Source organism: Equus asinus, chromosome 22, assembly GCF_041296235.1.
Source record: "Equus asinus isolate D_3611 breed Donkey chromosome 22, EquAss-T2T_v2, whole genome shotgun sequence".
Taxonomy (NCBI): Eukaryota; Metazoa; Chordata; class Mammalia; order Perissodactyla; family Equidae; genus Equus; species Equus asinus.
The window spans coordinates 10,889,373-10,950,433 of record NC_091811.1 but is presented as its reverse complement, the minus strand read 5'-3'; the positions used below and the strand labels follow the sequence as shown (position 1 = coordinate 10,950,433).

At 45.0% G+C, this 61,061-nt stretch overlaps 1 protein-coding gene across 1 annotated transcript; it reads right to left on the bottom strand.

The window, feature by feature from the left end:
• Positions 1 to 4,765: 4,765 nt before the first annotated feature.
• On the bottom strand, positions 4,766 to 60,409 carry LOC123284686 (serine/threonine-protein phosphatase 2A regulatory subunit B'' subunit beta-like). Its single transcript, XM_070494044.1, has 4 exons — positions 59,873 to 60,409; positions 46,695 to 46,880; positions 9,291 to 9,330; positions 4,766 to 5,394 (listed from the first exon to the last, which is right to left on the bottom strand). The coding sequence occupies exons 1-4, from the start codon at positions 60,215 to 60,217 to the stop codon at positions 5,288 to 5,290; spliced, it is 678 nt and encodes a 225-aa protein (XP_070350145.1). The 5' UTR covers positions 60,218 to 60,409; the 3' UTR covers positions 4,766 to 5,287.
• Between the last annotated feature and the right edge of the window lie 652 nt (positions 60,410 to 61,061).

Below are 61,061 nucleotides of genomic sequence, written 5' to 3'. Positions count from 1 at the left end.
TAATACACATTTACTTAATTCTCTAGGCTAAGCTATAATAATAAAAATGGAATGAATATTTAATTGTAAAAGTGCTGTGGTGAATATTTTGTATATACTTTGTAATATTGATTTAGGGACAGATTTTCCAAGCATGCCCAAAGAGAGGAATGTTAGTAAAATTTTAAGAGTCCACTGGATAATTATTGTAATCATCCTAATCACTTGAATGCAAATCAATTAATAAAAGTAAATCCTAGACAAGGATTTGATAGACTTATTTTAACAAATATAATGAGACCGCATTACAGCCTGCTTAATTAGAATCTCTAGAAAGCTTTTGTTTATGTCTGTGGAGGACTTTCACACAGCCAATGCATGGACTAAGATTTGAGAGTCAGTGCCTAATAACCACTATAATAATGCAAATAATAACTAATGTATACTTAATCCATGCCATGAGCCATGCACCAGGCCAAGCACTTCAGATTAATTATCTCCTTTCACATTCATAACAACCCAATGGTGTAGGTACTGCTACTATTCCTGTTTTATATGTGAGGGAACTGACGTTTAGAGAGGTCAAGTTACGTGCTGAAGGTCACATGGTAGGACTTGAGCTCACGAAACAGACAGCTTTTCAGCCTCTAGCTATAACCATCAATTATATACAGAGGGCCAAGGAACATGTTAAATGGCACCATGGGGATTCAATCAGAAAACTCCAGAATGTGGGAAATCCATGACATAAATGACTTGGGGTTTTTTTGACAATCAAAATGGATGAAACAGAGAGGGAAGAGAGACTTGTAGATCAGCACTGTGCTATAACACTTTGTGCAGTCGTGGAAATGTTCCATATCTGCACTATCCATGTGACTATTTGGCACTTGAAATGTGGCTGTTGCAACGGACGAACTGAATTTTTAATTTTATTTAATTTGAATTAATTTGTTTAAATTTAAATGGATACATGTGGCTAGCGGCTGCCATGCTGAACAGTGCAGTTACAGATCAGACTAAAGAGACAGGCCAGTCAAATGCTATGTGTAGACCTTATTTAAATCCTGAGTCAAACAAAATAATTCTAAAAAGATTTTATGAGACAACTGGGAAAGGGCCACTGACTAGGTATGTGTTAAAATTTTTAAGTAGGATAATGGCTTTATAGTTATGCTTTTAAAAAAGAGACTTTACCTTTTAGAGATACACACTAAAATATGTAAGCATTGGGATGATATGATATCTGGAATTTGCTGTATAAGATTCCTTTGGGGGCAAGAGAGAGTACTGGTTGGAGTATAGATGAACATCACTGACCGTGAATGGATGATTGTTGAAGCTGGGTGATGGGCACATGAGGGTACAACTGTCTTCTCTCAATCTTAGAATAGGTTTGAAATTTTCAACAATTAAAAATTGTAAAAAGATATTTGCGTAGTGCTTTTCCATGTATTATCTCATTTAATCAATCAGAACTTCTGAAGCAACTGGAACGACTGTTTACAGATGGAGAATCCAAAGCTCAGAGAGATTGGGTAACGTGCCCGAGGTCACACAGCTAGTTGAAGGCCTAGACTCAAATCCAAGCAATCTACCTCCAAATGTCGTGATTCCATCTCCTCATACTCTGTGTGACAAGCTGTGTCATTGTCACAGGTTGCTTAACGGTGAATAAAGCAGGAAGGGTGAGGGAAACAGTAAACACCATTGCTCTCATTCAGAATGATGGCTCTGCAGCACATGCTCCTCTAATTAGGAAGAGATGCACGTCAGCCACCAGCTGCATGAGCTGATTAGTGAGCACAGAGAGAGAATGCTGCTGAACAGGATTGATTTGTAAGTTCCAGCCGTGAAAGAGGCTTTATAACCTTTTTCTATATACCACCAATGATGATAATAAAAGCCATTTAAGACATTAAGTCCATTGACTGCAATTGCTCTTCTCAGGACTCAAAGCTTATATTATGCTCCTTTTCCTTCAAAATATAGTCAGTACGTGCTGAGGAAAATTTTCTCAGGGTAGTATCTGAAACAAAAGACAAGTAACTCCTATTTGATCTTGTTAATGTATCTATTCTCAAATTAAATGATTTTGGTCTTTAATTTCTTATGCCTTCCTCAAAGGCCTTGGTGCCTATCGGCATATGATGATATGTTAACGTTTCCTACATAAAAGATTTCACAGCAGAGGCACAGCTTAGCCAATGCTTTTAGGCAATATTTTCACTCCTTGACAATTATGATACAGTGAAGTATCTTTCTTAAGCTAATAAATTAACCACTTAGTATCTGTGGGAACTACAAACAAGAGAGATGAATATACTAATTATTACCCTTCGTATCCAGATCTTTGTCTAGGCTTCACTGCTTACTGGTTGTAGCCTATGATAGTAGTCACTCAGCACTCGAGTGAAGAGTCACATGGAGCTTCATCTCTAAAATTATTTGCAAATATTTGCCTAGATCTGTTGGAATGTAATAAAAGGGACAAAAAAAAATGGCCTAATAATGACGGGATGCAGGAAAAAGGGTTATGAATTGAATCTTGAAGCAATTAAACTGTGTCCCGTAGAATGTTATTCCTGGGCTGAGAGTAACGGCCTTGAAGCACTGAGCCTTCTTGCTCACAACAACTGCCTGCTTCCCAAGCAGCTGCTCTGAATCCAACATCTCCATCATCTCAAGCAGCCGTCATTCCCTCCTCAGGTCTGAGCTGACCCATCTCACCTGAGAGCTGGAGTTGCAGGAAGGCATGAGGCAGGAATTGGAGTCAGAAGGCAAATGGCAAGTGCAGATTTATGGAATGGTGAGTTCAAATAATTAAGTAACCAAAATGTCATACAGAAATGACAGATGGTGCCACACAAATTGTAACCATGAGTGCCTTAGAGTTTGCTGAGGAGAGAATAGGATTACGAAGAATTTACCCTAATGGTCTAAGAAGGCTTTGCAAACTACGGATGTCTTTCCACGTGCTTTGAGTCAAGACTTGTTTTCTTCACGTTCTTATTAAAAAATCCACCTCTAGCCAAAAGAGTTTAAAGACGTTACCACCTTCTAAAGATGGTGAAAATTGAAAATCAAAATGACTTTCCTTATGTAGGATCCAAACTTTTCTACAGTATTTGAGTTCTCTTCAAAGGAAATTTCACACATAATTTGGAGGAACGCACGTGTTGAGGTAAAGATTCTTCTTTTAGGGACATTTAGATGGTGAAAGAAAGTAAGCCCTACCCTCACCCCCACAGATAGTGCAATAAACCATTATTAGATCTTATACTGTTATTAAATAATATGTTTTACAAAAAAGATTGAACACATAAAATAAGAACATACCTCTGATTGTTCCAGAAGTAAAAATATCATCAATTTGTGTCAAAAAGCTCTTCCTGATTGACCACACCTGCTATGTTCCTTGTTCACTGTGTAGTTTATTGCTTATTTCTACAGGCCGGCTCTGCAGATGTCACGTCTGGTTATGTGACAGGTTTGGAGTTTTAGTTTTATTTTTGGCTGGGACGGCATGACAAAGTTTAATGTCTTGCATAAGCTTAACATTTCAAAAATTTTTAGCCTGAACTTTGTTACATCTAGGACTTTCCTGAAACTTTGACCTGATAATGAGGAGAAAGTGAACATTATTCAAAAGATGTAGGACAAGGAAGATAGGGAGAAAGGAGCATCAGTACTTAAGCCTCCAGATCAATGCTTCGCCCTCGACCTGATACAGTCATTAATGCTGCATTAGACAACCCGGTTCTGGGCAGTGAGCAGAAGCCTTTCAACGAAGACGTCTGGCTGCTACATACAATGTTTAGCATGGTTTCCCAATCGCAGGTTTCTGAATTTAATTTAACCTCACCGTTAGCCTCCCTTAATATCTGGCAGGCAAAGATAGAATCCTGCTGCAGGCTTACCAGATTTCTGGACTATTAGTACTATTCTCTTTTACTGTCATCGTTGTGAAACAAAATGAACAACCTCAAAACTATATTTGCAAGTTAAGCTGCAGTAACCATTTACTGCCAAAACTAAACGTGACCAAAAACCTCTAAACATGACAAAACACATGCACACCACTCTACACCACACACACGGGCCAGGAGCCATAAGGCAATAGTTTGATAAATTATACTACTATCAAAATCATACAACTCCCAAACACAAAGGATACACACAATAGACAGAAAGGATGTGGGTAAGAGGAATCCTCACTTACTACTAGGGAAAAGTATGAACTCTATGAGACAACCAGGCTGAATAAAACTTTACAATAGCCAGTAAGGAGGGTGCAGGACTCACAAACCAACAGCCTCCCTTGCAGACAGACACACTAGGGAAATCCTTGGACACGTGCACAAGGAGATATGTCAATGCAGCATTGTTTTTACTAAAGGAAAAAGGAATAATCTAAATGTTTATTAATTTTAAAATAGAAAAATATATTCACAAAAGGGACTACGATTCGGTAGTTAAAAGGAATAACCTCAATCTATATGCATCCACATGGATAAATTTTGAAGTCATAGTGAATAACCATGCTGAATTGCAGAATGATATGCACAGTCTGGTGCAATTTATAGAAACTTTATAATTTTAAAAAATTATATATATACATTTTTTAAAGAAACAGATCTGTGAAAAAGTATAAAACCATGGGAGTGTACTGTTTAAGGTGTTGTCAAAATCACAGGTGACTCCCTTGTTTAGGCCAAGCCCAATTTGGGTTCTTTTAAAAATAAGCAATGAGGTAGAAGTTTCAGAATATCAAAAGACCAGAGAGTATTCAGAAGTTTTTTTTACTGTTAATTCTTTCTGCAAAAACGTTCAGACATGAGCACATTGGTTCCATCACCCTCCTTAGGAAATGTCTTCATTTGTCATGTGCCCGAGCAGATAGGAACGCCCCAGCCCCCCTGCCTGCAACCTTTCATAGAGGCAGACGTTAGGGCTTTGACCCCAGCTAAAATCTGCTCCAAAGCGGGCAGAAAGGTATTATGGCCTTTTTCAAATGAACCTCTCCTAGGGTCAAAATAAATTATTGTATAATATATAATATATCCAATCACAACTCAATGACCTCCTTTGAGGCAAGTTTGACAGGCAGATTCTCCTCTGTTCTTTATTAGCAACATCAGTCAGAAGGTGGCACAGTTCATGAACAGCTTCTCACGGGAGCTTTGCGAGCCTCACTGTTGCAACGATGTGAACCTGGTCTCTCTTGGAAAGATGCTTGCAGATCCCGGGAAGGCTTACTTGAGAACAACTGTCCACAGACAATTCATTATTGCTGTCTTTTTTTCTTCTAAAAGACACAGGAAAATATTGAAACCTTTGGTGCCTGAGAGGGGGTTTTCAGGTGTACAAAGGGTCTCCACAAACGATGCACGTCACCTTCGAGGGGGTGGTCACCTGTGGGGAGACGTGGAGAAGAACGGCATCAGTGAGAGTGGAAGAGAAGCTTCAGCTGTACCTGTAACATTTTATTCTTTAAAAAAAAAAGGTGAAGCAAATATTGCAAAATTACGGTAACATTTTAAAACTGGATGGTGGACATATAGGTGCTATTATATAATTCTCTCCTGCTTTCTGTACACTTGAAATGTTATACTTAAAAAAATGATAAAGAAACAAAGCAATGCTGAAGGGTGAACAACAAACTTGGAAAAATATATTCAGAACATGTATGGGTGCTGGTCCTGTGGCCGAGAGGTGAAGTTCACGTGCTCATCTTTGGCAGCCTGGGGTTTGCTGGTTCGGATTCTGGGTGTGGACCTACACACTGCCCATCAGGCCATGCTGCGGTAGCATCCCACATAGAAGAACTAGAATGACTTGGAACTAGGATATACAATTATGTACTGGGGATTTGGGGAGAAAAAAAAATACAGGAAGATTGGCAATAGGTGTTAGCTTAGGGCCACTCTTGCTCACCAAAAACAAAAAGAAAAGCATATTTTAAAAAAAAGAACATGTATGAAAAAAGGGTCTATTTTCCTGATATGTAAAGACAAATCAATAAGGACAAGATAAATGACCCAAGAGAAAAATCTGTGAAGGATATGAATGGGGAATTTATAGGAAAATAGATAATGAATTTATAAAATATATAGCCTAAATATATATGAATCTCTCTCCATGTGTGTCTATGTGTGTGTGTATACACTCATCAAACAAATGCAAATTGAGAAAACAATACTGCTTTTCACTATCATATTGGCAAAATTTCTTATATTTGGCAAAACACAGTGTTAGTAATGGTGGAGAAGAAACATTCTCACGTGTTTTTGAGAAGACTGTATTGGTATAATCATTCTGGAAGGCAACATTTTTTACATTCCCTTTGAAAGACCAATTCCATTTCTAGGGTTTTTTTCCTTTGGATATAATTGCATGAATGCACACAGATATATGAATAAAGGTATTGTTTATCATAGTAAAAAATTGAAGAGAAAATAAATTTTCACCAGTGGAAGACAGATCAAATTGATGATGATACATCCAATTTGCAGAATAGTCTGTATCAACAAATGAAGATCTCCACAATACAACATAAGTTTAGAATGAGCAAGTGGTGGAACCATGTATACAATACAATTCAATTTGCATGAAAGGCATGCGTTATATATACATGCGCACCCAAATGTCTGAACGCAGCATCACAGTGATTACCTCCGGGGCATGAAACTGGAGGTTGGGAACAGGCAGGAAACCTTTTCTTTCCTCTTAGACTTTTATTGCATCAGTTAGGACTCTATGCTGCAAATGACGGAAAACGGAAACTCAACCTGCTCTAAGAAGTGGGTAAATTTGTTGGCTTGATGTAACTGAAAAATCTATGGGGAGTTTCAGTTCATCTTCAATCACGGCTCTGCAATGTCACCAGGATGCTTTTCCTGGGTCATGACTTCATCTTTTGCATATGTGAATGGTGCCCTCTAGGAATGTGTACCTGATGGCCCTGATCATCTGGATAGCTCCCCTATCCATTACCAAAGGCAAGGGGGAATGCTTCTCTTTTCCAGAAGCCTCTACTTACTGGCTCTCAAGGGTTCATCAGTTCTAACTGGATTGTATACCAATCTTTGAATCAAACATCATCAATAGTGGCAATGGGCTTGTGGATCAATTCCAGGCAAACAAATTAACATAAAATGGAGTCTGGATGGTTTCCCAAAAGAAAGAGGGATGCTGGGCAGCAAAGAGCAGATATCCACTATTGCTAGATAATGTTTTCCCAAGGGCATATAATTATCTGTCTATCTATCTATCTATTTTACCGTCCACTAGGGCCTAGACTCTGAGCTCCACAGGAAGGGACTATGTTTGTGTCACTCATTATCTGTCCTTTGGGTCTAAGACGGGTTCCTGGAACATGATAGGTGGTCAGATAATATTTGTAGAATAAAAGCAAAATGAAACAACCTACATTGCAACCTGACTCCTAATCACTGTCTAGAGATTAAGAAACCTTAGTCACAGAATGAGCATCCTCAAGGCTATTTTTCACAATATTTTCATCCCAAGTGATCAGAAGAGAGGCTGATGTAGTGAGAGAGACACAATTTTTAGGAGAAATACTGATGGCTCTTTTAAACATTTGCTGATACTGCTTTTTGTTGATAGAAATTATTTGATACATTGTGTGAATTCATTACTCCTGAAGTATTGCAATAATGGTTGAACTCAGCTAATTCACTTACTCTATTGTTCAAATAGCTTAGGGTCAGGCTAATTTAAGACTTTTCTTCTTCTTTCTCTTCCCTTTCCTTGGCCCTCCTTTGGGTACTCCCCTCACTGGGCCACCAAGAACTGCTTCTGCCTGTGCAGCTTGCCACATATTTACGGTTGCCAGATAAAATACAGGATGCTCAGTAATGTGTGAATTTCAGATAAACAGCGAATTATTTTTCAGTATGTGTATGTCCCAGATATTGCATGGCACCAGATATTACATGGGGCATGCTTATCTAAAAGATTATTCATTGTTTATCAGAGTTCACATGTAACTGAGCATCCAGTGTTTTTATTTGCTGTAATTTCTTATTTTTATTTGCTAAATCTGGCAACTCTGCACATAATGCCGGCTACCTGCAACTACTTTCAGTTTCCCAAAGGGTAAACCCCTGGACTTTCTGGACCATAAAATAGCTGATTTTTGGATTTTTACTTGTTAGTATGGCTCTTTTATACTTAAAGAGCAATGCTAAAGTAAACCCGTGTGTAACCACCCCCCAGGTGAAGAAACATAGCAGAACGATGCCAGTACCTTAGCGCCGTCTGTGGTTCTTTCCTATATCAGCATCCTCCTCCCTCCCTGGAGGGGTAACCACTGGCTTTTTTCATCATTCTCTGGCATCTCTTTAGGTTTGCCACCTGTGTAAGCATGCATAACGAAATAGCTCCTTTTGACTACCTTTGATAGTTTCTTTGTGACTTGTTTCTTTCACCCAACCTTGCGCTTGTGAGGTTTATCCATGTTTATGAGTGCCGCTGTGCTTCCTTACTTCTCATTGCTGCACAGTGTTCCAAAATGTGATCATACCCATGATTATCCATCCATTGTACTGTTGTGCGGTTGATGGTACAGTTTTAACTTAAGTTGAAAATTTTAGAATGTTTTAAATTTATTGCAGGAAACTAAAATAACTACCATAAAATAGTTTCATACCGTTTAGGGAAATTTCTAACACTTAGTACTCCTCTGAAAATTTTTGTTGCTATATTCAATAATCGGGCAAAGTTTAGAGGCTTATATAAAATGGTTCTCATTTATATTCACAAATTGTTTTTTATTGTGGTATAATAGACATATAGTAAAATGCACAAATCTTAAATATATAGCTTGATGAATTTTTACGTATGTATATACCTGTGTAACCATCACCCAGATCAAGATCTAGAACGTTTCCTGCATCCTTTTACTATGACTGTCTTGCAGCTCTTTTATTTCCTGTTGCTACCTACAAGATAGCTGTCTGTCTAAATTTTTGGACACGCCCAATACAAGTCTGTATGATGATGGGTTTTGGGCTTTCAGGTGCACCACATGGTGAGTCTGCACACTGCTAAGTGGTTCCTTTAGAGAAGGGCTCAAGCCATTCGATTTCCAAAAGGAAAAGTGATAATACAGATTCTGATGGGGCTAACAAAGTAGATGAACTAATGTTTCTATTAAATAAAAAAATATTTATCTTCCAAAAGGAGGATCTAAGATCAGGCAGATAATAACATCACGTCTTTATAGTTAAATTGAACATATAACTCTCTGCTTGTGTATTTATCATAGAAAGAAAAAATTGACTTACTGCAAATATTATCACCCACTAGCTGTAAAATGCCTTGAACCTGGTAATGTGTAGAAAGTATAAGAATAAAGTTACATGCAAGCAATTTATTCAAAACTTTGAACTTATTGATATATTTTTTATTACTATACTGTATTCTGTATACTGCTCTGTATTCTGACCACAAATTGCTGTGATTCCCCTCAGAATTATGCCACTCTCTAATGGCTACATAACAGCAATGTCTCTTAAAATATACCCAGTGGCACAGTGGTTAAGTTTGCACCCTCCACTTCAGCGGCCCAGGGTTCACCTGTTGGGATCCCAGGTGCAGACAAGGCACCACTTGGCAAGCCATGCTGTGGCAGGCATCCCACATATAAAGTAGAGGAAGATGGGCATGAATGTTAGCTTAGGGCCAGTCTTCCTCAGCAAAAAGAGGGGGATTGGCTCAGGGCTAATCTGCCTAAAAAAAAAAAATATATATATATATATATATATACTCTGAAATTTATTTATATTTTAATTGCAGTAACATTGGATTATAACATTATATAGCTTTTGGATGTACATCATAATATATTTTGAATTCTGTGTAGATTACATCCTGTTCACCACCCCAAAATTAATTATAGTCCATCCCCTCACATGTCAGCCTAATCACCCCTTTTGCCCTCCCCTCCTTTCCCTATGGCAACCACCAATCCAATCTCCATTGCTATGTGTTTGTTTGTCATTGCTTTTATCTTCTACTTATGAGTGAGGTCATACGGTATTTGACTTTCTCCCTCTGACTAATTTCACTCAGCAGAATACCCTCAAGGACCATCCATGTTGTCAGAAATGGCCATGTTTCATCATTTCTTATGGCTGAGTAGTATTCCATTGTGTATAAATACCACATCTTGTTTATCCATTCATCCCTTGATGGGCACCTAGGTTGCTCCCAAGTCTTGGCTATTGTGTATAATGCTGCAATGAACATAGGGGTGCATGCGTCTTTATGCTTTTGTATTTTCAAGTTCTTTGGATAAATACCCTGCAGCAGAATAGCTGGATCATATGGTAGATCTATTCTTAATTTTCTGAGGATACTCCATACTGCTTTCCATAGTGGCTGCACCAGTTTGCACTCCCACCAGCAGTGTACAAGGGTTCCCTTCTCTCCACATCCTCTCCAACATTTGTTGTTTCCTGTCTTGTTAATTATAGCCATTCTGACCAGAGGGAGGTGATACCTCATTGTAATTTTGATTTGCATGTCCCTGATAACTAATGATGTTGAGAACATTTTCATATGCCTGTTTGCCATCTGTGTATCTTCTTTAGAGAAATCTCTGTTCAGATCTTTTGCCCATTTTTTAATTGGATTGTTGGTTTTCTTGTTGAGCTGTATGAGTTCTTTGTATATTCTGGACACTAACCCCTTATCTGATATATGGTTTGCAAATATCTTCTCAATAAAGGAATACAGTCAAGTCGTAGGAAACAAAATCAATGTACAAAAATTAGTTGCGTTTGTACATACTAACAATGAAGCAGAAGAAAGAGAAATTAAGAATGCAATCCCACTTACAATTGCAACCAAAAGAATAAAATACCTAGGAATAAACTTAACCAAAGAGGTGAAAGATCTGTACACCGAAAACTATAAAACATTGATGAAAGAACTCAAAGAAGACACATAGAAATGGAAAGATATTCCATGCTCTTGGATTTGAAGAATCAACATCATTAAAATGTCCATACTCCTTAAAGCAATCTGTAGATTCAATGCAATCCCTATCAAAGTTCCAACAAAATTTTTCACAGAAATAGAACAAAGAATCCTAAAATTTATATGGAACAACAAAAGACCCTGAATAGCCAAAGAACACCTGAGAAAAAAGAACAAAGCTGGAGGTATCACACTTCCTGATTTCAAAATATACTACAAAGCTAAAGTAACCAAAACAGCATGGTACTGGCACAAAAACAGACACACACAGCAAGGGAACAGAATCAAGAGCCCAGAAATAAGCCCACACATTTATGGACAGCTAATATTCGACAAGGGAGCCAAGAGCATACCATGGAGAAAAGAGAGTCTCTTCAATAAATGGTGCTGGGAAAACTGGACAGCCAGATGCAAAAGAATGAAAGTAGATCATTCCCTTACACCATGCACAAAACTCAACTCAAAATGGATTAAAGGCTTGAATGTAAGACCTGAAACCATGAAACTCCTGGAAGAAAACATAGGCAGTACGATCTGTGACGTCGGTCTTAGCAGCATATTTTCAAGTCACACGTCTGTCCGGGCAAGGGAAACTAAAGAAAAAATGAACAAGTGGGACTACGTCAAACTAAAAAGCTTCTGCACAGCAAAGGAAACCATGTGAAATTTCTGAATGCTCACTAGAGATACGTTGTTCAGATAGATCTCTCCAGTATTTTACATTTTCAGCATGGGAAGAAAAGAGAACTCAAGCACTGAGAGTTTTAGTGAGTATTGAGGAAAAGTATTCACGTGTTAAATGAAATGATTTTGTGTGCACATGCAATACATGTTGAAGAGGAAGAGAGGGAAGAAGAAAATGGATGGGCACTGAACAATGTTTTATTTCTATAAATGTGGAGCTTACAATTGAGAATCTCTTGCAGGAAAGATTCCAGGTCAAGATGTACGCTGTGACACATGATTAATCCCCACTCTCTCATCTCCCACTGAAATTCCAACACAGACACTTTTCAAAATCACAGAACTATATCTGTAGAAAACGATTACAGTCTCGTCAGTGTGCCAGAAATTTTGAGGACTACCTGGAAAATAGAAAGCAAATGGGTTGAAATTTCCTGTAAAAATCAAAAGAGAAGAAATTGCATCTCAGGACACCAAAGCCAAGCCAGGTTCTTTCTAGGAAGCCTCAGATAAGCTCTAGGCTCAGCAGCAGAGGATTCGAAGGGAGGAGCTGGCTGTGGAGCAACCATCAGTGGAGTTCCCTCAAGATGCTTCCTCGTGAGAGTATTTGGGCCTGAGAGAAAAACCAAAGCCAGACTTGTAGTAATGTCAGAATTTAGACCAAAAAAAGCATTAAAACAAGATACTTTATAATATTAAAGGGGGAATTTGCAATGAAGGTATAAAATCTCTGCACCAAATAACATAGCATCAATATCGATAAAGCAACAACTGTAGGAGATGCAAGGAGAAATAGAAACCCACTAGAGATGGAGCCTTCAGTTCACCTCTCTCAATCTATTTTAGAGCAAGTAGACAAAAGTAAGAAAATAGAAGAAAGTGCAGTAATGTCTTCAAAGGTCTAGGGAAAGACTTTTTGAATTTAGCGTTATTGTTAATTAAGCATCAGGATAAAATGAAGACATCTGGAAATTAAAAAGTTACCATTCAGTCTCCCCACGAGAAAACAATTACTTGAAGTTCTTCAGGCCAAAAATGGGAAACCAAGACATCAGATTGCACATAATGGTGGCAACTAAGTACAACCAGAAAAAATAAAAGAAAAATTTAAGCAGCAAACTTTTAATGTCATAGCCTTCAGTTTCCTTCTAAATTAGTTCACTCGCAATGTTTGGTTTGCGGTGAATAATACTTATGTAATCTTAATATTGTACATGCCGTCTATTGGTTTTCACTTTTGGGTGTCAAACAATGTCAAAAGCACAGAAGATTTAATAATTATATTACAGAACAGCAAGTAAATCTCATAAAGCTTGGCAATTTAAAGATTACGTGGCAGGGTATCTCAGCCAACAAATTCAAGTATATAAGAAATGTCACTTTATTTTCTACATTTCAGTTTAATTTCCGCCTCTGGGAAATATTCCCTTTCTCCCTCTACCTCTCTCATAAGACCTGCTTGATGGGAAATGTAACCACAGACATCCCTGGGCTTTCTCTGCCCTCCCGGGGTCCCACCAAGGTATGCAGTTGCCAAATCATCAGAGAGAAGGGCGCCCCCCAGGCTTCAGTGATCTGCACACCCGGGGAACCGGGAGCCTCCATGAATGACTCTTTGCAGCGCAGCAGATCTCTGCTCCTTTGGGGCTCCACGCGCGGCATGGGAGTCTCAGCTGAGGTTGGAACCCTGTGCTAGGGTCCTGCTTTCCCCAAATAGCTGGCACCACTACCTTTTCTGAGGTTTGCCCCTCCTAGGGCTCCACCATGGAGCAGTGTTTGTTTCCCACGTAGCTTCTCAGCACCGCTCTGGCCCTCGCGGACCTCCGACGGGGGAGCCTCTCCTGCCCCTGCTCCTCCAGGGCCCCTGTGTCCTCCTGATCGTCGTGTGCTCCTCGCTGAGCTCAGGTGTGTGGACAAGTAAAACAGGCAAACATTTGACTGGCTAACTCTGCCCTCCTCCCTGCCCTGTGCCTCTCCTGAGGCAATAAAATTCACACCATGTTATTGCTTGAATGGAAAAATGGAAAAGGGGAAACAGGAATTAAGATCACACAGTATTTTTCAGACAATACTAATGTAACTAAGAACAATAGGGAGGTAACTAGAGAGAAGAGGAGTAGAAGGGTAGTGTTCTTGCCTTTCACTGTGGATACTGAATCCATAGTAAATTTGATAAATCAAGAATTAAACATTTATATATGCTATTTAGAGTAAATAAGGCAATGACTAGAAAATAAAAATATAAACAATATAATCCAGAGGTGGAAGGGTAGTTAAATCATGATAAATTCTTAGTCCCTCAGAGTGGAATATCAATAGATTCTGTATAAACTTGATAAAACTTGAAGAAATATGATATAAAACTAAACTAAAAACTATTAACAGAGGTGATTTCTGGGAAATGAGTTAGGGGCTAGGGAGAAGAGGAGAAAACTGGGAAGAGGAGGGAGACTTTGTTTTTTTCATTTTAAGCTTTTTTATTTTAATTTTTTTAACGATGCAATCCTTTTCTAACAAAAATTAGGTTAGTTAAAAATAAATGACTATTCAGACATCAAAAAAAAAAAAAAATCGCCTGGCTCCTACCTTACATAGTCACTCTTTTCTGCCAACACTTTCCAACAAATTGCCTTAGTCAGGTGATCTTTGATCTCAAACTGGCCATATTCATTCCCCTGTGTCTGTCTTTGCTAATGGTTTTCACTTATCTGCCAAATCTTAGGTGACTTTCAATACCAGTTTCAATTCATCTTCCATAAAACCAGGCCTAATTATTCATATTTCTTTAATTTCTATTAATACATTTATATAAGTTCATATTACCTGATTATATGTTCTCTAGTTTCATGTACCAAACTATATTTATGTATTTATACTGTGTACAAACTGCCCAATACAGTGTTCTATAACTGAGATCTCGTGTTGCAAGATTTTAATAATTTTGATCTTTTCTAAATTTTCAAATAAAACAAAAAAAATAAAAAATAAAAAAAAATAAAAAATAAATGACTATTTTAACACACTGCCTCATCAACATTTATAAGACATATTTAATAAAGAATTCACACATTAAAATGTGCCTATGGGCACTAGGCCTTTACTTTAAAAATTCACTATTAAATTCCTGCTAAAAAATCCACACCGAAAAACAAACCTCCTTAGCTTTATACAGATAAACAAATAATTTAGCCAAAAAGAAATACTTGAGAAACGATTAGAAGGAAACACTAACAAAAATTAGCAAGAGTGACAAGGCAATGGTAATGAGCACACCGTCTTTCAAAAGAAGAAATCATTCAAAATATTTATCAGAGTCGCAAAAAAATCATGTCCTCTGGTACAGTAAAACCACTTTAAAGATATATTCCAGCACCCTGCTAAATTCCATCACAGTTCCTGTATGTAATCTCTATCAGTGCACACTACACTATATATTTATTCCTGAGATTTAAACTTCATGTAAAAATACACATCATCCTGAATAAGAGAGAGTGCAAGATGGCACAGGCAAGCACACAGACTCAGCGCCCTCTTCACAGTCTACTTTCCTTCAGAAGGTGGGCAAGTTCCTTTACCTCCAGCTCTTGTTTTTCTCCTCTGCCAATACGGAACTTCCAAATCGAGGTCTTATGAGGCCTTCCACATATGCCAAGAAGGAACCCAGCTACCAGGCAAAGAAGTCCAAGAGAGACGAAATGGAGAATCTGCTGGGGAAGGAAAGACTAACCAAAGGGAGAGAATGGCCCCACTTGATAGTCAGCAACAGGGTCCACAAAGATGAGCGAAACGGCTGTGGATTCTCTCACTCTAGTGGGAGAATGAGAAGAGAGAATTAGAAAGGGGATCAATACCCATCCCAGCCAGTGCCTGGCCCTTTGAGCCAACCCAGCTGAGAACACAGACATGAAACACAGATGACTTGTTCCACTGAGATCTGCCCAAATTCCTGACCCATTGAATCAAGAGCAAATAAAATGGTGGTTGTTTTATGCTGCAAATTTTGGGGTAATCTGCTACACAGGAATGAGTAACGCATATAGTCCCCTTTGTGTATTCTTATTCGTGATACTGTTTGTGTTTTCTTTTTTTGATGAATTTTGCTAGAGTTTTATCTATTTTAATTTTTTCAAAGAATGAAGTTTTAACTGTCGATTTTCTTATTGTATCTTTACTTTCTGTTTCACTGGTTTGTGTACTTTCTTTCACTATCTTTCTATTTTCTTTGAGTTATTATTTTTCTAATTTCTTAAGAGGGACACATATTAATTTTAAGATTTTCTTCTTTTCTAATATAAGCATTTAAAATTTCTTTCAAAATTCCTTTCAAAGCACCTATTTTGCTATATCCCACAAGTCTTGATTTGCTTTTTCATTATCTTTTGGTTTTAGACATTTACATTTTCCATCATAAGTTTCATCTTAAACCCAGAAGTTACTAAACAGGGATTTTAAATTTATTTTTTGCTTTTAATTTCCAACTTTCTTGAGTCTATGCAGTTTGTTGGAGTTTTCTTCATGGCCTAGTGTGTGATCATTTGTAACTCCTCCATATGTGCTCAAGGAAAATATGTGTTCTCTGATTATTGAGTGTCCATTCGCTCAAGTTGGTTAATTCTTTTGTTGAATCTTCTTTATATCATTGCTGAATCGTGTCTGTTTGGTCAATCAGTGCTGAGAGAGGTGTGTTGAATCACTCACGGTAACAGCGGATTCATCAATTTTTCTCTGTAGTTCTGTAGATTTTTGCTTCATCAATCGTGAGCCTATTTTATTAGATCCATACATGTTTAAAATTGCTCTAGCTTGGTGAATAGAATGTTTTATCATTGCACCATGACCCTCTCTGTTCCCATCAATGTGCCAGCTTTCTTTTGGAAAACTGCTTCGCAATTTCTCAAAAAGTTAAGCATACCCAGAATGACCCAGAAATACCACATCTATATTTCCCCAAGAGAAATAAAACAGGCCCACAAAAAAGACTTGTACAAGAATGTTTATAGCAACTGTTGACCTTAAATAGACAGCCAGTTATTTCTCCAGCAAAACTGGGTTTATGGGGGACCAAGAAAGAATTGCAATTCAATGTTTGAAACCATCGCGAGCCAGGTGCAAGTCGCTAGCAGCATGGAGGAGAAACTCTTTTCTGGGCGGAAGAGGAAGTTGGGACGGCCATTGTAAACATGGAGTCCAGAGGTGTAGCAGCGTTTCACTAGCTGAGTTGTGATAGTCTCTCATTGGCTGAGCTTCTTGGTCAAGAAGAAGTCTGTCTTCTTCCTGTTGGGCTCTGCTAGGAGGTAGGGTGTGAGAGCTCCGCCTTTGGGCCCCAAGACTCCAATTTAATGAAGTTTCTATTTATTAATTTCCACACTTTATTCATAATAGCTAAAAACGGAAACAATCCAGATGTCCAGCAATGGGTGAATGGGTAGACAAAGTATTCGATGGAATACTTTTCAGCAATAAAATCCAACTCCTCATCACGCAACAGTAGGGATGGATCTGGAAAGCATGGTTAGAGAAAGAAGGCCCACCTGGGAGAGGACCTACCCCCTTTATGTGTGTGGTGATGGAAATCAGAGCAGAGGTTGGCTGCCTAACAGTGGGCGCCTGGAAAGGGGATGAGGGAACTCTCAGTGATGGAAATGCTCTGTATCCCGATTGGGTGGTGCTTACACAGCTGTTTACGTTTAGCAAAACTCATCAAATCACACGCTAAAAGATCAATCCTTGGTATTTAAATTTTACCTCAATAAAAACCGGATGGGAAAATAAAAGCCTGGCGATGTTGGAAAGTAACGATAAGCGATATAAGGAGAAATCTGCGGTAGTAAACCCTTTTTAAAAAATATTAAGTGAAGAAGACGTTCCAATAAGCTGTGCTGGACTTGTGTGACTAAATAAGGACGTTAAAAAGCCCGGCAAACAGAGTCCCTTCTGCTCCGAGGAGCGCTTTCATTCTCCTCCGATGCTGGGGCCCTGGAGCTCCGGGCGGATTAGGGACCGCACCGCCTCACCTAAGCCCCGGCCCCGCCCCTCAGCCATAATCGCGTCGGACCCGCCCATCCTTTGAACCGTCCGTTCACCTTTCAATCAATTCGAATAGCACAGGGAGAGAACCAATCGCAAGCCTCGTGGGAGAGAAGGGGCGGGCCCCTTTCCCGCAGGGGTTGCTCAAAGGCCCTCCAATCAGAGGCTGGGTGTGGGAAGTTCGGATTCTGGGCGGCTCAGGTGTAGGCGGCACTGCTCTGAGGCGGCGGTGGCAGCGTCTCTCCAGACAGGAAGCGTTCCTTTCCTTTTGGTTTGACTGAGGTTTCACGCGACAGGCTGCCTGAGGAAGGCGGGTGCTGGGAGCTGGAGGAAGGGCGCTGGCTCGCCTCCTCCTAGAAGGTCTGGAAGGGTCTGAGGTGGGCAGCGGCGAGCTGCACGCCGCTTGGGGGAGGCTCCTCTAGGACCACTTACCTGTCCTTCCCGCAGCCGATGGCTCCGTCCTCCTGAAGAGTAAATATTTGTTGCCATAATCTATGCAGCAGTCAGCGTTTCACCACTGGGCCGTGATTGGCCTCTGGGGCAGGACGATGCTTAGCATCCTTGGCCCCGACCTTCAATTCCAGTAGCTGCTCCCAGAGCCAGCAACAACTAAACCCGCCCTGGTTGGGAACCTCTAGGCAAGCAAGACAAGGCATTCTAGGCTTTCAAGCTGGAAGAAACTCCACTCAGCCAAGAGGGCCACTTAGATGTAGTGTATGTGAAGAGCCAGGCTGAGGGCTTGAGATCCCAGCTCCAGCGCCTGTTGGCTGTGCTAGCGCGGGCAGTTCTCTCCCTCACCTGTGTAACAGCGATGATACTAACCACCTGTTCGGGTTTAGGTGACAATTAAACACGCCTTTACTATTAACTCGAGCTTTTGGACACACCCCGTCTCTCTTTGTGGTGCATAGTGCTACGCAGTATTTTAAAATAACTAATGGTTTATTCTTTAACATTTAGCACATTAATACTTGCAGGAGGTGGCAAGTCAAATAGTAGAGGAGCACGCTTACTGAAAAGTAGAGTCCTTTGTCACTTCCCCTGGGCTCTTACAGGAGAATGTTATTAGCATCCAAGTCAGAAGAATTCTCACTTTTTATATACTCTGTTGATTGCTTAAAATCATGTAACATTTTAATGGGTTGCATTTCTTGTGCAGATTTTTCTTTTATCTGGAGTTTTCTAGTGGACTGTCTCAGTTATTCTTGTTGTTGAAGAGTATAGTGTGCTTAGAACTTTTTTATCTTCCTATTGGCAGACCTTCCCCTTTTTCTTTCTTTCTTTCTTTTTTGTCTTTTAAGCCAGCAACCCTTGTGGAGAATCAGTCATCTTTCTCCCATTGGGCTTGGTTGTTTTCTATACCAGCTGCACAGGTGACTCCCTTAGACTTTCCACTTTCCTTTATTTTCCTCATTTGAATGAAGGATTTCCTGGAACACATGGCATCCTGTTTCTTGTCCTTCTCCCTTGTTTGGCTTGAACACGTTCTCAAGAATCTTTCTAAGAAAAGAGTATGGGGCCAGGTAAACAATATGATTTCTCACATGGCCGAAAATAATTTCATTATGCCCTCAAATGGCAAACTGTATGGCTATCCTTCTGTATCACCATGGTAGTTCTTCTAAAAACCCATCTTTTGCTCAATCTTGTATATCCAACTGCCTGCTTATCATCCCTAACAGGCATCTCGTGTGTTTGGTTTGTTTTGTTTTTTGGCTTGAGAAAAAATGCCAGGCTGCCTGCCTTCATCACCAGGGAAAGGTTAGGAAACGATTCTATATACTGTCCTTCACTTACTTTCCCTATTCTCTCCTTTCCTTCACACTTGTCACTGTGTGGTGAGCCTAGAGCCTCTTGTTTATGTTATGGCCCATAGCTTCCTGGGCTTCACTTCATCTGTAAAGCAAGGCCCTATGTAGAAGCCCAAAATAGATCGTACTATCTTTTGATAACTTTCTTCCCACTCTGCAGTATCACATATTTATTCCATTTTGTACTGAAAATTTATTATTTCAGAATGCTCTGAGGTGGGGCAGGAGGTGAACTGAAATCTTAATTTTTTAAATAATATGAAAATCTATATAAGTTGTCTACCTTTCTTTTCCCTGGCAGGATGGCTGCATCACATTTTGCCAGTTAACTGAGAAAGGATTTAAGTATTGAGATGATTAGAGCTAAAATTGCTGAGGAGAGATTTCTCTCTCAGAAAGCAGACAGATATGATAAATATGAACGAAAAAGACACTCTGGTTTGACGGATGTCAACCTTCCAACCTTGGAAGGTAGAAATCTTGAATCAGAGGAGACATCTCAAGAGCCTATTCCAGAAGAGATGAGTGTGAGGCAAAGTAAGTAAAGAGCTATTGTAATTTTAACTGCTTTGAAGGGGGGAAAAAGTTGGTTTAATACCTGAGGTTAAAAAATCCTTGACCAGGGGCCAGCTGGGTGGTCTGGTGGCTAGGTTCACCTACTCTGCTTCTGCGGCCCGGGGTTTGTGGGTTCGGATCCTGGGCATGGATACATACTGCTCATCAAGCCTGTGGCAGCATCCAGCAAACAAAATAGAGGAAGATTTGGCAACAGATGTTACCTCAGGGACAATCTTCCACATCAAAAAAAAAAAAAAAAAAAAAAACTTACCAGAAGAATGGAGTTTTGAAATACCATTCTAAATAACTTGATATTTTCTACAACTAAATACTTCCTATTTAAGGTAAAGGCTGTGAAAGTTCCATTCACTTGTGGAGTGTTGTAACGCTTTAGGAATCCTGTAGGACAATATGGATAATAAAGTTCTGACTTCTGGAGTTTGCATAAGATTAAGTGTTGACAAGATGAATTGATAAGGGACATTAAAATAGAAGTTTTGTAGCTAAATCAGGTCTCAAGTTGTTTAAATGTTCACTGCTTCAATTTTGTCATTTTCCAGGACCAGTGAAATATGCAGCCCAAGGGCCTTCTTTACAGGGAGACGAGCTTTACACTGAGTGACATGAGAAGCCATTGTTGGATTCGTGTGTTTATAATCTGCTTTATGTTTTAAAGCATCACTTATGGATGGTAGGGTGACCAGCATGGCCTCCAGGAGACCAGCTAGGAGACAACTGCAATAATTTAGCTCATGGCTGACCACAGTGGGAACGGCAACCCTGGGTGGTTTCATTCTGGATATATTTTGAAGTTTGAACCAACAGGATTTCCTAACGGAGTGGATGTAGGTTGATAAAGAAAAGTCAGGTTGGTTCTAAGGGTTTTGGCCTAAGCAACTAAAAAAATGGAGTGGCCATTTACTAAGTTGTAAAATACTGAGAAAAGAACCTGCCATCTATAGATGGCAAGTCAGGGTACTGTCTAGTATGGTCTGATGACGTGAAATATAAAGCTGGGCTGTTTTAGTGAAGAGGAAGAAATAATTGAGAAACAGCAATGAGGGGACCCCCCCCCCCCCCCGCCGGCCCGCTTCAGGCCCAGTGATATGACCTTTGTGGGAGAAGAAATCAGTAAACCACTTGAGAGGACAATATGGGGAGCGTTGTCTTCAGGGGAGAGCCAGGTAACGGTTAGATCAAGAGATGAAGGGAAGAGGAACTTCAGGTAAGTTGAGGATATAGGGGTTTCATCGATGATTAACCACTTCATCATCTGAGCTTTCGCATCTTCTGTTCTCTGCCTGGATTATTTCTTTTAAACAACTTTATTGAGGTAGAATTTGCATACCATAAAATTCACCCCTTTAAGTAAATGCCTTTTTGTTTAGTAAATTTACTGAGTTGTGCAGTCATCTCCCTGGATTATTTTAAACTCTCACCCAGTGGGCAAACGCACTCTCATTCTTCAGAAACCTTCTCGGGTATTCTCTCTTCTGACAAGCCTTTCCTGACCTCCCCAGACAGGTTTATACTGATTCTCGATTGTGCATTCTCGTAGTCTTCATTCCATGCTAAACCAAATTGAAACTGAGCTCATCTCCCCCACGATACTGTGAGTCCTTCAGGGGCAGAAATTCTCTTATTCTTTTTTTTTTTTTAAAGATTTTATTTTTTCTTTTTTCTCCCCAAAGCCCCCCGGTACATAGTCGTGTATTCTTCGTTGTGGGTCCTTCTAGTTGTGGCACGTGGGACGCCACCTCAGCGTGGTCTGACGAGCAGTGCCATGTCCGCGCCCAGGATTCAAACCAACGAAACACTGGGCCGCCTGCAGCGGAGCGCGCGAACTTAACCACTTGGCCACGGGGCCAGCCCCAGAAATTCTCTTATTCTTACTTCATAAAAATGTCTGGTACATAATAGCCACTCACATTTTTCAAACAAGTTTAAATAAACATGAGAATACATAGTAGAAACCTGAGTTGAGAATCATAGGTGGGAGGTAAGGAATCTGACAACTAGCCTTAATCTCAAAGGAAAAATTGTGTTAGTTACCCCAAAACGTCATGGTTTAAAACAACAAGCATTTATTATTTCATACAATTTTTGGGGGTCAGGAATTTGGGTGCTGCTCAGCCGGGTGGTCCTGCAGGTTGCAGTCAAGGTGTCATCCAGGGATGCCTCTGAAGCTTGACTGAGGCTGGAGGAGCTGTTTCCAAGATGACTCACTCACATGACTGGCAAGTGGATGCTGGCTTTTGGCAGGAGGCCTTAGTTCTTCGTCATGTGGCATCTCCATAGGGCTGCTTGAGTCTCCTTAAGGCACCACATGGCCACTGACTTCCCCAGCGCAAGTGATCTGAGAGAGAGCAGGGCCAAGCTGCACTGTCTTTAATGATACAGTCTTGGAAGCCACACTCCATCATTCCCACACTTTTCTTGGTGACACAGCTCAGCCCTATTCTGTGTGGAGGGGACAACCCAAGGGCGTGACTACCAGGAGGTGAGAATTGTTGGAGGTCAGCTTGGAGGTGGGTGATCATAGAAGTTAATTAATTTAAAAGTGAAGTAATGCATGCCTAGTACCTGACAAGCAGTTAATATGTGAACAAGAGAAGGCAAAAGGGAGAGAAATTTTAAAAGAATAGGGGTTGAAATGACTTGTGTGGTTAGCGTGCTAAGGAATCAATACAAAGTTACTGAAAGTATTGCTTAGCAGCTGTTGAAGTTAGACAAGGGTCTTTTAGACATTTGGATAACTTTTTATTTGAACCTTTTATATGCTATTTTGCCCCCTGCTTAGGATCAGCAAAGTCTCTTCTAAGTGATCAACGAAGACAAATGCTCCAGAAATACCTGGAGGAAAAGCGACTGAAAAAATTAAAGAGAGAAACCTCAGCGACGACCATTTATAGTGGGTGTTTATGGACCTGATAAGCCTATTTTTCTTTCATCAATACCAGCACACCAACCAAAAAAGGTAAATTTAATATCATAACTTGATATTCGGGAATAGTTCTTAACCAGATTTTCTTTAAGAGATTATACTTGATCTTAGCCAAGAGGCCAAGAAGCGATTCTTTGCGAGTTTAAATGACTAAAATAACCCTTTCCCTGTAGTCCCTTTATTCACTTAGCTAGTTGGCAGGAGCCGGGAAGGACATCCTAATAGTTCAGAAGATAAAGATCAGGTCTCTCGGTGCAGCCATAGGTAGGTTGACACGGGATAAAACCAGCAAAGCAGTCAGAGCCGGGCTGGACGGTGAAGGCCGGGTGAAGGATTTGGCGTCCACCCTGTCGGATGCAGAGAGTCAAGAGAGGTTTATACATGAGCTTGTACCATGATCAGATTAATAATTCAGGAAGATTACCCTAGCCTGGAAGATTGTAGTCTGGAAGGGGAAGAACTTATAGGTAGGAAGACTGTAGTGAGACTGTCGTGATAGAATAGATGAGACAGGATAAGGGGACTGGGGCAGTGGGCTTAAAGAAGAAATAGGTGTGAGACATCTTAGGAGAGAAATTTGACGGGGACCAAGCAGATGGTGAGGGGTGAAGGAAATTGAAGAATCGGAGATAAGATGATTCTGAAGATAAATTAGTTTGAGCAACCATATAAATTGTGCTGCTGCTAAAAAAGGTGTGGAAGGCAGGAAAAGGAACATGCCTAAGTGGGTGCATATTGATAATGCTTTTTCTGCTTTTTTTTAAGCTCATTTGGGCCATCTGGATAACAGGCAGTTGGGAATAAAAATTTGAAAATCAGGACAGAGATCCATGCTGAGTGGTGGATTTAGGATATGATATTGGGAGTACGGATGGGGGTTTAAGCTGTAGGGCTAAATGAGACCACTCCAGTAAAGATATACACATTGTGAAAGAGTGAGGTCTAGAGAGCACCTTCAAGTGGGCAGAAGTCAGGTACCAGTGATAGGTCAGATTGGCAGGAGAGCTAAAACAGGACAGAAGCTGGAGGAGCGGTGATCTAAAGAAGAGAATGATCCATGAGTGAAGAGGGATGAAGTTTGAACACAGTCAGCTGGATTTGTAAATTAGGTAGTCACTGGTGATTTGCTCTTTTCAAGGTAGTCTCTTGTTGGCTGTGTATTCACTCCTGATTTAAATAAGAAGTGAATAACATAAAAGCTCAAGATATCGCCTGTTTTTGTTTGCTTCAGGAATGTCATTGATTTATTTGAGAGAGCTTTGATTACTCTGCGTGTGACCTTAGGATAACATGGAAGTGACCAAAATTAGTAGAATGTAGCTCAAGGTGGAAAGATACAGAAAAATACGGTGTGTATGTGTTAGAGGAGGACGAGATTATTTCTGTTTGGAGGAACATCAGAGAAGACCTCTTGGAAGGGGCTGAATTTAATCTGGCTTCTCAAGAGTATGTAAGGCACCAGTCATTGGTCTAAACTGTAAACAGCTATTTACAAAGTGTTATATGTGGGGGGGGGGGAGGGGAAGACACACATTGTTGTGTTAAATAACACGATTCACCAGTAGTTTTTTATTGTCTACTTAGACAATAGCCATCGCTGAATATTGTTTACATTGTGCCTCATTTCTTCAGCACTAGATCTTCCCTGAGATTTGGAGAAGCAAGTGGCTCCTAATCTAGAGGAGAAGTCTGATTGTGCTTCTTCAGGAATTTTAGAGTTGATAAATATCTTATCACTTTTAATCAATCCTTCTCTTGCTGGATTTCTTCCTTGCTTTCTGATCAGGTCTCCATTTTCTTATGGACAGAGGACAAGTGCATAATCATTGGATTTGAAGGCAAACTGTCAAAGCTAAGAAAGTAAGCTGTGCAGCATCTTTTCATAAACAGGAGAGAAGAGATCTTAATACTCTAGTCTCTTCATCGACCCCTTCCAAATATTTCCAGTTCATCATATTAACAAGGATTCTAATACCTGGAAAATATAGTATGAAATTTCTCCTTTGTGCTCACTGAGAAATATGAGTACGTTTTGAGGCTTTTAAGCATAATTTAAATCAAACCAGAACCAGAAAAGAGAGTAATTTAAGTTAGCAAGTATCTTTTTGGCAAGTATCTTTTTGCCATAAATGAGTAAGGGTTGGATGACTAAGGGTAAAATTTAACTTTAAAATGGAAACTTTATTTTGTAATGAGACATGGAAGTAAATTATGGCAGTTCCTTTTTTTAACTTTATCTTCTTTTAATTGTTTTAATGCTGTTCCATCTTGTATGGATTGCCAGGTCAAAGGCCAAAGCCCAAATGGAGCTGACTAGGGTGTAGTTGATAGGAGATAATTGTTACTAAAATGATGAATCGTGCTCTTTTTCTCAGAGTAAGTAAATTCATTTTAAATCTATTATCAGCTTCAATCAGAGTGATTATTTTACTAGAGTTAACAGTACCAAACTCCCTGTTATTGGTATGGTGACATAGAGCAGTTTTGGCTAGATGCTAAGGAAGTACTCACTTGAAATATTCATTGCCAAACATCCCTTATGAGATCTATACCAACTCTGTGTGTCACTCTGTTTGTTTACTGGGCTCTATTATGCATCCATGTCACTATAAAATGCAGATAGGGATATAAAGCACAGAGGGTGGGGGATAAACTTACGGGTCTTCAGAACACCATTATGGACAAAGTTAATAGGACGATTACTAAAGTAAAATGAAGTGGGCAAGGAGGTAAATAGTATGTCTCTTTATCAGGTGAGAAGGCTCCGTTTCATGTATTCAATAAATTGAGTCACTGCCATGTTCCTCTAGGCTCTAGGATATAGTAATGAATAAAGCAACATTCCCTGTTTTCATGGAGCTTACATGTGAGATAGGCAATGAAAAGAAAAATATATAGTATGTGATGGTCATAAGTATTATGCGGGAAATAAAAAAAAAAAAAAGGCGGCAGATGGGGAGTATTGAAGCTGGTACAGGGTGAGCTTCCGATGGGGCCTCACTGAGACAGTGGCGCTTTGAATGAAGTCTCCAAGGAAGTTGGAGAGTGCACTGTGGGAAGAGTTTTCTATCCAGGAGAAGATTTTTCCAGACAAAATTCAAAAGTTTTGAAGCGAAAACATGCTGGTATGTTTAAGGACTCTCAGAAGATTATAGTCAGCTATTTTGAATAGCTTAGGCTATTAGCATTTTCAAAATTCTAGGATTCTACAAAAAGTTTGTAAGGAAATCTATATAATGGAAAACTTTTTTCATCTCATCTTATGTGGGGTGGTGGATTTTTTGCTGGGTCATTTACAATAGATTTCAGATGAGGGGTCAAAATACCGATTGAAAATGTGGTAATTTGATTCATCAAGCAATTAAATCACATACCACCTAATCTTTTCAATAGATCATTAATAGGAGTGATGTTCGAGCAACATGATCTGGTCAAAGACAAACTTCTGAAAAGAAAGTGTCCAACGAGAAAACAGGTAGGGGTGTTAGCAATTATTATAAGCTCTGATGTTGCCGCAACAATGCTTTAGTAATTGCCGAAAGCATTTAATTTCATGGTTCCCGCAGCAGGGCAGCCCGCAATGCCCACGTGCGTGAGAACCACTCGGTCGATGACTCAAAGAGCGAAGCAGACCGCGGGGGCAGGCGCCGCCACTGCAGCCTCCGCGGGAGCAGCCTCCGCCGCGCCGGCCACGCGAGCGGCGCGAGGTGAGAACTGTTCCTTCATCAGTGGCTGAAGTAGAATGCTCTGGTCCCTGAGGTTTTTCGTGTTCAGTTTTTAAAGTCATCGTGTACTTCTCTGAGTTGGCGAGGAGGAAACGGGAGATTCCAGGTCCCAAAGACAGGTTCAGTGCCCCACCATCCAGTTAGTACACAGTGGGAGCTCAAGCGGTGGAGTATGTGCATCGGTGGGCAGGGCCACAAAGTGAAGATTAATGGCCCCAGTAAATTACAGCCCATTTGTTTGGTGGAATACAGTGTAGCGTTTAAGAACGATCCTGTGAAAGACACTTCATGACATGGTTCAGGGTATATTAAGTGGGCAAAGAAAACAGGTCAAATTCTGAACAGTATGATCACAATTCTAAAATATGTATGTGAATATGTGAACATAGGAAAAAAACTGGAAAAGCATACCCTGAAGTGTCAGCAGTGATGATTTCTGAATAATGTCATCTTGAGTGATTTTTATTTGTTTATTTTTTGAGGAAGACTAGCCCTGAGCTAACATCTGCCGCTAATCCTCCTGTTTTTTGCTGAGGAAGAGTGGCTCGGAGCTAACATCCGTGCCCATCTTCCTCTCCTTTATATGTGGGACACCCACCACAGCATGGTTTCCACAGGCAGTGGGTGGGTCCGCACCGGGATCTGAGCGCCTGGGCTGCCAAAGCAGAAGCGTGAACTTAACTGCTGCGTAGTGGGGCCAGCCCCTCTGGGGTGATTTTTTTTGCGCTTTGCTTTTCCTGATTTTCTATAATAGATATGCATTTGATAGAGGCAAAAGGTAAAATACTTTAGCACCTTTGGTTTTGTAAACACATATCCTATACTTGGCAGGAAGTTTTATCTGTATTTATCATATTTAAATAGGATATTTTAAATAGGATATTTTAAAATGACTTTTAATCATAAAATCCATTAAGGCATAGATTCGTATCGTTGCCTTTTTTTCTTTCCCAAATTACCTAGTACTTTTTAATTTTTTTCGAGGAAGACTGGCCTTGAGCTAACATCTGTGCCCATCTTCCTCTAGTTTATATGTGGGACATCTGCCACAGCGTAGCTTGATAAGCAGTGCATAGGTCCATGCCCAGGATCTGAACCAGCAAACCCCGGGCCACCGAAGTGGAGTGTATGAACTCAGCTGCTATGCCACTGGACCGGCTCCTTACCTAGCACTTTTAATGCAGAATTTTCTATCTAGTCAAAATGGATGTTATGTCATTTTTATTTTAGATAATATAACAGAAAGAAAAGTACCAGATCAAGGAAGCCCTGCCGAAAAGATCGAAGAAGAACTAGGCAAGGTAGAGTATAAGTATCTGTTTATTTCTAGACATTTGGAAAATCTCATTTTTATTTTCATGAAGCTGAAATTAAGCTTACAGAACTGCTTCAAGAGGTTAACCTCCACGTGTGTGAAAACCTCTTGAAGCACAAGGAAGCATCAAGAGGGTTTACTGTTATGGTTTGTGAGGTGTCTCATCTTTAAAACCTTATAGGTAGAGAATGTGCAGTTTGGTTAACAGAAGAGAGAAAATAAAAACACAGCTGACGGAAACCTTCATGTGAGCATCGGCTAGGAGATGGGTATAGTGGGTGAAATGCGTTGACTCTGGATTCAGCTAGGCCTGAGTTTGCCTATTGTCTCGCTTCCAATTGGCTATATAATCTTGGGGAAGTTAGGAGTTTGTTCTCCCAGCTGTAACATCTACACAGAGTAGTTTCAAGAATGAAATCACCTGACGTTTCTGACAGCATCTAGCATAGTGCCTGGTAGAGTCTTCAAAAAGAGCCACCATTTCGAGGACCCAATCCCTTAATTTATAATCCATGCTATAATTCCTTAGCCTTAAAAAAAAAAAAACAACAAAGTTATGCCAAAGTGTAAGAAACCTGGCTAGGTTCTTACCAAAAATCAGACATAGATCCTCCAAGGAAGGCAGTACAGGCTGATCTTCACAGGCGAGCAGCTGGACCTCACAGCTCCTCCCTCAAGGTTGGTTTTCTCCTTAAGGATTATCGCTAGTGTCTACCTTTGCAGCCATACAGGCCTCAAGCACAGTGTTACCCTTAAACTCTCGTCCGGGAAGAAATACTCTGCTTTCAATTCGTATCTCATTAAAACTCAGAAACGTAGAAACCTCTAAAAATTATGTTGAAATGGATGGATTAAATTGGCAAAGGTGGTCGAAAGGTACAAACTTCCAGTTATAAAATAAGTAAGTAGAGAATGTAATGTACTGTATGGTGACTACAGTTAATAATATTGTATATTTGAAAGTTGCTAAGAGTAGATCTTAAAAGTTCTCATCACAAGAAAACAAAATTTGTAACTGTGCATGGTGATGGATGTAAACTAGACTAACTGGGGTGATCATTGCACAATATACAAATATTGAATCATTATGTTGTATACCTGAAACTAATGTAGTGTTGTATGCCAATTATATTACAGTAAAAAAAATACCAAATAACAAATTGACTTGAAAAAGAAAATACGCTTCACATTTTATATCGTTAATCTTACTGTGTCACACTGAAAAATAGTTTTGCTCATATGATAAAGTTATTTATAATAATCCAAAGTTATTAAAAAAGATTTTGTCCTTGACAATTCTGGTAATCCAATAAACATTGGATTTCTGATTCTCAAACCTTTGTAATTATCAACATAATTTAAGTAAAAAGATACGTATTTGTTAGGTGAGTGAATTTTTCCACCTTAGTTTTCATATATTTTAATTTTTGGCAATACCTAAAACCTATTATATTGTTTTTTTAATATGGATTGGTTCTCCCTCTTTCTGGACCATAGCAATGGTTTATGTAGCTGGTCCTCTGACTCCATGTAAACATTTAATTGTATTTTTTTGTTTCTTAAATTATGTACATGGGACATATCTCTTAACTTTCACATTTTCGGGCCTAAAAAATTGGTGGAATATATCCCAAGAAGAGAGACTCTCACTCTATTCTGTTTATTCACATCCAGGTCATGTCTTTTAAAGTTGATAGCGAAGTAAATACTTTGGAATCACAAACCAGTGTGACAAACGGAAGGGATCCAGATGGAGTCTTATCCAAAGTGGAAAAGTTACCTGAGACAAATCCTGCAGAAGTGAAAGGGAGGCCATCCTTCGCACCAGTAGATTTTCTGTTTCGGCCACCAGATGGTCTGAAGAGCTATGACGTAACACCTAGACTCCAACAAGCACCGCTACTTTGACAGCCAGTTACAGCTGCATCACTTTAAAAACAGAAGTGTAAGAATGAGATGTTATTAATGAATTCCTTGCTGACATGGAGAATGAATGCCTTTCTTAGATTTGGCCTGTGCTTTTTAAGTTATTTAGTTAGTAAACTATGTTCACTATAAATCATGAAAATTTGACCTTTCCAAAAAATTTTTCAGAAGGATACAATAATGTATTTGACAGGTTTGATATTTTCTGTACATTATTTTCACGATTCAATTTGCTTTTTTTTTGCTTTTAAGAAGTGACTTAATTGCAACACTTAGAAATAAATTTTTAGAAAGAAGAAATTGCTATACTGCAGCTCAGACATGGTTTGGATTTGTTTGTGTTTTTTTTACTATTACTTTATAAAAGCTATCTCAAAAGACAAAAAGATTAACTTGTAAAGCGGGGAGAAAAAATCAGTTTGAATCTTTAAAAGAAATAGCAAGGTTGCTTTCCAAAGGCTGGCTGGCGGCAGATTGACTGAGAACTGCTCTGCGGCATCTGAGACTCCTAAGTGTGTATGTCCAGTTGAGAGGTCTTTGCATCTGTGGATCTCATCACAGGGAGCAGAGACGGGCCTTCCCGCTGGAGGTGTTTACGGTTTTTCCCTCCAGATTAGACATGTTTTAAAAAACAGAAACATATTTCTATTTTATCCCATGTTTTTAAAAAAACAACATAATTTTGAAATCCTTCAATGAGATGTATGGGCTTCATGTTTCATGAAGTGTATTTTTGCTCTTGCTTAGTGATGAGGCTCCAGAAGTAACAAAAGAAATGTTGGCACACAAAAGTGAAACTTCAGTACATCAAGATTCCGATGAATTACGCCGTCCTTTGAGTTCTCTGACAGTTGGGAGCACAGGTATGGTATTTTCATGAATTTTTTACTTGTTTCTCTGGGTTATGGTTTATCAGAGATCGTTTAGAGTCTTTTCCACCATGTGTCTCACCATGTAGCTCAGGGTGTGATCTCAGGGTCAGAAGAGACGGAAAAGCATGGGGAGGGCTATCTGGCGACAGAGCTGGAATGAGGACTACAGACTGAGAGGGGGACCGAAATGTAAATTTGAAGAGATGAAGAACATTGAGACACACTGTAAAAGGAGATCTGATGAATGAAATCTTTGAGGCAGAAATAAAATTTTATTTAAATTTTAAATTTATTTACAATTTTAAATTTCAATGTTGAAAAAATTGAAGGATTTAAGAAATTTGTCTTGTGGGGGATGTCATTATAGGAGTTGCTGCTTTGAAATGTATATGTAATGTTTTCTTTAATCTATAGATCGTGTCTTAAATAAAAATGAAACTACTACTGAAAATTTACATGGCTTTCCAATAAAAGAAGTCCCATCACTTGAAATAAATGAAGATCAGACATCTCAGCAATGACATGTGCTGCATTTCAGGTCTGTGCGTTTGTTCCCAGTGTAAGCATTTTGTATTAATGTCTAGACTTTTAAAACCAAAATTAAACTATTTTAACCTTAATATAATACGTAGATGAATTAGGAGGAAACTGACATTGAGTGATTTTTATTTATCTTTTAAATTAAAAATCTTTTTCAATGGGTAGTATATTCATGTGGTTCCTAACTTAAAAGATAGAAAGAGGTACAAGTGAGAAGCGTTTTTTCCAACTCTGCTCCCAACTCTACAGTTTGAACCTTCCACAGAGGCAAGTTATTCATTTCTTGTGAATTCTTCCAGAGATACATAATGCATATGTAGATAAACTTTTTTAAATGTAAACAGTAGCATACTATTCTCTTTTCATTTAATGTTAAATGTAGGAGATATTCCATTTGAGTCCTTTAAGAACTTTCTCATGCTGTTTTTGTGTGTGTTTTAATGGCCGCATGGTATCCAATTGTATGGCTACACCACGATTTACTTAGTAGGCCCGTTTCTGGTTGTTTCCATTGAGTTCAGTCTAGTAGTATTACTGTCAAGCCTGCAAAGAACAAGCTTGGATGCTTTTCAATCCTCTCCTGTGCAAATATATAAAGACCTCAATTTACATTCCCTCAGCAAAATATGGGAGTTCCTATTTTATCATACCTTTTTTTTTCAAACAAAGAAACTAAGTTAATGTTTATTTTACAAAAGAAGGATAGAGGGAGATGATGGTAGGCTCCTTGGCCCACTAAATCATAAGATAGGATTATGTTTCTCCAACTATGAAGACTGAAAATTAGAGTTCCTGTTTGGGAACCTAAATGCCATGTCACCTAAATGCCTTGGACACAGATCAGAGGACTGCATCTGGAGAAAGGCCCCAACGCTCCACATCACACAGGATATGATGACATACTATGTTCTTGAGTGAATGTAGCAAGGAGATTCTCACACCTTTTCCACTGCAGTCCTAACCACTTTTTTGGGCTTTGACAATCAAATAGAGGAGAAATATTATCTTCCTATACTTTTAATACTCATTTGTTCTATTATGAATGAGTATATTTCAGAGCCACTTCAGCTGTTTGTAGAACGTAAGGTTTTATGATTGTAAGGGATTTTAGAGATGAGCTAGTCCACTGTGTTGTTGGACTGAGACACTGAGATAATAAGCAATTTACCCAACTAAATAATGTCGGATCTAAGACAAGTCTCCTTTCTCATTAATTAAGTTCTCATTAGATATAAACAGCTAATTTTTTCTTCTAAGAAAAAAAACTATCCTCAGTTTCTCCTGCTAAGATGCTTTTTATAAAGAAACAGATTCAATTTATCTTGGGCCAGGGTTTCTCAACTCGCACTACTGACATTTCAGATTGGATAATTCTTGTTGTGGGGCCGTCCTCTGCATCGCAGGATGTTGTGTAACGTCCCAGACCAGTAGCATTCCTCTGGTTTGTGACAAAGGTGCTCTAGACACTGCCAGATGTCCCCTGGGGGGCAAAATTGACCAGTGTTGAGAACTACTGCCCTTGGACAAGCAAAGCCTACTGATTAGAATCTGTGAGGCCCTGACACTGTAATTCCAGTCTTACAGGGTTTAGCTTCAACTTACTCTGGGCAGTTGGGTTGGTCTCAGTTCCATGGGCAATACCAGAACTAAAGACAGAACTCAGGCATGTCTGGTTCTTTCTGTTTCATCTCTGATAAATGAGAACGGAAAGAACTAGAAATATTAGCTTGGAAAGTGGCTCTTGGCATTAACCATCCACGTCAGTTTTAGGTGTAGAAAGATGGACATGTATAGGATATCAACTTGTATTTATGGATTTTAATATATCACAGTTCATAAAATAAGCATCAGCTCTGGAAAACTGCTATTGTATAAGTGTCATATTGCTAATACTTAGATATTAGTATGAGAAACATTTGTAAAACTGAAACATATGTCATAATTTTAGAAAGATTCTCCAATATGAAAGAGAGGAATTAATATTGACCGACTGCCTTGAGTGGGAAAGGAAGCTTGAAGTATAGATTCCAAACAAAGGGGAGGGAACATTTACGTTTTTTGTCTTAGCTTTATTTTATTTTATTTATGTATTTATTCTTTTTAGGAAGATCGGCCCTGAGCTAACATCTGTTGTCAATCTTCCTCTTTTTTTCCCTCTCCCCAGAGCCCTGACATATAGCTGTATATCCTAGTTGCAGGTCATTCTAGTTCTTCTACGTGGGATGCCAGCACAGCATGGCCTGATGAGCGGTGTGTAGGTCCGGGCCCAGGATCTGAACCAGCGAACCCTGGGCCGCTGAAGGTGAGCGCATGGACCCAACCACTTGGCCACCAGGCTGGCTCTGCATTGTTTATTTTAATATGTCTACATTTATCTGAAACAAAAATCTAGTGTTGCCTAACTTTATAGTTTTGTTAATCAAAATAGCAAGACTTTTCATTTCTCAACATACGTTCACTAGTATCTCTGTGCTAAAATGGTAGATGACTTATAAGGTGTAAGCAATTAGAATGCTAGCCATCATTCCTGGGAGTTAAACGTCTGCCTATTTTATTGTTAGATTTTTTATGACTTTTTGAGTGACATCTATATCTAGTATTGTTTAATTATGCAAAATATTTTCTGAATGAAAATTACCTAAATAAATATGGAACCAATTTTCTGATATTTCCTTTATCTTATTTGGAGAAGCTTTTTAGAAAAAATCATTTGTGTGCTATGTGAAGTCCTTAGATGCTGATGTACAGTGAGTTGTTTGAGGTTGAATTCTTGTAAAATACAAGGTAAGCAGAATGCTGTTTACTATGTAGCAACATATATGAGAATGAATATTGCTACGTTTTAGTGGGAACAGAAGCAGACAGTCAATGCTCAGTATTTGTATGACAAAGTTTTGTAGTCGATGTTTTTTTGTTTTCCTTTAAGGTAAGAGTTTGATTCTGGAAGCCCCAGGATATTTGGGGTGAGGTCGTCTTATCAGCTGGCTGACTTGCAATCAAGGTCCTGTTTTGTTCTCTAGCTTTTAAAAATCTCATCTTTCCCTTAGCAGAAGATCTTATTCCCCTCGCAGTTGGTCAAAAAAGACTCCTTAAGGCAGAAATATTCAAACGGTTTGAAGAACTGGTGGACAATTTGGAATACAAACGAGGCAAAAAGGATACCACGTGTGCAGACCTGGATGGGTTCTGGGACATGGCCAGCCTTCAGGTATGTGGCCAGGATTTGGAATGGCTTAACTTTCGAGTCGCATGTTTTTGGAAGTGAGGTAACAGTAGTAAAATGGGAGTAGTAGAGGCTGCTTAGGTATCTGTAATATTAAATGAGATACTAGCCCCTTTACAAACTGTAAAGCACTGTCTAAATTTAATGGCTGCTGTCCCCTCCTCCTGCATACTGTCAGGGTAATTTCTATCTGGGTTGGAAATTGAGATTCTATTCAGCTGTTGCCTAGTCTGTGATGATTCCATGTGTGCGAAAATGAGGACGAGTCTTCAGTAGCTGGGTCCATCCAGCAGTTATTGTCCCTGCTGTGTGTCAGGCGTTGTATGAGGAGCTGACAAATAGGCACATTCTCTACCCCAGAGGAGTTTATAGTTTTATCAGAGTCAGACATAGCCCTCATTCCAATCTGGTGTAGAAAGTGCTGATAGAGGCCGTTACTAGGAAGATCAGTGAAGGTTGGGAGATGACAATTTCTAGCTTTTTGAGCTTATTTTAGAAATAAGCATATAAAATACTAATTCAAGAACCAGTGGCCAAGAACCATGAGACATTTGCAGACAGCCCAAAACCTGGAAGAAGGGGCCGCAGCAGCACAGGAAGGAAGCTGTCTGGATGAGGCCATGGGCTGATCCAGGAGAAAGAACTTTAAAAGCAAGTGTTAATATGCTCAAAGAGACCAGGCATTTCTTCTGCCAAATAAGAACAGCTATGCAAAAAAGAACATTCAGAGAACGACAACAAGAGCTCTTTGAAGTTAAAAACTATAAGAGCAGAAATGTAAGATTCACTAGAAAGATGGAATATGAAGCTGAGATCTCCCATAAATTAGAGCAAAGAGAGAGAGATAAAAGAGGAGAGATTAGATAAGAATATTAAGGGGACCAGTCTAGGAAGTATAATATCCAAATAAAAAATAGTGGAGAGGAAATGATCAATGAAATAGTTTGACATTTTCCTGGAACTGGAGGACCTGAATTCCAGATTGAAGGAGCCCATTGAGTGCCTAGCACTGTATGTCAGTGTAGACACACACCAATGCACAATGAAATATAATTGTACAACTCTTGGGATGAGGAGAAACATCTAGAAACTTCCAGAGAGCAAAAACAAGTTTCATACAAAGGGTCAAAAATCAGAATAGCCCTAGATTTCTCAACAGCGACATCGAAAGCTGGGAGAACAAGGCCCTCAAACTTCTCAGGGAAAATAACACTCAGCCTGGCATTGTATACCCAGCCAATCACGCTTGAGGGTGGAATGGCATGTTTCAGACACACACAGTCTGAAATTTTACCTCCCATGCACCCTTTCTCAGGAAACTGAGAACGGCCCTCACAAAAATGAGGGAGTAAGCCAAGAAAGGGGAAGGAGCTGGGACAGATCCCCAAAAAGTCTAAGGGAATTTTGGCTGAGGTGAGTAAAGAGGGTGGGCAGCGGGCTTAGGAAGCAGCTGTTCAGACTGGAGCAGGAGGCTGGGGCTCGGCAAGATGCTGTCTCTGAGGCTGAACGGAATAGAATACCCAATTGGTTCGCTTTTCTAGTTGTATTAAGAGGGGATTTATACACAGTGTGAAGAGTTTAGAGGCAAATTGATGATAGATACATTAAAAAACTAAGCAAACAAAAAGCAAAGCAATGATGAAGTCTAGAGAAAAATGTGAAGAAACACAATATTCTGGTAATTATATGGCGCAGAAGTGAATAGTGTTTATGGAGTCAGAATAATGTCAGCATTACTTTATGACCAGTTGACATAATAATGAGTTGGTTCACTAGCATCCTTCAATGTTGACCAATTAATTTTGTCTTTCTTAGTATCATAATTATTTTATGGATTTAAAAGTATTTGTGTTGGCATCGTTTACATTCATTATCTTTAGTGATGCTCATTTCCCAGTTTTGGCCAGTGGGAGCCTCTTCAAGTTGGCGCCTGGGGCTTTTATTTATTTTAAAGAGCTATACTGAGGATAAACAATCTACGTATGATAAAATTTGCCCATTCTAAGTGTAAAAGTCAATGATGTTTAGTAAATTTACAGAGTTGTGCAACCGTCGCTGCAATCCAAACTTAGAACGTTTTCATCACCACAGAAAGATGCCTCTTGCCTGTTTTCAGTCAGTTCCCATTGCCACTCCCAGTCCCAAGCAACCACGAGTCTCCTTACTGTCTCTGTAGATTTGCTTTTTCTGAACGTTTCATTCTAAGTAGAATCACCCAATATGTGGTCTTTTGTATGTGGCTTCTTTCCCTCGGCGTGGTGTCTCTGGGGTTCCTCCGTGTTGCAGCACATGCCTGTACTTGGTTCCTTTCATGGCTGAGTAGCGGTTCATGGAGACATCAGTCTGTATTGTCCAGTTGATGGACATATAGGTTATTTCCACTATTTGACGATTACGAATAATCTATGAATATTCACTTACAAATCTTCATGTGGGCATGTTTTCTTTCGCTTGGGTAGATACGGCTGGAGCATGTGGTAAATTTCTGTTTAACTATTTAAGAAACTGCCAAACTGCTTTCCAAATTGATTACACCCTTTCACGTGCCCGCCAGCAGTGTGTGAGAGCTCCTGTTGCTCCGCGTCCTCACCAGTGCTTGCTCCTGTCTCTTTTAGTATCGGCCATCCTGTGGGGTGTGAACTGTCATATTGTAGATTTGATTTGCATTTCCCTAATGAGTAATGATGATCAGCATCTTTTCATGTGCTTATTATTAGACATTCGTATGTCATCTTCGGTGAAATATCTATTCGAATCTTTTTGCCCATTTTTAATTGGGTTTGTCTTTTTATTATTGAGTTGTAAGTGTTCTTTGTATATTCCGGATCCAAGTCCTTTATCAGAAATATTTGCAAATATTTCCTCCCAGTTTGTGGCTTGTTCTTTAATTTTCTTAACGGTATCTTTTGAAATGCAGCTGTTTTTAATTTTGATGAAGTTCAGTTTATCAATTTTTTTAATGTTGTGATTTTGGCATTATTTCCAAGAAGTCTTTTTGCCTAACCATAGGTCACAAAGATTTTATCTTATGTTTACTTCTAAAAGCTTTATCTCTTTCACTTAGGTCTGTGAACATTTGGAGTTCATTTTTTAAAAAAATTAAGTTGTGATTAATTATTTTTTGCTAGGAAAGATTTGCCCTGAGCAAATCTGTTGCCAGTCTTCCTCTCTTTTTTTTCCTCCCCAAAGCCCTGGTACATAATTGTGTATTCTAGTTGTAAGTCCTACTAGTTCTTCTGTGTGAGCTGCCACCACAGCATGGCTACTGCTAGACAAGTCGTGTGGTTCCACACCCAGGAACTGAACTTGGGCTGCCGAAGCAGAGCATACTGAACTTTGACCACTAGGTTATCAGGGCTGGCTCTGGAGTTCATTTTTGTGTATGGTGTAGGAAAGAGCCCAAATTCATATTTTTTCTTGCAGATATCCACTTTTCCCAGTCCTGTTTGTTGGAAAAAAACTATCTTTTCCTCATTGAATTGCATTGGCACTTTTGTTGAAAATCAATTGGTCATAAGTGTAATCCTGAGTCTTTTTGACATTTAAATTTTTTTGAGAAAGGGAGATTGAGAGTACCTATTTGTATAAATGCATAGTACGGAGACTCAAAGCATATTTACCAAACTGTTGACAGTGGTTACCACTTTGAGGAGATTGGAAATACCAGAAGGATGGGGATCATATATTCCCATCCTGCTAGTATGTATATTATTTGAATCCTTTAAAATGAGATTGTGCCAGGGTCAGCCCAGTGGTATAGTGGTTAAATTTGGCACACTCCACTTCATTGCCCCAGGGTTTGCGGGTTCTGATCCCAGGCATGGATCTACACCACTCATCAAGCCATGTTGTGGTGGTGACCCATGTACAAAATAGAGGAAGACTGGCACAGATGTTAGCTCAGGGCCAGTCTTCCTCAAGCAAAAAAAGAAGAGGATTGGTAACAGATGTTAGGGCCGATCTTCCTCACCAAAAAAATAAAAATGAAAATAAAATGAGATTATGTCAAGAGAAAGAGAAGGCAAGCAAGCTACAGACTAGGGGAAACTTTTGCAAAAGACCTATCTGATAAAGGACTGTTTTCTAAAATATACAAAGAACTCTTAAAACTCAACAATGATAAAACAAGCAGCCTGATTTTAAAAATGGGCAAAAGAACTGAACAGACAGACACTTGATCAAAGAAGACAGATGGATGGCAAGTAAGTGTATGAAAAGATAAGATGCTCAACATCATATGCCCTTAGAGAACTGCCAGTTAAAAGTACAATGAGACACCAGTACACACTTATTAGAATGGCAAAGATCCAAACCTCTGACAGCACCAGATGCTGGTGAGGATGTGGAGCAACAGGAGCGCTCATTCATCACTGGTGGGGGTGCAAAATGGTGCAGCCACTTTGGAAGACAGTTTGGCAGTTTCTTACAAAACTAAACAGAATCTTACCATACGATGCTGCCGTCACGCTCCTTGGTGTTTGCCCAAATGAGCTGAAAATCTGTGTCCACACAAACATGTGCACTGATGTTTATAGCAGCATTGTTCATAATTGCCAAGACTTGGAAGCAATGGATATGCTCCTCAGTAGGAGAAGGGATAAATAAACTGTAAAAAAAAAAGAAAAAAAAAAAAAACGGGAGAGATTGTGTTCACACTGTATAATTTAGGATATCTCTCCTACCATTTTAGTCATCAAAATAGTTTGGGAGAGTTATTCACATATGACACCCTTTATGTAGATTTTTAACATAAAATAACAATGAACAATTTTACCATAAGAATTGATTTGAATACAAAATTGACAATGACAGTCTAATTTTATGTCACCAGTCCAAGTCGTTGTCAATTTGTTTGAAGCTTTTGTGCATTAGTTTGTAAATTTAATATGGTTAGCATTAATCTGATAAACTTGTGCTTTATTTATTAACAGATACAGGATCTGCGCCAGAAATTCAACAATCTGACCATACTTGAGGAGTGTGGATGGGAGAAAGCCACCAATACGAGCAAAGATGTGTTTCAGGTAAATTTGTGGATTTCTAATATAGACTTTTACTTTAATGAATTTAAGCTTTAGAAACATTTAGCTTCAGGTTTTTCATCATTTCACAAAACGTGTCATCTATTACAATGTCCTGATTGTCTTGAAAGAGTGAGGAAAGGTCAACACAAAATTCAGGATGGTTATTTCTGGGGGGGGGAGGTGGGGCTGAGATTGGATTTGGTCCCCCTGAGAGCTTCTGAGTTGCTAAGTAACGGTATGTACCAGTGTGTTTTATTCTTTAAACTGTACCTATACATTGTTTTGTAATACCAGTAGTACATAATTTATATAATGTGCCAACTATGCTTCCCAGGCCCTCACACACATTGACTCAGTTAATCCTCACAACAGTCCTGTGAGGTGGGTGCCATTATCCCAGGGTGGGGAATCTGAGGCCAGGAAGATGCGGGCACGTGCCCAGGGTGGAGCTGGGTTTCTCACTCCAGAACCCATGTTCTTAACCCACAGGTTATGCCATCTCTGCTTTCTATACTCTTGTGCATGATGTATTTCAAAACGAAAGAACTTTTTAAGTAGAAAAGAGGAACAATGACTCTTAGACTCTCTCTCTTCTTCCCAAATTTTATCATGTAAAATTTCCTATTTTCTCTGTAAAATTGGCTTTGTTGACATGATAGATTCCATTCTTATCTATTTGTAGTAATTTTTTTCCTAAAATATTTTAACTCCAAGCTTTTGGTTCAGAATTGCTACTTCTCAAGCCAGCTTGGAGCCCTGCCACTTTTTCTTTTAGATTTTAGAAAAATGCCTCTGGTTGTAAAATCAGGTTTCTAACCTGGTACTTTATTATGCTGTGTAATCCAAATAAAAACTCTGTTTTGAATTCTGTCTTAGGAGTTTAAGATGTTAGAGTATTAAAGGATTATTGTAGGATTGTTTTACTAATGAAGTCTCCTTATTTTACTAATGAAGTAATGTCTTAGTAAGACGTTAGTAATGTCTTACTAATGACAAAGGCCCTGAGGACAGTGACGAGATTGATTGAATGAATTTCAAGTCTGTTAAACAGGAAGGATGCTGGGACATTTGGACCTGCCGTGCCCATTTCTTATCGGGTGCTTAGTCCTGGGGACATAACACCATCAGTGACGCAGATAACGGCTGTGTCAAGATAGCATTATATCCGAGCCTTATAATTCTGCCCCTTACCACCAGTGTTTCTCTCCTACATTATTTTATAGGCCACCGTTAAGACTACTGAACAGTTAAAATCAAACTAATCTTTTATCTGTACTTTGGAACCATTCCCCCAGATCTCTTATTCATTGACCTCTCATCCCATCACTTAGCCTTGTTCTCTCTTTTCCATCAGTTTTTAGACATGTTGAAGGGTTCTATCTTTGTTTACATTAAACGACCACTACAACTAACTCCTTGAGGGCAGGAACTTTGTCCTTTACCTTTGACCCCCAGCATGTTTAGCACATACTAGGAACTTGATAAGCATAAGATGGATGTGTGAAATATTTTAGGCATGCTTTATTCATTTTTCTTATAAGATGGTAATGAGTTGCTTTAGTAAATGTCATAATTTCTCTTTGTAGGAAAAAGTTGTCTCGGGTATAGCGAGTGAACCAAAACAGGACGATGCTGGGATCCCAGATGGGGGTCGCCTCGCTGCTGTGAAGAAGGCAATGAGAGAGAGGATGCAGCCAGAAGAGCGTGCTGAGGCCGTGGGCTCTGCGGTGGCAAAGGAAGTTGATCATAAAGCGTTTGACGCTGGATCTTTTAGAATCGAAAGTCCCGTTAAATCGTTCTCAGGTTAGTTTTTCTGTTGAGACTACTTAAGAAACGTACTTGGGTTGGATGGGAGCTTGTACAGGAGGTGAAAAAGTTTTCACAGGAAGCAATATAAGCTGTCTGTGATTTCTGGAAAATAGACCACATCCTCACCACCAAACACTTGCAGATTTTGTTTGATGGATGGGATTAGATTACCTGAAGTGACATATCTCCTAAAGTTGCTTTTCTGTAATTTCTAAGTGACTTCACTTCCATTATTAGCCCCTAACCCCACGGTCCTGGGAGGAAGGTCACAGGTCCCAAGAGGGAAGGGCAATGAGCATGAGGAGTGAGGTGATTTCCTTCAGGTTGGTGCCAGGCTGGATGAAAATTTCAGCAGGAAAGGAAGCTTAGGCACCAAACCATCACACTTCTCTGGCTGTTCTTAAAAAATGACGCTTAGGGAAGGTGGGTTTGGTTTTATTTTCATTTGTATCAAAACTTTTGCCCAGATCTTTTTGAAACACAACAGGCCAATCCACAGACAGAAAGGGGACTCATGGTTGCCAGGGGCTGGGGGTGGAGAATGGGGAGTGACTGCTACAGAGCCCGGGATTCCCTTGTAGGGGGATGTGAATGTTCTGGAACCAGACAGTGGTAATGGTTGTGCAACACTGTCTATGAAATAAAGGCCCCTGAATTGTACGTCTTAAAATGGTTAAAATGTTGGTGGAACTTTATGTGAATTTTACCACCATAAAAAGAATGAAAGTATCTGCAGTATGATTTAGTTTATGTACAATTCTAGAAATCTCTAATCAATAGTGACCACAGGGAGCCTGGGGCTGGGGGCGGGAGGGATGAGAATCGAGCAGAGTTTAGGGGCCAGTGGAGACGCTCACCATGCTGACTGTGCTGACGGCTTGACAGGCCCACAGGAGCTCACCAAACTGTCCACAGCAGACACCCACTGCTTCTCGCCCAGCAACCGTGCCCGGAGAAAGCCGCCAAAGAAGTAGAAAAGCTACACAGGTTTCAGCTCGTGGGGTCACTTTCATGCTCCCACATGAACATGCAAAGCGAGGACCACCTCACCAATGGGGAGTGATCGCCACCCATAATGTTCAGAGAGAACACACCCAAGCATAGAACAGGGTGCTACTTCTCATCCAAGAAAGGGAAGAAATTAAATATGTGTGTACATACACAGACGTATATTTGTAGGTATTTGCTCATATTAAAAAATAAAGGATAAGCCAAAGTTATGAAAACTGTTACTTATGGGGGAGGAAGAGAGCAGAGTTGAACAGACAGGGGTAGACTCTGGACTTATGGGAATAGATCTGGTTTGTGAGTTTTGACCTTGGAACCATGTACGTTTTTACATACTTATAAAACAAAATTTAAAAACATACTTTAAAAAGGCGATCTCTAACAGAAGAGAAGGGGACACTTCCGATCTTCCTCTTGGACCAGTGTTACCCTAATACCAAAACCAGACACAGGAATCACAGGAAAACTGCCAGCCAGTATCTCTTCTGGATACGGACACAAAAACCATCCACAGAATACCAGCCAGTGAAATCCAGCCACACAGAAAAAGGACCACACACGATGGCCAAGTGGGATTTGCTCCAGAACGCAAGGTTGGTTTAACATTGGAAAAACCAACTCACGTAATGCACCTCATCCATAGAATAAAGAACCAAACCACACAGGCCTCTCAACAGACACAGGAAAAGCATCCGACCAAGCCAACATCTTTTCTTGATAAAAACGCTCAACAAACCAGGACTGGAAAGGAATATCCCCAACCTGATAAAGGGTATCTGTGAAAACCCACGCTCACAGCATGCTTAGCGGTGAAGGACTGGATGCTTTTCCCAAGGCCAGGATCAAGAATCTCCACTCTCGGACATCAACACCACACCACGCTGCAGGTTCTTCCCAGAGCAGTCGGGCGGGACGAGGAAATAACAGATCCACACCGGGAAGGAAGAAGCGAAACTATTTCTAGCCGCAGGTGACATGATCATGTACACACAAAATCCTAACGAATACGCTAAAACACTATTAGAACGAATAAATGAGTTCAGAGGACTGCAGGATACAAGATCAGTACACAGGAATTAATTGCATTTTTATACACTTGCAATGAACAAGCTGAAAATAAAATTCAGAGAAGCATTCCAGTTATAATAGCATCAAAAAGAATAAAATGCTTCAGAACAAATTTAACAGAAGACGTGCAAAACTTATACCTGAAAACTACAAAACATTTTCGAAAGAAACTAAGACCTAAATGAGTGGAAGACGTCCTATGTACACGGATGAGAAGACAGTAGTAAGACGGCCATACTCCCCACACCGATCTACAGAGTCAACGTGAGCCCAGCAGAACCCCAGCTGGCGTCTCTGCAGAAACTGACAAGCTGACCCTAAAATCCATAAGGAATTGCAAGGGTCCACGGAGGGCCAAAACAAGCTTGAGAAGGAACAAAGCTGGGGGACTCACACGTCCCATTTCAAAACCGACTACAAAGCAGCAGTAGTCAAGGGTGGGACTGGCATAAAAACACAAGGACAGGTCAAGGGCTAGAATCAGAATCCAGTACTAAACCCTCATATTTATGGGGAACTGATTTTCAACAAGGGGGCCAGGGCCGCTGGATGGGGAAAGAATGGTCTCTTCAGCCTTGCTGCTGAGACAACTGGATTTCCAGACGTAAAAAATGGAGTTTGACCGCTGCATCACTATATTCAAAAATTAACTCAAAATGGATCAAAGACCTAGACGTAAAGGCCAAAACTAGAAACTCTCAGGAAAAAACAAAAGCAAATCTTCATGACCTTGCATCGGGCAATGATTTCTTGGATATGACAGCAAAAGTACGGGCAACAAATGAAAAAATAGATAAAATGAACTTTGTCAAACAAACAAAAACTTTTTGGCATCATGGAAGACTATCAAAAACTGAAAAAAGGGGTCAGCCTGGTGGTACAGTAGTTAAGTTTGCACACTCTGCTTCGGTGGCCCAGTGTTGGTGGGTTCAGATCCTGGGCACAGACTTACACACCGCTCAACAAGCCATGCTGTTGCAGCAGCCCACATCCAAAATAGAGGAAGACTGGCACAGATGTTAGCTCAGGTCCAGTCTTCCTCAGCAAAAAAAAAAAAGGTTAAAAAAGACTCAGGTCAATTCTCAGTTTTTCAGGTGCTGAGTACATATAATTAAAAAAAAGAAAAAACAACTCAGAGAATGGGAAAAAATGTCTGCACACCAAGTATTGGATAAGGGACTTGAATCTAGAATATATAAAGAACTCTTACAATTGGACAATAAAGTGACAAGCCAGTTAAAGAACGGGCACAGAATCTAAACAAACATTTCTACAAAGAAGATGCACAAATAGCCAATAAGCAGATGAAAAGCTGCTCAACATGACAGTCTTCAGGGAAATGCGAGTCAAAACCACCAGGAGACACTTCGTGCCCCCTAGGACACGCGGTCTACAATCAGCAAGACACAAGTGCTGGCGAGGGTGTGAGAGATCGGAACCCTCCTACGCTGCCGGTGGGAACGCAAAATGGGGCAGCTGCTTTGGGAAATGGTCTTGTGGCTCCTCAAAGCGTTAAACATGGTGTCGCGATGTGTCCCAGCAATTCCACTCCTAGGTGTGTATATCTGAGAGAACCCTACACCTGCACACCAAGACTCGCACACGCGTGTTCCAGCAGCCCTGTGCACCACAGCCCAAAGGTGGGCAAACCCAGACGTCCATCAGTTGATGAATGGATAAATGCACAACGGGACGCTGAAAGGACGTGCCACCGACACACGCCCCAATACGGACGAACCTTGAAAACACAGGCTCACTTGTATTTTTGCAATAAAGCACTTCCTTTATTGCTCCTTGCTTTACCGCGCTTTGCTTTATTGCGTTTTTCACCAGACGCTCCACCAGCAAAGAGAAGATGACTTGCTGAAGGCTCAGGTGCTGGTTAGCATTTTTTAGCAATATGGTATTTTTTAATTAGGGTATGCACTTTTCTTTAGCCATAATGCTATCACCCACTTAGACGACAGCGTAGCATAAACCTAACTTTTATCTGCACTCGTAAACCAAACAATTCGTGTGACTCGCTTTATGGCGACATTCACTTTGTTGTGGGGGCCTGGAGCCGAGCCCGCAGTGTCGCCGGGGTCTGACTGTGTGCTGAGGGAAAGAAGGCAGACACAAAAAGCCACACACGGTATGAATCTGTTTACATAAGATGTCCAGGATACTCGAACCTACAGAGACAGGAAGTGGATTAGTTGGGGGTGGGGGAGGGGGGAGGACAGCTAAAGGGTACAGGGTTTCTTTTAGGGGGTGACAAAAATGTCCTCCAGTTGACTACGATGATGGCTGCACAACTCTGGGCATACACTGCATTGTGCTGAGTTGTACATTTTAAATGGGTGAACTGTGGTCCGAGAGTTATATCTCAATAAAGCAGTTCCAACAAGAAAAGAGGACAAGCCCTAAAAACTGCAAGCAAAGGGAAGCACATGAACCATTCAGCAGGCGGAACAGAACCTGCTCACAACACACATGGATGGAGGGTCAGCATCCAGAACAGGAAGAGACATTCCAGAGGGGAGGGTGGGGATGAAGAAAGATAGAGAAACCACCCTGGAAGCACAAGGGCAAAGGGGAAGAAGCACAAGCACCCCAATGCAGCCTGAAGGCGGAGCTCACAAGCACAGCCCAAGGCAGCCCGATCCATGGGGGAGCGGGACGCATCAACGCCAGCACCCAGGAGGGGCCGTGCCAGCCGCCGGCTACACGGGAGCCTTCCCACATGGCTGAGGCGATGTGGGAAACCACGACTGTGCTCATCTACACATGTCTACACATGTCAACATGGATGGCCTAGAGACATGCCACCGAATTTCAAAACCAAATGATGAGACGATGCACGGGGGATCGTGTGTTAGGCTAAGTTCAAAATCAACATGTTGCTGCACATGGACTGTGGGTCCACTGGCACCCACCCTAGACAGGGAGAGACACGGGGCAGGAGGGCGCAGAGGAAGGCCCAGGCTGGACCTCAGGGGATCAGTTGCTTAAAAAATGCAAAGGTGAACGCTGCTCCATCTGGGAGGGCAACAACGCACAGGCATGTCTGTCTTCAATATTTGGCACAACCGTTAATACAGAGTCTCCACTGTGTTTCAGATCCTGAAAACAGAACACAAGCACCAACCCGTGAACGTGGTGCTGCCCAGAGGCAGCACGCGGGGCACCCACCTTGGCCACCTTGCCCATGTCCTCCATGGTGGCTCTCTCGTGCGGAAACTGGGGGAAGGTCCGCTCAATCTTGGCGATGACGGCATCGACGTTCACTGTCCCCTGCGGACGGCCTTGGGGGAAGTAGAAGGTGGGGATGCTCTGGCTGCTGGCTGGTGGCAGGGGCTCCTCCTTCTTTGTCTGGACCTGAGAAATGAGACAGGTGGTGAGGACTTGGGAACAGGAACCACCGTCCTCACATGAACCCGTAACAGACAGGGGCGGCACCGTTCTCAAAGTGAGCGCACGGGGCCACGGAACCCCAATGTGCACAGAACGCCAGACAATCCTGGGGGCCAACTCCAGCCACGAGGCCACCCACACCCGAAAGGTCACACACCACAAGGGAGTGTCACATACCACTGATCCCCACTGCTGAGCCTGCCCCAGCCCTGCCTCAGTGTGACCCTGCAACAGCGACAGCTGATGGCCCAGGCTGCCTGGGAGGCCGGCACAGGTCCTTGTGGGGAGCCTGCCCCGCAGTCCTCCTGGGGTCAGGGTCCTGCAGGTGGGCCGTCAATGGCACTCGCTCACAGCCAGGACAGGTGTGGCCTCTCTTTGGGGCCCACACCTGCAGTCGCTGGTTCCCACGTGTGCCTCCCGGAGAATGGGACGTACGTCTGTCACCTGACCTGGGATGGCCCTCCAGGAAAGGATCTGGCCCTGCGGCCTCTTTCTCGCCAGAAGGCAGAACGGCAGCTGAGCCACCCCAAGTGAAGCCAGCACCTTCAGCAGCAACTACCTCGGAGAAGTTTGACCTCCTGACACGCTTTCCAAGACACAGTGGTGTCGGGACGTGCCCTCGGGGATTCAGGGAGCTGACCTGCTGTGGGGCTGTCGTTACAGGCGGAAGGGGGGACTCTGTATATAAAACACGGTTGTTTAAAATGCCCCCAAGCAGAAAGAGCTGTTCAGTGGACCTGGTTAAGGAATGACTGCCGAAAGTTGGCCCCAGGCTGGGTCTGCAGCACCGAGGGGGGAGAGGCTCTGAGCCTCCTCTGAGGCCGAGCCCATGAGGCTCGCTGTTCCCGCCACAGCGGGCACGGTAGCCCAGAAGGACTCAGCAGCATCTCCCCGCTGACTCAGGAGAGGCCTTCTGGGGCCAGAAACAGCTCCTGGGAGCCGGGTTGTAGACGGCCGTTGAGGACCAGGCACCCGGTCGGCCTCGACGGGCAGTGACGGGGAGGCACAGTCTGGCCCGTGGACGCATCTCCGGTCCACACCCTGCATTCTCTATGGCTGGGGACATGAGGCCACAGTCTCAAGAGGCAGGAACAGCCCAGCGTCCTACTGGGGAAGGACTGGACTGAGCAGCGAAAACTCAATGCCTGAGGCCACGGGGGCTGATGGGGCCGGGAGTGGGCAGATGGTCAGGAGAGTGCACTGTGAGGGTCCCCAACTCAACAAGGTCTGGGGAACCCAATGCACACGGGACACCATGGGACCACATAGGACCTGCAGACCCTGAGCGTGCAGGAGACACACACACAACACAGCAGGCCGAGGAAATGACACAGAGGGTTCAGGGCGGGCCCAGTGACCGGGCACAGCGTGGTTCTTACCCAGAGGAACGGCACCGCCAGCAGGCCCGAACGCCCAGGTGGAGGGGTCCCCTCCATGCGCCGCGGGGCACTCACATGTCAGCCACCCTCCCCAAGGCCAAGTGACAGAGCACAGCTCATGCAGCCACCGCCTCATGCCACAGGGACCAGGGGCTGGAACACCAGATACCAACAGCACTACCAATTTGCCACCAGGACACACAGTCAACACGGCTCCACACTGAAACCTGCGGGTGTCCTACACATCTCGTCCTGCAACGGGGGCCTCTTCCCCACCCAGCTGCAGCCTCTGGGACTGGCTAGCGTCCTCCTCAGTCCATCAGTCCATCTCAGGGACGGCCCATGTTCTCTCAGTCACGTCTCGGGATGGCCCCACGTCCCCCTCACTCATGTCTTGGGATGGCCCCCCAAGTCCCCTCAGTCACGTCTCAGGACGGCCCTGCATCCCCTCACTCACGTCCCGGGACGGTCCCTCATCCCCCTCACTCACGTCTCAGGAGGGGCCCATGTCCCCCTCAGTCATGTCTCGGGGTGGCCCCGCATCCCCTCACTCACGTCTCAGCATGGCCCCATGTCCCCTTCAGTCACATCTCGGGATGGCCCCGCGTCCCCTCAGTCACGTCCCGGGACGCCCTGTGTCACCTGCTTTCCCTCCAGCACTAGGAGGAGGAGTCACTTGTAAACGCTTTCTGTCCTGCCCCACTGACGTGACCCACAGACGGCAGCAACACGTCCAGAGGTGTTGCTGTCCTGAGTCTGCTGTACTGGGGGGCTATGGGGAGAGCCTGCAGACGCACGACAATGGGCCCTGTGATCACAACAGGGCAAATAAAACAGTCAGGGGTTTGACGCAGGGTCACCTCAGTGCTGAGAGCCTAGAGGCAGATGTGGACAGCGTGGTGATCAGAAAGGAGAGGCTGCAAAGGGCGGCCCTGAGGTTCCGGCACCTATTGCAGGCCGGCTGTGCTGAGCGAGGCGGGTCTGCCATGGACGGTGGGAAGCACGAGGACCACACCGTGGACTGAGCCGCAGAGCAGAGGCTGGACGATGACCTCAGGCCCACCCTTCACGAGACTTGGCCCGAGTCAGCACCCAGGGACACAGGCTGATCCCCCTCCTCCCAGCCCAGGATGTCCTGCTCCACAGGGATTGGGTTACAGTGTCAGAATCGCTGAGTCCTGATGTGACAGCCCTGCACAGCAGCACTGGGCCAAAACCACACCAACTGTGGCCCAGGGACAGGCGGGAGGGGAAGCCACACCCAGAGCTGCCTCCTTGGAAGGAGAGGGTTCGGTTCAACAGACCTGCTGGGGGTGCCCACGATTCGCTTTGAGGAAGATAACTTTTCCCCTCGATTTCTGGAACAAAGACTGAGGGCCGTTTTTCGTTTTTTTAATTTTTTGTGAGGAAGATTGTTACTGAGCTAACATCTGTCCCAATCTTCTTCTACTTCATATGAAGGAAGCCGCCTCAGCGTGACTTGACGAGTGGTGCTAGGTCTGCGCCTGGGATCCGAACCGGTGAACCCCAGGCCACCGAAGTGGAGCCTGTAAACTTAACTGCTGTGCCCCCGGGGCAGGCCCCTGAGTGCCTATGTTTACTTGCCCTGTGGCGGTGGTTCCGTTTTCCCGTCTTTCTCTTTTCCTCTCTCCAGCGAGGCGGAATCAATTGCGAGCCCAATGCCCTGAGCTGTCGGCCACAGTCGCTGCCCTTGTACCTTTGTGCAAGACGGTGTTGGTGTTTCCTGAGCACCGACCACATCTTCCCATGCACCATCTCACTCAACTGCCGCGTTCAGGACAATCTGTGACTGACGTGCCACCAGCATCCTGTATTCACGGTGGGAAAACTGAGGCACGAGGAGTCTGGCGCTCCAGGCAGAGGGCAGGGCACCTACACTGTGGGGTGGCTGCCCCTGGGCTGGTTCTGGAGCAGTTGTCAACCATGTGCCTTCTCCCCAGTACATGGCTGGGCTGACACAGACCCCTGGGCTGCTAAGTCACAGGGACGTCGTTCCCTGCTGGTCAGTGCTAGGAGGCCGTGCACCTGGTCACCTGGGAAAGGACAAGGAAGAGGGATGACAGCGCTGCTACGCCTCCATGCAGACCCACTGCTTGGCCTCTCGCCTACGACCAGGTGTGATTCCTGAAAACGAAGTTGCTGTCACCGTGTCAGCCGGCTTCTGCCAAACCCGTTACACAGTTAATACTCAGGCCGGTCCTGAGAAATGGACTTTGACAAAATGGACAGAACGTGACAAAGAACTTAAATCAAATCTTCCTGCATCTGTCAGTGCACAGCAATCCACCACGAGGCTCACCCTCGCCCCCCTGGCTGGCCCGAGTGTCTCCATGGGCGCCCTCCTCCATCTGGATGGCCACAGGCAAACTCCAGCTGGCGACGGCGTGATGCTGACTCCACCACACGAAGCCCTGAGAGCAGCGGGGTGGGCTCACTGGGGCATCCTGGACATGTGGTGCCAGGCCCTGTGTCGCTCACACCCACTATCCATCCCCCCTCCTGTGGGGACATAGGGACATTTCCTGCCCAAGGGCTGCCAAGCGACAGCTCTGGAACCTCGCTGGACACTCACGAGGAAGTCTGTCTTCATCTGCACAAGTCACGCGTGGCGACGAGACCTGCTCATGAATCCGCTGTCTACGCAGATGCGAATCCAGGCTGGGATCCGCGAGGAAGGCTGTGCCCTGGGGTCCTGGCGGCTCTGCCTGGGGAAGTAACATGGCCTTTGTGCCCTGGTGACCTTGCAGTGACCCGGCCGCCAGCACGCGTGAGGGGAGGGCGGGAGGCCAGCATGCCCCTTTGTGGAGCAGCAGCAGCAGCGAGTGCTCGTGGCTCCTGTCCTGGGCGTGAGGATACACGCAAGCACCTCCTGACGGGGCTTCGGGGGCCTGGTGTCCCTGGTGCTGGTGTCTGCACACACCACAGTCCTAAAGGTGGGCGATCCCCACCACGGGCTGGGCGCCTGTCCTGAGTTGTTTAAAGGTGAGCGAGTGCAAGAAGCTTACAAAGGCCCCGATCTGAATGGGAGCACAGGGAGGCGGCCGGCACGGCCTCAGCACCGCGAGAGTGTGGCTCGTCCATGTGCTCCTGTGGGAGGAGCTCCGGGGGCCACCACCATCTCCGACACTGCATTCCCTCCTGCCCCGTCAGCAGAGGGCGCCATCACACTGAGGTTGTGCCGTCTGGGGGAACTAAGACACCACACGGGCATCATACTCCACCCCCACCGTACTCTGAACCGGGTGGAGCATCTCCTCATTTGTCTAAAAGGCAAGGACACCATCTTCCCTGCCCCTTCTCTGCTCCACGCTGTGCCGTCATTTCTGTTCCTCCTCTGACCATTCCCAGGGCGGCACGTGTCTTCGGCTTTGTGAGTTTTGTCCTCCGTCCCCAGGCCCCACGTCTTTTTATTTACTTTGTGACGTCTGTCACCACACGGGAGTTTTTAGATCACGTTTGTAGTCAGCTTCATTCTCTCGTTGGTCTAACAGATGGTCCAAGGCAGCACTGGGAGCTACTTTATGACATCTGAGCACGTGCCCTGTGCTCGTGAACTCAGAACGACGGGCACCACAGGGACAACGTCTGAGGTCTGTACAGTGGCCAATCGACCCTCCATGGCCCTGCTGGGCGGGGAGGCCTCGGAGAACAGGAGAGGCCGGAGGTACAGACAAGGACATGGGGGACCAGTTCCAAGGAGGATGGACACTGGGCCCCCGTGACGCAGGCTCGGCCGCGGTCCAGGAGGGGGAAGCTGATGGGCCACCCGAGCAGAGGGGCCAGCCTGGGCCAAGGGCACGGGGAGCCCCAGGTCCTGTGTGGGCCTCGCAAGGGGCCGAAACCACGCGTCAGAAGCGAGTTCACCAAACCTCTGTGGGTGGAGACGCGCCAACGCGTCTTCCGAAGCTGCAAAGACTGAGCACTCTAGGAGGCAGTATTCACACTGCACGGGATGAACCACATCTGACGGTTTCTACCCGCTTCCTGAGCACATGGGGCAGAGATTCCCACGACAGCGATGGCACTGGCTCAGTCACCTGTTCCTCCTTCTCCATCCCCCACCGTCTGCTGGTCCGCTTGTCTCCAGGGGCAGGAACAGGAAGGGGATGGGGCTCAACAGCCAAATGGGCCTCCCAGTCAGGACTGGCGGGGAAGGGCCTGCTGGTCGCGATGGAGACACACACACATATGCACACACACGCGTGAGGCCCCCACGCCCAGGGCTGCCACGCGAGGGCCTGTCTCTGCCTCAGCTCGTGTGTCTGTTCCTGGGGGTGGACACACAGCTCGCCGATCTCCAGGAACCCCTCGCCTCGTGCGGCAGCCTGGGTCCTTCTGACCCTGGAACACAGCAGAGCTCCTGTCTTCCTCTGCTCCGGGCCCTGAGGCCTGGCCCCGAGGACACACGCATGGCTCCATGAGACATGACCTTCTGGACAGCGGCACAGGACGGGCAGAGCGGGACACGAGCGAGCTTACTGCCTGGGGAGCTTGACCACGGTGGAGGGAGGACACCCACATGGGCTGCGCAGTGAGAGACGGCCCCTGTGGTCAGAGCCATGCAGACGGGGGGAATTTGGCAGATGGAGGGAGGGAGGAAGGGAGGCAGCTACAAACTTAGGGGCAAAGACACAACCACAGGTCTTTGGTGCTCTTGACAGCGCCCTGCAGACACCCCGCATGGCCACACTGGCTGCTGCCAGCAGGAGGGCTTCCCTTGAGGGCGCCACACGTCCCTTCCACCAACACGCTGGTACAAGAGGACGGTCCCCTGGGTCAGGAGTTTGAGAACCACTGCACCACAGCTCCCTGGGGGACAGCGGGTGTGTGGAGGCGCTAACGACTGCCCCTGTCACTGCCCACCTCAGGGCCTTTGTGCCTACTGTTCCCAGGTGCCCCACAAACACTGCCTTACCTCATCTAAGACCATGATCAGATCCCACCTGCCACTAGCATGTCATCAACAGACAACACAACACCCCCAGCCTGAGCCCACTCCCACCTGCCGTCCCCTCACACCAACCATCGTCCCAGGTCACAGGGTCATCCCTGACACACCACACATCCCACCCCACCTGCCGCCCCCTCATAGTAACCATTACCCCAGGTCACAAGGTCATCCCTGACAGGACACCCCAGGTCATGAGGTCATCCCTGACAGAACACACATCCCACCCCACCTTCCACCCCTTCACAGGAACCTCACCCCAAGTCACAAGGTCATCCCTGACAGAACACACATCCCACCCCATCTGCTGCCCCCTCACAGGATACATCACCACAGGTCACAAGGTTATCCCTGACAGAACACACATCCCACCCCGCCTGCCGCCCCTTCACAGGCACTGTCACCCCAGTCAGGCTCTGTAGGCTTTTCTGTCATCCCATCTAGAAGGTGCAGCTACCCTCCAGTACCTGGCACAGAGCAGGCCCCCAACAATATGCAGTGATGGAACACACATCCCAAAGAGCTCCCCTGAAAGGAAAACACCTTTCGCTGTGTTCGGAAAGCTGCTACCTCAGAGAACTTGGCCACGTGACTCTGTTTCCCTCTGTCCACAGTGAGTCTCTCCCAGCCTGGAACCTTCCATGTCTCTCACACTCATGGGGAAGCAAGCGTCTCCCACCAACTCACTCCCTGAGGCACAGCGCAATGCTGGATGACCCAGTTCTGGTGCTGGACTTGCAGAATCGACGCAGGGAGAGGTAAATGCTAACACGTGTGCTCTTTCTGTGGCCCTGTCAAGACCCAGGTGCCCGGACCAGCCCTTCTGAGGAAGGCAGCTGGAAACGCTGGCGAGAGCACTTGACAAACATCTTCCTGAGTGCCTCACGGACTGGCAAGAGAGGAAGGACTCTCAGGGCACGGACGCTGGGAAGGGGCACCCTGCGAGGCCAGGAGAGGCTGGACAGGTGCTGCCTTCAGGCAGTGCACTCAAGGGGGTGAAGTGACCGTCACCTCACAGTGTTGCAGAGCTCGGGGACAGGAGGCAACATCCAGCATCCGATGGAGGCTGCCCCCTGAGCGGGATCCCGGGGGCTGCCCCTGCAGCGAGAAGAATGAACTGGAAATAAATCCCCACCAACCTCTGACCCCAGGAAGGAAAGGACAATCATAGGCCTGGAAGCTGGTGCTGCATCAAGGGGCTGGGGGCAGGGGGTGGTGGCGAAGCTCCCGAGAGCTCACAGCAGACTCCCAGTCAAGTGTGCAAACCAAATGTACATCCTGTGCCTGGTCCCCAAACCCTCCAGCCGACGACGTCAGGCTGCCGCAGATCAGCAGTGCCCGGAAGCAGCAAGATGTGCTGAGGTGAACCATCCTCAACTCGGGACTCAGAAAATGCCCCAAGTTCCAAGGAAAGTGAGGCGTTCATGATCAAAACGCACAAACACACATGGAAGGAAGGCACCATGGGGGAGAGCCGGCAAGCAGGGAGCAGCCGGGCTGGCAAAGACTCCGGACTCTGACGTTGCTGAGAATGAGAGCCGACACGCTTCGTATATCAAGACAGGGAGAGGCTTGAAGATGCAAGAGTGAGGAGACTTAAGACAGCCCCAAATAAAACGTCCAGAAGAACAGGAAACACACTTGCTTTCTGGGTTGCAGAGCAGAGCAGCACAGCTGGGAGAGACTCGTGCCCCGGGAGGGAGGAGACGCAGGTGCTGAGCCTGCAGCTGCAGAGCTGGAGACACATCCTGAGACCCGAGGCCCAAGGAACCCCAAGCAGGAGTCCTTGGAGCGACCCACACTGCACACTGGACGACGAGACTGGACAACACCCAAGACAGCGGCAGATCCTCAGAACCTGCCACAAGGAGACGGAACGGAACAGAAAAGGGGACCGTCTCCAAAGGAGCGACCCAGGAGCCCTACAGCCAGCTTCTCGACAGAAATGCAGGGGCCAGAGCTGGAGGAGAGCGGCTGCCCTTTTGCCCAAACGCCACCTCCCAGGAGGTGTCTGCCACACAAAACCAACACGGAGACAGTTTGAGACCAAAACGGAAGAAAAGCAAAAGCGAGCCGGCCACCGTCAGCAGACGCCGGTCCAGGATGTGCGGGGGACTGTGCGTCAGGCAGAAGCCAAGTGCTCCTGACGCAAGTGGGAGATGCAGGAAAGGGGAGGATGGGGGGCAAATCTCAACACGCTGACTGTGTGAATCATCATAAGAAGGTGATTTTATTTCTTTTTAAAAACCCTCCGAAGGCAACAACAGCAGTGTAAAATGAATGGGGTCATGGAATGGAAGTGTCTGAGAGTTTTGTTTTTTTTTGTTGAAGATTAGCCCTGAGCATCTGCCGATCCTCCTCTTTTTGCTGAGGAAGACTGGCCCTGAGCTAACATCCGTGCCCATCTTCCTCTACTTTATATGTGGGACGCCTACCACAGCATGGCTTGCCAAGTGGTGCCATGTCTGCATCTGGGATCCGAACTGGTGAACCCCGGGCCGCCGAAGCAGAACATGCTCACTTAACTGCTGCGCCACTGGGCCAGACCCCATCTGAGTGTTTTGAGCTGGAAGGCAAAGGTATTAATTTTTCACCTGGAAAAATCCAGTAGTGGCCATTTCTAGGATGAGCAGTCAGCCAGGAGCAAGGGAATACTCCAAAGTAGGAGAGGAAAAGAGAAAGAGGAGGCAAGAAAGGACAGGACGAAAATAAACCAAGATGGACGAACAGTCATAACACGTGGAAACAGACAAACGGCACAGTTAAAAGATGAAGATCAGAAGGAAAAAGACAATCGTGTCTATTTACAAGAGACACACATAAGACGTAAGGGCGCAGAGGGTGAACATCTTCTCAAAAGACGGAAAAGGGTAGAGGGGCCATGGGGTGGCTGGACTGACGTGCACACAGGAGGTGGAGGTGTGGACAGTACTAGAGAGACAGGGACCGCGTCAGGCCGGGCGACCAGGGAAAACGACGCGCCTCAGAGCTGGCCGACGTTGGCCCCAGGAGCCCCGCACGGACACGGCAGACGCTGCAGGGAAAAGCAGAGGTCCAGCCCCCAGGGAGGCCGGGCCCAGCTCCCCGGAGCCATGATGGAGCTGACTGGACAACGAGAAACAAACAGCCTTCTGCGGACAGGGGAGATTTACAAGTTTAATCTCCGGGACAGAAATAGATGAGGCCCCAGCACAGCTGCGGCTCTCACATTCTTTTCCAACACACAGGGCGCCGTTGGGGGCTGGCCGCCTCCTGGGCCACAAAACAGGTCTCAGCAGGTCCTGCAGGGACCGTGGGGCGCATTCCCCGACCTCCAGGGGACGCGGCCAGATGACTGGGATGAACAAAAGTGGCAAAAACACACACGTGTGTATGTGAAAGGAAAGTCCTAAAGTACGGCTCAGGCCTCTTAAAAAATGACAACCAGCCGACCAGGTGGCATTCGGGTCCCCAAGTCTCTCGCCTGGGCTCCCACCCGCCCCGCCCCACGCAGGCCCCCTGCAGCCCCGATCAAGGGGCACTGCCTCACGGAGAGCTACTTCTGTAGAGGGCCCCGGCCGCCTGCTCCCTGACTCGACCCCACTCCTGGGACCTCAGACTCGACCGCGGGCCTCCCAGAACACACAGTGGGGCTGAGCGGTGCCCCCATGACCAAAATCCAAGCCCTGGGATAAAGCAAAGGCATCTCTTTTCCCACAGAAGGGTGTGGGGGAGCCCAGCAGAAATCCGTCCAGCTGTGTCTCTGGGGTCACACCTCCCAACACCAGCCTTGGACGGTCAGGTCCCAGAGGGGTCAGACAGCACGTGCTGGGACATCGGATGGGTCCCTCCGACTCCAACGGGCCAGGACAGGGCACAGGTGGCAGAATGAGAGCAGGCCAGGCAGGGACGCTGGGCCGGAGCGGCCAAGCCCAGCAGCGTCCTGGGCAGCCCCGTCTGAGACCGGATACAGCAGCGAGGCCGGGACGGGGCCATGGACGGGGCCAGGGAGCTCAGGGGGGCAGACTGTGGATCCCAGGCGAGCCCAGGCCCCAAAGATGCTGCCACCCGAGCTTTCTCCTCGGCTCCCGTGGACCCTCCACACCAGCTGGCAGGAGGTGCGTCAACTAAACGCACGAACGACACTCCACGCTGACAGATGGGAGCCAGAGGTCAAAGTTTAACACAGGGGAGCCAAAGACAACAACGGGAGAGCCAGGCCCTGCACACGGGTTCGTGCGAAGGATCTCCCTCCAGCACAGGAGGGGCCGGGCTCACTGTGGAGGCTGCTGGGCCACCCGCGCTCACAGGAGGGAGCAGAGCTGTGTCCCCAACACTGACACAGACGGGGGAGCCCGGCTGAGCGGGGTCCCCGGCCTGGACACTGACTGTCAGCTTGGCTCTGCACCTGCCCCACAGGACGGGCTCCCATGGGGGCGTGCGTGCGGCTCTGGAGTGGCCTATGAGGGGAACCTGCATCCACAGCTGAGTGGACAGAGGGGCCGCTTCCAGCTGCCAGGTTCCTGGGAATGTGGATCAAAGGGGGTATTCATGACCCTTCCTGCAGGGTACTGTGACCCCACCCAGACTGGGACCCCAGACTGTGACCCACTTGCCAGCTGGGACGGGCAGAGCTGGGAGGCCCAGCTGTCACCCCAGGGAGGGGAGGTCAGCTCAGAGTCCAGGACTGTCCCCAGGGGGTGGCCACACTGGGGTCTGGAATGATGCTCAGCGGGGTCTGTGTGCCCACCTGAAGGACCCTGCAGGGAGGCTGGACAGCGAGTCCGGGCCCACAGCAAGGTGACAGAGTGGAGGAGCAGAGGCGCCCATCAACTGTGCCTGAGCCTGTTTGTGGAGAGCAGGCGATGGGACCCCCAAGGTACAGGACGCTCAGGACCCCTTCCAGCGGGGTGAGCCGAGCACGTCCTGGGCTTGAGGGAGCCTGCAGTGACCACCGGGAGTTGGCGCTGCTCGGAGCCCAGAAGGCCCGAGAATCCCTGGGCAGGGTGGGCGGGTGGACATGGGAGGCGGGAGCAGGGATGGCTCCACTGTGGACGGCACAGCCGTGCCCCAGAGTCCTCTGCTCTGGGCCAGGGGGGCCCACTGAGCGGGTGGCATGGCCGTCAGGCTGAAGCACCACCTCCCTCCCTCCACCCCCAGCCTCTCCCTCTACCCCCAGCCTCTCCCTCCACCCCCAGCCTCTCCCAAAGATGTTTGCTGACCCCCCCAAGGCTGTGTCCCGAATCCGCCCTCCAACATCCTGGGGTGAAAGGAGCCAGGAGAACTCTCCTTCTGCTCCTCCCACAACCCCCATGAGAAAGACCCACTGGCCCACCGCCTGCACCCCAGGGAGCACTCACGTTATGCAATGCACATCGTCACGGCTGAGAAACAAGGTTGAGACATGTTTTCTGTGACAAGAAACAACTTCCCATGAAATGAATTCATAAAGTTTGATTCCTAAAAAGTGATTTTTGTTTGATAAGCAGCAGCCCTAAAGCAATGCAGACTTTCCTGCATGGGCTCTGCGGGGAGCCGGGCCCCCAGGCAGGACCATCCTCCTGGGCGAGGCTGGAGGGATTTCCGGGTCTCCCACACAGCCCAGTGGACCATCAGGAGAAACCCTAACTGCCCCACATCTGTCTTCCTATCGTCAAAGCAGGACCCGTGTGGGGCAGATTCCACTCCTGGATCTCCAAATGCAGGCACTTTCCTTAAAATCTAGGGACAGACTCACACCTTCCCCAGCTGCAGACAAAACTTTAGAAGTTGGAAGACACAAGACAGGAAAAATTCCCAAGCTGTGTAAAAGCTGAGATATGATCCCAGAAAAACTCCCATTAAAATATCAGCAGAAAGCAGGTCTTTTTTTCCCCCAGATGGCCCAGTCTGACTGGATGTCATTTTTTTTGGCCACAACAGGACGTTAAGTCCTGGCCTGGAGAAAAAGTGTGGGTGTCTAACTGCAAGAGGCGAGGTGTTCAGGGGCAGGAGCCCCGGCCCCAAGCCCTGTGGCCCTGCCCCCGGCACCGGCCCAGAGCTGAGGCGAGGACAAGATCTGCCACGGAGACCCCTCGAGTCACAGACAGACTCTGGGGATCACGGGCTGTCTGATGCTTCCAAACGACTGGGTCCCTCAAACTAACTCGTAACACGTCCAAGGTGTAGACACAGCAGGTCTTACTCCTCTGAGCACACACAACCATGGAGAGGGTGTCTACATGCCAAGTACTCACTATCAGCACCGAGCCATCCACTTGCCCGGCCCATGTGTGCAGATCCCCACAGCCCAGTAAACACCACGTGGCCGAGAAGGCCAGGCGTCCCACAGGGCCGTGTCATCACGGAGATGGCCGTGACCATGGGCCAGGCTTCCCACTGGGACCACAGGGTCAGGCCCCCACCTGAGCCGGAACCTGTCCACGCGCCGGGGGCTTTCATCCTGGCTGCACCGCGGCACCTGCCGCCAAAACTCCAGCAACGGGCGAGCTCTTAGGAGCTCTCCCAGCAACTTCACGCGGGACCCACGCTCCCTGCACGGGTGGGTGTGAGCAGCCCCCGGCCCCCGCCCACACCAGGGAGGGACTCGGGAGGGACCCGGGTGGGCCGGGGGGTGACATGCGGCAGACCTGGACCTGCTGGAAGGCCTTGAGCCTCTTCTTGAAGCGGGAGGGCAGCACAAAGTCGCAGCCGCGGGCCAGTGAGGCCAGCTCCTGCCTCAGGTTGGGGTCCTGGCGCAGCAACCGCTTGCGGAGCCGCATGTCGGCTCGCGTGGGCTGCCAGGGCCCGGGCCAGGCACCTCGCTCTGGCTCTTGCTCTCGGGGCTGGGCCTGGCCGGGGCTGCTGGGCTCGGGGCGGCAGCTGCGCCCGGCAGGACGGTTGGGGTGGCTGGGCTCAGCGCGCTCCGTGCGTTGCCGGCCAGGCGCTGTGGGGCCGGTCCCGGCGGCCCATTCCACAGGCTGAGGAGGGCACATGGCTGGAGGAGGGGTGGCAGGCCACCCCTCCCACGGTCGGGCGGGCCGGCGGCTGTGCAGGCGGGAGCGGACACCCGGTGCGCCCTGACCGAGCAGCTCTCTCTGCGCGGCTGCTGAGGGTGCGGGAGGCCGTGCAGGGGGCAGTGTCTGCAGGGACCCCGGCTGTGGCTCAGTGCGGACGCACAGGGCACAAACAGGTCAGCAAGGATAGCCGATCTGGGGCCGATCTGGGGCCGCCTGCCAGCACTCGCACAGCGGGGAGGTGGCGCTCTCCCCAGAAGCAAAGCCTGCCCGCCTGCCCAGTGAAAGGGGACCTGCCACAGGCTCCTCGCGGAGGAGCGGGTTCTGCACTGAGGCCCCAGCCCGGGACCCAGATGCAGCCAAGCAGCTGTTCCCTCACTGAAAACGCACTGGGAACAAAGGGGTCTGCCCGTCCCAGCTTCCCCTGCTCGTTAGAGGCTGAGAAAACATACTGAAGCTGCAAAGGACACCCGAAAGTTTTCTCTTCAAAAATCGGGTGAGGGAATGAGTATTCTGGCTTCTGTAGTCTTGGTGCCGGTTCCACACGACAACGTAGAATGTCAGGACAGGGCAGAAAGTACCACAACATACAAGGTAACAATATGGAACGACAGTGTGGAACGTCACGACAAAGTACCAAGTAACCAGAACGTCCAAAATAACGACAGCGCACAAAGTACCAACAGGGCAGAACGTAACCACAACGCAGGATGTAGCGCTAACACACACCGTAAGGTAGGAGCCGGTCACATAAACGCCAACAGTGCAGCAGACAGCAGGTGCACTGAGGATGCGGCCAGCGGACACACGGACACCCGGCACC

What these genes read in the sequence shown, in the direction of transcription:
- LOC123284686 (XM_070494044.1), bottom strand. Translation starts at nt 60,217, where the DNA reads ATGTGCCCTCCTCAGCCTGTGGAATGGGCCGCCGGGACCGGCCCCACA. An exon ending in ACATGGGCAAGGTGGCCAAG is followed by an intron (nt 9,331 to 46,694) that starts GTGGGTGCCCCG and finishes ACACATTACCAG; the next exon opens with GTTCAAGGCATTTTACAGCT. An exon ending in AGTGGGTGATAATATTTGCA is followed by an intron (nt 5,395 to 9,290) that starts GTAAGTCAATTT and finishes GTCTCCCCACAG; the next exon opens with GTGACCACCCCCTCGAAGGT.